The following is a 72,089-nucleotide window of genomic DNA, read 5'->3' as shown; positions in this document are numbered from 1 at the left end:
AATAGGCTATAACACGGAGGAATCTTGTCTTCTGTAGACTATGTAACATATTGATTAGAATAGGCTGTAACACGGAGGAATCTTGTCTTCTGTAGACTATGTAACATATTGATTAGAATAGGCTATAACACGGAGGAATCTTGTCTTCTGTAGACTATAAAACATATTGATTAGAATAGGCTATAACACGGAGGAATCTTGTCTTCTGTAGACTATGTAACATATTGATTAGAATAGGCTATAACACGGAGGAATCTTGTCTTCTGTAGACTATGTAACATATTGATTAGAATAGGCTATAACACGGAGGAATCCTGTCTTCTGTAGACTATGTAACATATTGATTAGAATAGGCTATAACACGGAGGAATCTTGTCTTCTGTAGACTATGTAACATATTGATTAGAATAGGCTATAACACGGAGGAATCTTGTCTTCTGTAGACTATGTAACATATTGATTAGAATAGGCTATAACACGGAGGAATCTTGTCTTCTGTAGACTATGTAACATATTGATTAGAATAGGCTGTAACACGGAGGAATCTTGTCTTCTGTAGACTATGTAACATATTGATTAGAATAGGCTATAACACGGAGGAATCTTGTCTTCTGTAGACTATGTAACATATTGATTAGAATAGGCTATAACACGGAGGAATCTTGTCTTCTGTAGACTATGTCACATATTGATTAGAATAGGCTATAACACGGAGGAATCTTGTCTTCTGTAGACTATGTAACATATTGATTAGATTAGGCTATAACACGGAGGAATCTTGTCTTCTGTAGACTATGTAACATATTGATTAGAATAGGCTATAACACGGAGGAATCCTGTCTTCTGTAGACTATGTAACATATTGATTAGAATAGGCTATAACACGGAGGAATCTTGTCTTCTGTAGACTATGTAACATATTGATTAGAATAGGCTATAACACGGAGGAATCTTGTCTTCTGTAGACTATGTAACATATTGATTAGAATAGGCTATAACACGGAGGAATCTTGTCTTCTGTAGACTATGTAACATATTGATTAGAATAGGCTATAACACGGAGGAATCCTGTCTTCTGTAGACTATGTAACATATTGATTAGAATAGGCTATAACACGGAGGAATCCTGTCTTCTGTAGACTATGTAACATATTGATTAGAATAGGCTATAACACGGAGGAATCCTGTCTTCTGTAGACTATGTAACATATTGATTAGAATAGGCTATAACACGGAGGAATCTTGTCTTCTGTAGACTATGTAACATATTGATTAGAATAGGCTATAACACGGAGGAATCTTGTCTTCTGTAGACTATGTAACATATTGATTGGAATAGGCTATAACACGGAGGAATCCTGTCTTCTGTAGACTATGTAACATATTGATTGGAATAGGCTATAACACGGAGGAATCTTGTCTTCTGTAGACTATGTAACATATTGATTAGAATAGGCTATAACACGGAGGAATCTTGTCTTCTGTAGACTATGTAACATATTGATTAGAATAGGCTATAACACGGAGGAATCTTGTCTTCTGTAGACTATGTAACATATTGATTAGAATAGGCTATAACACGGAGGAATCTTGTCTTCTGTAGACTATGTAACATATTGATTAGAATAGGCTATAACACGGAGGAATCCTGTCTTCTGTAGACTATGTAACATATTGATTAGAATAGGCTATAACACGGAGGAATCTTGTCTTCTGTAGACTATGTAACATATTGATTAGAATAGGCTATAACACGGAGGAATCTTGTCTTCTGTAGACTATGTAACATATTGATTAGAATAGGCTATAACACGGAGGAATCTTGTCTTCTGTAGACTATGTAACATATTGATTAGAATAGGCTGTAACACGGAGGAATCTTGTCTTCTGTAGACTATGTAACATATTGATTAGAATAGGCTATAACACGGAGGAATCTTGTCTTCTGTAGACTATAAAACATATTGATTAGAATAGGCTATAACACGGAGGAATCTTGTCTTCTGTAGACTATGTAACATATTGATTAGAATAGGCTATAACACGGAGGAATCTTGTCTTCTGTAGACTATGTAACATATTGATTAGAATAGGCTATAACACGGAGGAATCCTGTCTTCTGTAGACTATGTAACATATTGATTAGAATAGGCTATAACACGGAGGAATCTTGTCTTCTGTAGACTATGTAACATATTGATTAGAATAGGCTATAACACGGAGGAATCTTGTCTTCTGTAGACTATGTAACATATTGATTAGAATAGGCTATAACACGGAGGAATCTTGTCTTCTGTAGACTATGTAACATATTGATTAGAATAGGCTGTAACACGGAGGAATCTTGTCTTCTGTAGACTATGTAACATATTGATTAGAATAGGCTATAACACGGAGGAATCTTGTCTTCTGTAGACTATGTAACATATTGATTAGAATAGGCTATAACACGGAGGAATCTTGTCTTCTGTAGACTATGTAACATATTGATTAGAATAGGCTATAACACGGAGGAATCTTGTCTTCTGTAGACTATGTAACATATTGATTAGAATAGGCTATAACACGGAGGAATCTTGTCTTCTGTAGACTATGTCACATATTGATTAGAATAGGCTATAACACGGAGGAATCTTGTCTTCTGTAGACTATGTAACATATTGATTAGATTAGGCTATAACACGGAGGAATCTTGTCTTCTGTAGACTATGTAACATATTGATTAGAATAGGCTATAACACGGAGGAATCCTGTCTTCTGTAGACTATGTAACATATTGATTAGAATAGGCTATAACACGGAGGAATCTTGTCTTCTGTAGACTATGTAACATATTGATTAGAATAGGCTATAACACGGAGGAATCTTGTCTTCTGTAGACTATGTAACATATTGATTAGAATAGGCTATAACACGGAGGAATCTTGTCTTCTGTAGACTATGTAACATATTGATTAGAATAGGCTATAACACGGAGGAATCCTGTCTTCTGTAGACTATGTAACATATTGATTAGAATAGGCTATAACACGGAGGAATCCTGTCTTCTGTAGACTATGTAACATATTGATTAGAATAGGCTATAACACGGAGGAATCCTGTCTTCTGTAGACTATGTAACATATTGATTAGAATAGGCTATAACACGGAGGAATCTTGTCTTCTGTAGACTATGTAACATATTGATTAGAATAGGCTATAACACGGAGGAATCTTGTCTTCTGTAGACTATGTAACATATTGATTGGAATAGGCTATAACACGGAGGAATCCTGTCTTCTGTAGACTATGTAACATATTGATTGGAATAGGCTATAACACGGAGGAATCTTGTCTTCTGTAGACTATAAAACATATTGATTAGAATAGGCTATAACACGGAGGAATCTTGTCTTCTGTAGACTATGTAACATATTGATTAGAATAGGCTATAACACGGAGGAATCCTGTCTTCTGTAGACTATGTAACATATTGATTAGAATAGGCTATAACACGGAGGAATCTTGTCTTCTGTAGACTATGTAACATATTGATTAGAATAGGCTATAACACGGAGGAATCCTGTCTTCTGTAGACTATGTAACATATTGATTAGAATAGGCTATAACACGGAGGAATCTTGTCTTCTGTAGACTATGTAACATATTGATTAGAATAGGCTATAACACGGAGGAATCTTGTCTTCTGTAGACTATGTAACATATTGATTAGAATAGGCTATAACACGGAGGAATCTTGTCTTCTGTAGACTATAAAACATATTGATTAGAATAGGCTATAACACGGAGGAATCTTGTCTTCTGTAGACTATGTAACATATTGATTAGAATAGGCTATAACACGGAGGAATCTTGTCTTCTGTAGACTATGTAACATATTGATTAGAATAGGCTATAACACGGAGGAATCCTGTCTTCTGTAGACTATGTAACATATTGATTAGAATAGGCTATAACACGGAGGAATCTTGTCTTCTGTAGACTATGTAACATATTGATTAGAATAGGCTATAACACGGAGGAATCTTGTCTTCTGTAGACTATGTAACATATTGATTAGAATAGGCTATAACACGGAGGAATCTTGTCTTCTGTAGACTATGTAACATATTGATTAGAATAGGCTGTAACACGGAGGAATCTTGTCTTCTGTAGACTATGTAACATATTGATTAGAATAGGCTATAACACGGAGGAATCTTGTCTTCTGTAGACTATGTAACATATTGATTAGAATAGGCTATAACACGGAGGAATCTTGTCTTCTGTAGACTATGTAACATATTGATTAGAATAGGCTATAACACGGAGGAATCTTGTCTTCTGTAGACTATGTAACATATTGATTAGAATAGGCTATAACACGGAGGAATCTTGTCTTCTGTAGACTATGTCACATATTGATTAGAATAGGCTATAACACGGAGGAATCTTGTCTTCTGTAGACTATGTAACATATTGATTAGATTAGGCTATAACACGGAGGAATCTTGTCTTCTGTAGACTATGTAACATATTGATTAGAATAGGCTATAACACGGAGGAATCCTGTCTTCTGTAGACTATGTAACATATTGATTAGAATAGGCTATAACACGGAGGAATCTTGTCTTCTGTAGACTATGTAACATATTGATTAGAATAGGCTATAACACGGAGGAATCTTGTCTTCTGTAGACTATGTAACATATTGATTAGAATAGGCTATAACACGGAGGAATCTTGTCTTCTGTAGACTATGTAACATATTGATTAGAATAGGCTATAACACGGAGGAATCCTGTCTTCTGTAGACTATGTAACATATTGATTAGAATAGGCTATAACACGGAGGAATCCTGTCTTCTGTAGACTATGTAACATATTGATTAGAATAGGCTATAACACGGAGGAATCCTGTCTTCTGTAGACTATGTAACATATTGATTAGAATAGGCTATAACACGGAGGAATCTTGTCTTCTGTAGACTATGTAACATATTGATTAGAATAGGCTATAACACGGAGGAATCTTGTCTTCTGTAGACTATGTAACATATTGATTGGAATAGGCTATAACACGGAGGAATCCTGTCTTCTGTAGACTATGTAACATATTGATTGGAATAGGCTATAACACGGAGGAATCTTGTCTTCTGTAGACTATAAAACATATTGATTAGAATAGGCTATAACACGGAGGAATCTTGTCTTCTGTAGACTATGTAACATATTGATTAGAATAGGCTATAACACGGAGGAATCCTGTCTTCTGTAGACTATGTAACATATTGATTAGAATAGGCTATAACACGGAGGAATCTTGTCTTCTGTAGACTATGTAACATATTGATTAGAATAGGCTATAACACGGAGGAATCCTGTCTTCTGTAGACTATGTAACATATTGATTAGAATAGGCTATAACACGGAGGAATCTTGTCTTCTGTAGACTATGTAACATATTGATTAGAATAGGCTATAACACGGAGGAATCTTGTCTTCTGTAGACTATGTAACATATTGATTAGAATAGGCTATAACACGGAGGAATCTTGTCTTCTGTAGACTATGTAACATATTGATTAGAATAGGCTATAACACGGAGGAATCCTGTCTTCTGTAGACTATGTAACATATTGATTAGAATAGGCTATAACACGGAGGAATCTTGTCTTCTGTAGACTATGTAACATATTGATTAGAATAGGCTATAACACGGAGGAATCTTGTCTTCTGTAGACTATGTAACATATTGATTAGAATAGGCTATAACACGGAGGAATCTTGTCTTCTGTAGACTATGTAACATATTGATTAGAATAGGCTATAACACGGAGGAATCTTGTCTTCTGTAGACTATGTAACATATTGATTAGAATAGGCTATAACACGGAGGAATCTTGTCTTCTGTAGACTATGTAACATATTGATTAGAATAGGCTATAACACGGAGGAATCTTGTCTTCTGTAGACTATGTAACATATTGATTAGAATAGGCTATAACACGGAGGAATCTTGTCTTCTGTAGACTATGTAACATATTGATTAGAATAGGCTATAACACGGAGGAATCTTGTCTTCTGTAGACTATGTAACATATTGATTAGAATAGGCTATAACACGGAGGAATCTTGTCTTCTGTAGACTATGTAACATATTGATTAGAATAGGCTATAACACGGAGGAATCCTGTCTTCTGTAGACTATGTAACATATTGATTAGAATAGGCTATAACACGGAGGAATCTTGTCTTCTGTAGACTATGTAACATATTGATTAGAATAGGCTATAACACGGAGGAATCTTGTCTTCTGTAGACTATGTAACATATTGATTAGAATAGGCTATAACACGGAGGAATCTTGTCTTCTGTAGACTATGTAACATATTGATTAGAATAGGCTATAACACGGAGGAATCTTGTCTTCTGTAGACTATGTAACATATTGATTAGAATAGGCTATAACACGGAGGAATCTTGTCTTCTGTAGACTATGTAACATATTGATTAGAATAGGCTATAACACGGAGGAATCTTGTCTTCTGTAGACTATGTAACATATTGATTAGAATAGGCTATAACACGGAGGAATCCTGTCTTCTGTAGACTATGTAACATATTGATTAGAATAGGCTATAACACGGAGGAATCTTGTCTTCTGTAGACTATGTAACATATTGATTAGAATAGGCTATAACACGGAGGAATCTTGTCTTCTGTAGACTATGTAACATATTGATTAGAATAGGCTATAACACGGAGGAATCTTGTCTTCTGTAGACTATGTAACATATTGATTAGAATAGGCTATAACACGGAGGAATCTTGTCTTCTGTAGACTATGTAACATATTGATTAGAATAGGCTATAACACGGAGGAATCTTGTCTTCTGTAGACTATGTAACATATTGATTAGAATAGGCTATAACACGGAGGAATCTTGTCTTCTGTAGACTATGTAACATATTGATTAGAATAGGCTATAACACGGAGGAATCTTGTCTTCTGTAGACTATGTAACATATTGATTAGAATAGGCTATAACACGGAGGAATCTTGTCTTCTGTAGACTATGTAACATATTGATTAGAATAGGCTATAACACGGAGGAATCTTGTCTTCTGTAGACTATGTAACATATTGATTAGAATAGGCTATAACACGGAGGAATCCTGTCTTCTGTAGACTATGTAACATATTGATTAGAATAGGCTATAACACGGAGGAATCTTGTCTTCTGTAGACTATGTAACATATTGATTAGAATAGGCTATAACACGGAGGAATCTTGTCTTCTGTAGACTATGTAACATATTGATTAGAATAGGCTATAACACGGAGGAATCCTGTCTTCTGTAGACTATGTAACATATTGATTAGAATAGGCTATAACACGGAGGAATCTTGTCTTCTGTAGACTATGTAACATATTGATTAGAATAGGCTATAACACGGAGGAATCTTGTCTTCTGTAGACTATGTAACATATTGATTAGAATAGGCTATAACACGGAGGAATCTTGTCTTCTGTAGACTATGTAACATATTGATTAGAATAGGCTATAACACGGAGGAATCTTGTCTTCTGTAGACTATGTAACATATTGATTAGAATAGGCTATAACACGGAGGAATCCTGTCTTCTGTAGACTATGTAACATATTGATTAGAATAGGCTATAACACGGAGGAATCTTGTCTTCTGTAGACTATAAAACATATTGATTAGAATAGGCTATAACACGGAGGAATCCTGTCTTCTGTAGACTATGTAACATATTGATTAGAATAGGCTATAACACGGAGGAATCTTGTCTTCTGTAGACTATGTAACATATTGATTAGAATAGGCTATAACACGGAGGAATCCTGTCTTCTGTAGACTATGTAACATATTGATTAGAATAGGCTATAACACGGAGGAATCTTGTCTTCTGTAGACTATGTAACATATTGATTAGAATAGGCTATAACACGGAGGAATCCTGTCTTCTGTAGACTATGTAACATATTGATTAGAATAGGCTATAACACGGAGGAATCTTGTCTTCTGTAGACTATGTAACATATTGATTAGAATAGGCTATAACACGGAGGAATCCTGTCTTCTGTAGACTATGTAACATATTGATTAGAATAGGCTATAACACGGAGGAATCTTGTCTTCTGTAGACTATGTAACATATTGATTAGAATAGGCTATAACACGGAGGAATCTTGTCTTCTGTAGACTATGTAACATATTGATTAGAATAGGCTATAACACGGAGGAATCTTGTCTTCTGTAGACTATGTAACATATTGATTAGAATAGGCTATAACACGGAGGAATCTTGTCTTCTGTAGACTATGTAACATATTGATTAGAATAGGCTATAACACGGAGGAATCTTGTCTTCTGTAGACTATGTAACATATTGATTAGAATAGGCTATAACACGGAGGAATCTTGTCTTCTGTAGACTATAAAACATATTGATTAGAATAGGCTATAACACGGAGGAATCCTGTCTTCTGTAGACTATGTAACATATTGATTAGAATAGGCTATAACACGGAGGAATCTTGTCTTCTGTAGACTATGTAACATATTGATTAGAATAGGCTATAACACGGAGGAATCTTGTCTTCTGTAGACTATGTAACATATTGATTAGAATAGGCTATAACACGGAGGACTCCTGTCTTCTGTAGACTATGTAACATATTGATTAGAATAGGCTATAACACGGAGGAATCTTGTCTTCTGTAGACTATGTAACATATTGATTAGAATAGGCTATAACACGGAGGAATCTTGTCTTCTGTAGACTATGTAACATATTGATTAGAATAGGCTATAACACGGAGGAATCCTGTCTTCTGTAGACTATGTAACATATTGATTAGAATAGGCTATAACACGGAGGAATCTTGTCTTCTGTAGACTGTGTAACATATTGATTAGAATAGGCTATAACACGGAGGAATCTTGTCTTCTGTAGACTATGTAACATATTGATTAGAATAGGCTATAACACGGAGGAATCTTGTCTTCTGTAGACTATGTAACATATTGATTAGAATAGGCTATAACACGGAGGAATCTTGTCTTCTGTAGACTATGTAACATATTGATTAGAATAGGCTATAACACGGAGGAATCTTGTCTTCTGTAGACTATGTAACATATTGATTAGAATAGGCTATAACACGGAGGAATCTTGTCTTCTGTAGACTATGTAACATATTGATTAGAATAGGCTAAAACACGGAGGAATCTTGTCTTCTGTAGACTATGTAACATATTGATTAGAATAGGCTATAACACGGAGGAATCCTGTCTTCTGTAGACTATGTAACATATTGATTAGAATAGGCTATAACACGGAGGAATCTTGTCTTCTGTAGACTATGTAACATATTGATTAGAATAGGCTATAACACGGAGGAATCCTGTCTTCTGTAGACTATGTAACATATTGATTAGAATAGGCTATAACACGGAGGAATCTTGTCTTCTGTAGACTATAAAACATATTGATTAGAATAGGCTATAACACGGAGGAATCTTGTCTTCTGTAGACTATGTAACATATTGATTAGAATAGGCTATAACACGGAGGAATCTTGTCTTCTGTAGACTATAAAACATATTGATTAGAATAGGCTATAACACGGAGGAATCTTGTCTTCTGTAGACTATGTAACATATTGATTAGAATAGGCTATAACACGGAGGAATCTTGTCTTCTGTAGACTATGTAACATATTGATTAGAATAGGCTATAACACGGAGGAATCTTGTCTTCTGTAGACTATGTAACATATTGATTAGAATAGGCTATAACACGGAGGAATCTTGTCTCCTGTAGACTATGTAACATATTGATTGGAATAGGCTATAACACGGAGGAATCCTGTCTTCTGTAGACTATGTAACATATTGATTAGAATAGGCTATAACACGGAGGAATCTTGTCTTCTGTAGACTATGTAACATATTGATTAGAATAGGCTATAACACGGAGGAATCTTGTCTCCTGTAGACTATGTAACATATTGATTAGAATAGGCTATAACACGGAGGAATCTTGTCTTCTGTAGACTATAAAACATATTGATTAGAATAGGCTATAACACGGAGGAATCTTGTCTTCTGTAGACTATGTAACATATTGATTAGAATAGGCTATAACACGGAGGAATCTTGTCTTCTGTAGACTATGTAACATATTGATTAGAATAGGCTATAACACGGAGGAATCTTGTCTTCTGTAGACTATGTAACATATTGATTAGAATAGGCTATAACACGGAGGAATCCTGTCTTCTGTAGACTATGTAACATATTGATTAGAATAGGCTATAACACGGAGGAATCCTGTCTTCTGTAGACTATGTAACATATTGATTAGAATAGGCTATAACACGGAGGAATCTTGTCTTCTGTAGACTATGTAACATATTGATTAGAATAGGCTATAACACGGAGGAATCTTGTCTTCTGTAGACTATGTAACATATTGATTAGAATAGGCTATAACACGGAGGACTCCTGTCTTCTGTAGACTATGTAACATATTGATTAGAATAGGCTATAACACGGAGGAATCTTGTCTTCTGTAGACTATGTAACATATTGATTAGAATAGGCTATAACACGGAGGAATCTTGTCTTCTGTAGACTATGTAACATATTGATTAGAATAGGCTATAACACGGAGGAATCTTGTCTTCTGTAGACTATGTAACATATTGATTAGAATAGGCTATAACACGGAGGAATCTTGTCTTCTGTAGACTATGTAACATATTGATTAGAATAGGCTATAACACGGAGGAATCTTGTCTTCTGTAGACTATGTAACATATTGATTAGAATAGGCTATAACACGGAGGAATCTTGTCTTCTGTAGACTATAAAACATATTGATTAGAATAGGCTATAACACGGAGGAATCTTGTCTTCTGTAGACTATGTAACATATTGATTAGAATAGGCTATAACACGGAGGAATCTTGTCTTCTGTAGACTATGTAACATATTGATTAGAATAGGCTATAACACGGAGGAATCTTGTCTTCTGTAGACTATGTAACATATTGATTAGAATAGGCTATAACACGGAGGAATCTTGTCTTCTGTAGACTATGTAACATATTGATTAGAATAGGCTATAACACGGAGGAATCTTGTCTTCTGTAGACTATGTAACATATTGATTAGAATAGGCTATAACACGGAGGAATCTTGTCTTCTGTAGACTATGTAACATATTGATTAGAATAGGCTATAACACGGAGGAATCTTGTCTTCTGTAGACTATGTAACATATTGATTAGAATAGGCTATAACACGGAGGAATCTTGTCTTCTGTAGACTATGTAACATATTGATTAGAATAGGCTATAACACGGAGGAATCCTGTCTTCTGTAGACTATGTAACATATTGATTAGAATAGGCTATAACACGGAGGAATCTTGTCTTCTGTAGACTATGTAACATATTGATTAGAATAGGCTATAACACGGAGGAATCTTGTCTTCTGTAGACTATGTAACATATTGATTAGAATAGGCTATAACACGGAGGAATCCTGTCTTCTGTAGACTATGTAACATATTGATTAGAATAGGCTATAACACGGAGGAATCTTGTCTTCTGTAGACTATGTAACATATTGATTAGAATAGGCTATAACACGGAGGAATCTTGTCTTCTGTAGACTATGTAACATATTGATTAGAATAGGCTATAACACGGAGGAATCTTGTCTTCTGTAGACTATGTAACATATTGATTAGAATAGGCTATAACACGGAGGAATCTTGTCTTCTGTAGACTATGTAACATATTGATTAGAATAGGCTATAACACGGAGGAATCCTGTCTTCTGTAGACTATGTAACATATTGATTAGAATAGGCTATAACACGGAGGAATCTTGTCTTCTGTAGACTATAAAACATATTGATTAGAATAGGCTATAACACGGAGGAATCCTGTCTTCTGTAGACTATGTAACATATTGATTAGAATAGGCTATAACACGGAGGAATCTTGTCTTCTGTAGACTATGTAACATATTGATTAGAATAGGCTATAACACGGAGGAATCCTGTCTTCTGTAGACTATGTAACATATTGATTAGAATAGGCTATAACACGGAGGAATCTTGTCTTCTGTAGACTATGTAACATATTGATTAGAATAGGCTATAACACGGAGGAATCCTGTCTTCTGTAGACTATGTAACATATTGATTAGAATAGGCTATAACACGGAGGAATCTTGTCTTCTGTAGACTATGTAACATATTGATTAGAATAGGCTATAACACGGAGGAATCCTGTCTTCTGTAGACTATGTAACATATTGATTAGAATAGGCTATAACACGGAGGAATCTTGTCTTCTGTAGACTATGTAACATATTGATTAGAATAGGCTATAACACGGAGGAATCTTGTCTTCTGTAGACTATGTAACATATTGATTAGAATAGGCTATAACACGGAGGAATCTTGTCTTCTGTAGACTATGTAACATATTGATTAGAATAGGCTATAACACGGAGGAATCTTGTCTTCTGTAGACTATGTAACATATTGATTAGAATAGGCTATAACACGGAGGAATCTTGTCTTCTGTAGACTATGTAACATATTGATTAGAATAGGCTATAACACGGAGGAATCTTGTCTTCTGTAGACTATAAAACATATTGATTAGAATAGGCTATAACACGGAGGAATCCTGTCTTCTGTAGACTATGTAACATATTGATTAGAATAGGCTATAACACGGAGGAATCTTGTCTTCTGTAGACTATGTAACATATTGATTAGAATAGGCTATAACACGGAGGAATCTTGTCTTCTGTAGACTATGTAACATATTGATTAGAATAGGCTATAACACGGAGGACTCCTGTCTTCTGTAGACTATGTAACATATTGATTAGAATAGGCTATAACACGGAGGAATCTTGTCTTCTGTAGACTATGTAACATATTGATTAGAATAGGCTATAACACGGAGGAATCTTGTCTTCTGTAGACTATGTAACATATTGATTAGAATAGGCTATAACACGGAGGAATCCTGTCTTCTGTAGACTATGTAACATATTGATTAGAATAGGCTATAACACGGAGGAATCTTGTCTTCTGTAGACTGTGTAACATATTGATTAGAATAGGCTATAACACGGAGGAATCTTGTCTTCTGTAGACTATGTAACATATTGATTAGAATAGGCTATAACACGGAGGAATCTTGTCTTCTGTAGACTATGTAACATATTGATTAGAATAGGCTATAACACGGAGGAATCTTGTCTTCTGTAGACTATGTAACATATTGATTAGAATAGGCTATAACACGGAGGAATCTTGTCTTCTGTAGACTATGTAACATATTGATTAGAATAGGCTATAACACGGAGGAATCTTGTCTTCTGTAGACTATGTAACATATTGATTAGAATAGGCTAAAACACGGAGGAATCTTGTCTTCTGTAGACTATGTAACATATTGATTAGAATAGGCTATAACACGGAGGAATCCTGTCTTCTGTAGACTATGTAACATATTGATTAGAATAGGCTATAACACGGAGGAATCTTGTCTTCTGTAGACTATGTAACATATTGATTAGAATAGGCTATAACACGGAGGAATCCTGTCTTCTGTAGACTATGTAACATATTGATTAGAATAGGCTATAACACGGAGGAATCTTGTCTTCTGTAGACTATAAAACATATTGATTAGAATAGGCTATAACACGGAGGAATCTTGTCTTCTGTAGACTATGTAACATATTGATTAGAATAGGCTATAACACGGAGGAATCTTGTCTTCTGTAGACTATAAAACATATTGATTAGAATAGGCTATAACACGGAGGAATCTTGTCTTCTGTAGACTATGTAACATATTGATTAGAATAGGCTATAACACGGAGGAATCTTGTCTTCTGTAGACTATGTAACATATTGATTAGAATAGGCTATAACACGGAGGAATCTTGTCTTCTGTAGACTATGTAACATATTGATTAGAATAGGCTATAACACGGAGGAATCTTGTCTCCTGTAGACTATGTAACATATTGATTGGAATAGGCTATAACACGGAGGAATCCTGTCTTCTGTAGACTATGTAACATATTGATTAGAATAGGCTATAACACGGAGGAATCTTGTCTTCTGTAGACTATGTAACATATTGATTAGAATAGGCTATAACACGGAGGAATCTTGTCTCCTGTAGACTATGTAACATATTGATTAGAATAGGCTATAACACGGAGGAATCTTGTCTTCTGTAGACTATAAAACATATTGATTAGAATAGGCTATAACACGGAGGAATCTTGTCTTCTGTAGACTATGTAACATATTGATTAGAATAGGCTATAACACGGAGGAATCTTGTCTTCTGTAGACTATGTAACATATTGATTAGAATAGGCTATAACACGGAGGAATCTTGTCTTCTGTAGACTATGTAACATATTGATTAGAATAGGCTATAACACGGAGGAATCCTGTCTTCTGTAGACTATGTAACATATTGATTAGAATAGGCTATAACACGGAGGAATCCTGTCTTCTGTAGACTATGTAACATATTGATTAGAATAGGCTATAACACGGAGGAATCTTGTCTTCTGTAGACTATGTAACATATTGATTAGAATAGGCTATAACACGGAGGAATCTTGTCTTCTGTAGACTATGTAACATATTGATTAGAATAGGCTATAACACGGAGGACTCCTGTCTTCTGTAGACTATGTAACATATTGATTAGAATAGGCTATAACACGGAGGAATCTTGTCTTCTGTAGACTATGTAACATATTGATTAGAATAGGCTATAACACGGAGGAATCTTGTCTTCTGTAGACTATGTAACATATTGATTAGAATAGGCTATAACACGGAGGAATCTTGTCTTCTGTAGACTATGTAACATATTGATTAGAATAGGCTATAACACGGAGGAATCTTGTCTTCTGTAGACTATGTAACATATTGATTAGAATAGGCTATAACACGGAGGAATCTTGTCTTCTGTAGACTATGTAACATATTGATTAGAATAGGCTATAACACGGAGGAATCTTGTCTTCTGTAGACTATAAAACATATTGATTAGAATAGGCTATAACACGGAGGAATCTTGTCTTCTGTAGACTATGTAACATATTGATTAGAATAGGCTATAACACGGAGGAATCTTGTCTTCTGTAGACTATGTAACATATTGATTAGAATAGGCTATAACACGGAGGAATCTTGTCTTCTGTAGACTATGTAACATATTGATTAGAATAGGCTATAACACGGAGGAATCTTGTCTTCTGTAGACTATGTAACATATTGATTAGAATAGGCTATAACACGGAGGAATCTTGTCTTCTGTAGACTATAAAACATATTGATTAGAATAGGCTATAACACGGAGGAATCCTGTCTTCTGTAGACTATGTAACATATTGATTAGAATAGGCTATAACACGGAGGAATCTTGTCTTCTGTAGACTATGTAACATATTGATTAGAATAGGCTATAACACGGAGGAATCTTGTCTTCTGTAGACTATGTAACATATTGATTAGAATAGGCTATAACACGGAGGACTCCTGTCTTCTGTAGACTATGTAACATATTGATTAGAATAGGCTATAACACGGAGGAATCTTGTCTTCTGTAGACTATGTAACATATTGATTAGAATAGGCTATAACACGGAGGAATCTTGTCTTCTGTAGACTATGTAACATATTGATTAGAATAGGCTATAACACGGAGGAATCTTGTCTTCTGTAGACTATGTAACATATTGATTAGAATAGGCTATAACACGGAGGAATCCTGTCTTCTGTAGACTATGTAACATATTGATTAGAATAGGCTATAACACGGAGGAATCTTGTCTTCTGTAGACTGTGTAACATATTGATTAGAATAGGCTATAACACGGAGGAATCTTGTCTTCTGTAGACTGTGTAACATATTGATTAGAATAGGCTATAACACGGAGGAATCTTGTCTTCTGTAGACTATGTAACATATTGATTAGAATAGGCTATAACACGGAGGAATCTTGTCTTCTGTAGACTATGTAACATATTGATTAGAATAGGCTGTAACACGGAGGAATCTTGTCTTCTGTAGACTATGTAACATATTGATTAGAATAGGCTGTAACACGGAGGAATCTTGTCTTCTGTAGACTATAAAACATATTGATTAGAATAGGCTATAACACGGAGGAATCTTGTCTTCTGTAGACTATGTAACATATTGATTAGAATAGGCTATAACACGGAGGAATCTTGTCTTCTGTAGACTATGTAACATATTGATTAGAATAGGCTATAACACGGAGGAATCTTGTCTCCTGTAGACTATGTAACATATTGATTAGAATAGGCTATAACACGGAGGAATCTTGTCTTCTGTAGACTATAAAACATATTGATTAGAATAGGCTATAACACGGAGGAATCTTGTCTTCTGTAGACTATGTAACATATTGATTAGAATAGGCTATAACACGGAGGAATCTTGTCTTCTGTAGACTATGTAACATATTGATTAGAATAGGCTATAACACGGAGGAATCTTGTCTTCTGTAGACTATGTAACATATTGATTAGAATAGGCTATAACACGGAGGAATCTTGTCTTCTGTAGACTATGTAACATATTGATTAGAATAGGCTATAACACGGAGGAATCTTGTCTTCTGTAGACTATAAAATATATTGATTAGAATAGGCTATAACACGGAGGAATCTTGTCTTCTGTAGACTATAAAACATATTGATTGGAATAGGCTAATTAATCTGAATGCCACTTGTGCGCTGCCCTGCCGTGCGCTGCCCGACTCCCCTTTCCACACACACACACACACACACACACACACACACACACACACACACACACACACACACACACACACACACACACACACACACACACACACACACACACACACACACACACACACACACACACACACACAGCTAGTAAGATCTGTTCTGAAGGTCTATAACAGCGTCTCCCCAAACTCAGTCCTCGGGACCACAAGGGGTGCGAGGTTAGCTTGTTGTCCTAGCACTATACAGCTGATTCAAATTAATCAACTAATCACCAAGCTTTGATCGTTTGAATGACCCGTGTAGTGTTAAACCTGCATTTTGGTTTTTACCCTATGTCTCATCAGGCCTCGTCTCAGGAGCCTCCCCAGAATGGATGACATCAGCCCAGGCCCCCCCCCCCCCTCCAGGATCAGGGCCCCTCCCTGTCCATGTAATCTTATTTGTTATCTAAAAGATAAAACTGATCCTAAATCAGCACAATACTTGGGCCCTGGTCTGGCCAGTGTCAGGCCAACTGGGTCCTGCCTCCATCTCGGTCCCCTCGGCCACGCAGATTGTCACGTGACCCGGTGACAGGATAGAAATAAACAATCCATTTCTGTGTGCCGTCTGTCTCTGTCCCGGTCCGGACTAAGGCAGCTCAGTTATTTTGGGTATGCAGCTCTGAAGGAGACTGGAACACATGTCTTGTCTATTCCAGCCTGGCTGTCTGTCTTCACTGACCATTTTCAACCTCTCCCTGTCCGAGTCTAATACCTACATGTTTAAAGCAGACCACCATAGTCCCTGTGCCCAAGAACAGTAAGGTAACCTGCCTAAATGACTATCGCCCCGCCCCGTAGCCCTCACGTCGATAGCAATGAAGTGCTTTGAAAGGCTGGTCATGGTTCACATCAATACAATCGTCCCAGAAACCCTAGACCCACTCCAATTCACATACCGCCTCAACAGATCCACAGATGATGCAACCTCTATTGCACTCCACACTGCCCTTTCCCACCTGGACAAAAGGAGCACCTATGTGTGAATGTTATTCACTGACTACAGCTCAGCGTTCAACACCATAGTAGGCACTGATTAGTGTTCTTTTTGAAAATATTTTATTGACAAGATATTTTAATTTTTTTCCTTCCAATTTTAGTATTTTTGTGTAGATCTTTGAAAATAAATGACAAATCCAATTTCTTCTCTCTCTCCCCCCCCTGCCTGCTTGCCTGCCACAAATCCAATGCAAGTCAATGGTACCTAATATTAGCTATATACTTACCTCTACAGTACCATGGTTCAGACTGCTCTGTTTACTACAGTACTGCTCTGTTTACTGCAGTACTGCTCTGTTTACTGCAGTACTGCTCTGTTTACTACAGTACTGCTCTGTTTACTGCAGTACTGCTCTGTTTACTACAATACTGTTCTGTTTACTGCAGTACTGCTCTGTTTACTACAGTACTGCTCTTTTTACTGCAGTACTGCTCTGTTTACTACAGTACTGCTCTGTTTACTACAGTACTGCTCTGTTTACTACAGTACTGCTCTGTTTACTACAGTACTGCTCTGTTTACTGCAGTACTGCTCTGTTTACTGCAGTACTGCTCTGTTTACTGCAATACTGTTCTGTTTACTGCAGTACTGCTCTGTTTACTACAGTACTGCTCTGTTTACTGCAATACTGTTCTGTTTACTGCAGTACTGCTCTGTTTACTACAGTACTGCTCTGTTTACTACAGTACTGCTCTGTTTACTACAGTACTGCTCTGTTTACTGCAGTACTGCTCTGTTTACTGCAGTACTGCTCTGTTTACTGCAATACTGTTCTGTTTACTGCAGTACTGCTCTGTTTACTACAGTACTGCTCTGTTTACTGCAGTACCATGGTTCAGACTGCTCTGTTTACTGCAGTACTGCTCTGTTTACTGCAGTACTGCTCTGTTTACTACAGTACTGCTCTGTTTACTACAGTACCATGGTTCAGACTGCTCTGTTTACTGCAGTACTGCTCTGTTTACTGCAGTACTGCTCTGTTTACTGCAGTACTGCTCTGTTTACTGCAGTACCATGGTTCAGACTGCTCAGCTAACGTTTCATTCAGTTGCTCCCCATTTTAATAAGACAGGAAACACACAACTGGTACCTGTCGTAGGCTTGGGCGGTATACCAAGTTTTTCAATACATTTTCATATTTGGTGCTACTTTTTTCTGTAAATACCTGCTGTCGACTTGTCAGAGTGCTGTCTGCTGATATAATGATGGAGAACAGTAGCTCCACATCAGTCAGAGTGCTGTCTGCTGATAGAATGATGGAGAACAGTAGCTCCACATCAGTCAGAGTGCTGTCTGCTGATAGAATGATGGAGAACAGTAGCTCCACATCAGAGCTGTCTGCTGATAGAATGATGGAGAACAGTAGCTCCACATCAGAGTGCTGTCTGCTGATAGAATGATGGAGAACAGTAGCTCCACATCAGTCAGAGTGCTGTCTGCTGATAGAATGATGGAGTAGCTCCACATCAGTCAGAGTGCTGTCTGCTGATAGAATGATGGAGTAGCTCCACATCAGAGCTGTCTGCTGATAGAATGATGGAGGACAGTAGCTCCACATTAGTCAGAGTGCTGTCTGCTGATAGAATGATGGAGAACAGTAGCTCCACATCAGTCAGAGTGCTGTCTGCTGATAGAATGATGGAGAACAGTAGCTCCACATCAGTCAGAGTGCTGTCTGCTGATAGAATGATGGAGAACAGTAGCTCCACATCAGTCAGAGCGCTGTCTGCTGATAGAATGATGGAGAACAGTAGCTCCACATCAGTCAGAGCGCTGTCTGCTGATAGAATGATGGAGAACAGTAGCTCCACATCAGTCAGAGTGCTGTCTGCTGATAGAATGATGGAGAACAGTAGCTCCACATCAGTCAGAGTGCTGTCTGCTGATAGAATGATGGAGAACAGTAGCTCCACATCAGTCAGAGTGCTGTCTGCTGATAGAATGATGGAGAACAGTAGCTCCACATCAGTCAGAGAGCTGTCTGCTGATAGAATGATGGAGAACAGTAGCTACACATCAGTCAGAGTGCTGTCTGCTGATAGAATGATGGAGAACAGTAGCTCCACATCAGTCAGAGCGCTGTCTGCTGATAGAATGATGGAGAACAGTAGCTACACATCAGTCAGAGTGCTGTCTGCTGATAGAATGATGGAGAACAGTAGCTCCACATCAGTCAGAGTGCTGTCTGCTGATAGAATGATGGAGAACAGTAGCTCCACATCAGTCAGAGTGCTGTCTGCTGATAGAATGATGGAGAACAGTAGCTCCACATCAGTCAGAGTGCTGTCTGCTGATAGAATGATGGAGAACAGTAGCTCCACATCAGTCAGAGTGCTGTCTGCTGATAGAATGATGGAGAACAGTAGCTACACATCAGTCAGAGTGCTGTCTGCTGATAGAATGATGGAGAACAGTAGCTCCACATCAGTCAGAGTGCTGTCTGCTGATAGAATGATGGAGAACAGTAGCTCCACATCAGTCAGAGTGCTGTCTGCTGATAGAATGATGGAGAACAGTAGCTACACATCAGTCAGAGTGCTGTCTGCTGATAGAATGATGGAGAACAGTAGCTCCACATCAGTCAGAGTGCTGTCTGCTGATAGAATGATGGAGAACAGTAGCTCCACATCAGTCAGAGTGCTGTCTGCTGATAGAATGATGGAGAACAGTAGCTACACATCAGTCAGAGTGCTGTCTGCTGATAGAATGATGGAGAACAGTAGCTCCACATCAGTCAGAGTGCTGTCTGCTGATAGAATGATGGAGAACAGTAGCTCCACATCAGTCAGAGTGCTGTCTGCTGATAGAATGATGGAGAACAGTAGCTCCACATCAGTCAGAGTGCTGTCTGCTGATAGAATGATGGAGAACAGTAGCTCCACATCAGTCAGAGTGCTGTCTGCTGATAGAATGATGGAGAACAGTAGCTACACATCAGTCAGAGTGCTGTCTGCTGATAGAATGATGGAGAACAGTAGCTCCACATCAGTCAGAGTGCTGTCTGCTGATAGAATGATGGAGAACAGTAGCTCCACATCAGTCAGAGTGCTGTCTGCTGATAGAATGATGGAGAACAGTAGCTCCACATCAGTCAGAGTGCTGTCTGCTGATAGAATGATGGAGAACAGTAGCTACACATCAGTCAGAGTGCTGTCTGCTGATAGAATGATGGAGAACAGTAGCTCCACATCAGTCAGAGTGCTGTCTGCTGATAGAATGATGGAGAACAGTAGCTCCACATCAGTCAGAGTGCTGTCTGCTGATAGAATGATGGAGAACAGTAGCTACACATCAGTCAGAGTGCTGTCTGCTGATAGAATGATGGAGAACAGTAGCTCCACATCAGTCAGAGTGCTGTCTGCTGATAGAATGATGGAGAACAGTAGCTCCACATCAGTCAGAGTGCTGTCTGCTGATAGAATGATGGAGAACAGTAGCTCCACATCAGTCAGAGTGCTGTCTGCTTATAGAATGATGGAGAACAGTAGCTCCACATCAGTCAGAGAGCTGTCTGCTGATAGAATGATGGAGAACAGTAGCTCCACATCAGTCAGAGTGCTGTCTGCTGATAGAATGATGGAGAACAGTAGCTCCACATCAGTCAGAGTGCTGTCTGCTGATAGAATGATGGAGAACAGTAGCTCCACATCAGTCAGAGAGCTGTCTGCTGATAGGACGCCCGTTCGTGATTTCTCATCGGAGTGAAATGCAACTGAAGCACAACATGAGTCAGAAATTATAATAAGAAGCGTTTTATAAGAAGCGTTTACAAACGCAGCATGAGATTTCCTACATGTATTATATCCTGAGCAAAAAAAGTGATGAATTCTGCGTTAACGTGACCCCCTAAGTTGAACTTGTTAAAGTTACTGAGTTATTTTTTTATTTTACCTTTATTTAACTAGGCAAGTCAGTTAAGAACAAATTCTTAATTACAATGACAGCCTAACGGGGAACAGTGGGTTAACTGCCTTGTTCAGGGGTAGAACGACAGATTTGTACCTTGTCAGCTCGGGGACTCGAACTTGCAACCTTTCGGTTACTAGTCCAACGCTCTAACCACTAGGCTACCTCAAAGTCAAAGCCTTTTGGATGAGTTACTTGTACAGTTGCCACTGCTATCTTTCTACATTTCCTTGTGTTTTTTTTTTCTTCTTCTTGTCTTCTGTCTCGGCTCGTCTGCTCCTCCTCCATCTTCTCTGAGCAGGGCAGGTAGGCCCGTTGCCGTAGCGACTCCAGACTACAACCAGACACAATGCTGCTAGAGAGCCACTACTGTCCTTCAGACAAGCATGCGTTCAAAACTTAGTTCCATTTGCTTGTAAATGTTCAAACTCACCAAAAGTGACATTCGGTAGCTTCTACCTGATATATGTATACCTTTTATGAGCTGGATTGCCTGTCTTTGCAATTCGTTTATTTTTGATTACGCTCGTTAGCATATTTAGCGAGCAGCCTCCATGGAAAGTCGCTATTACTTGTGCTAATCATTCCTCGCACATATGCTGACCCTGCAACACAGTTTCTATCTGATTAAAGAGATTAAGTCCAGGACTATTTTAGGAAACTCTCTGAATGGACAGAGAGATATATTGTAACGACCCTTGGTTTATAAGCGCGGAAATCGACTCTGCCGCTCGAGCATGCTTTTGCAGTACAGTCGATAGCGCGCCGGACCTCGGGGTCGAGGGTTCGAGACCTGCTCCCTGCCTGTTTCATTACGACATAAGATAATGCTAAATCAATGTAGCCTGTCATATACAGTGCATTCTGAAAGTATTCAGACCCCTAGACTTTTTCCATGTTCTGTTACAGTCTTATTCTAAAATTGATTATATTGTTTTTTTCCTCATCAATCTACACACAATAATACCCTATAATGACAAAGCAAAAACAGGTTTTTAGAAATGTTTGCAGATTAAAATAAATAAATAACGGAAATACCTTAAGTATTCAGACCCTTAATAAAAAAACGAGGAGAAAGTATTTTCCGAAACCTGTCCGTAGCTAGCCTAATTATCAACCTGTCCGTAGCTAGCCTAATGATCAACCTGTCCATAACTATCCAACCTGTCCGTAGCTAGCCTAATGATCAGCCTGTCCATAGCTAGCCTAATGATCAACCTGTCCATAACTAGCCAACCTGTCCGTAGCTAGCCTAATGATCAGCCTGTCCATAGCTAGCCTAATGATCAGCCTGTCCATAGCTAGCCAACCTGTCCATGGCTAGCCTAATGATCAGCCTGTCCGTAGCTAGCCTAATGATCAACCTGTCCATAGCTAGCCTAATGATCAACCTGTCCATAGCTAGCCTAATGATCAACCTGTCCGTAGCTAGCCTAATGATCAACCTGTCCATAGCTAGCCTAATGATCAACCTGTCCATAGCTAGCCTAATGATCAACCTGTCCGTAGCTAGCCTAATGATCAACCTGTCCGTAGCTAGCCTAATGATCTGCCTGTCCGTAGCTAGCCTAATGATCTGCCTGTCCATAGCTAGCCTAATGATCAGCCTGTCCATAGCTAGCCTAATGATCAGCCTGTCCATAGCTAGCCTAATGATCAGCCTGTCCATAGCTAGCCTAATGATCAGCCTGTCCATAGCTAGCCTAATGATCAGCCTGTCCATAGCTAGCCTAATGATCAGCCTGTCCATAACTAGCCAACCTGTCCGTAGCTAGCCTAATGATCAGCCTGTCCGTAGCTAGCCTAATGATCAGCCTGTCCATAGCTAGCCTAATGATCAGCCTGTCCGTAGCTAGCCTAATGATCAGCCTGTCCGTAGCTAGCCAACTTGTCCATAGCTAGCCTAATGATCAGCCTGTCCATAGCTAGCCTAATGATCAGCCTGTCCATAGCTAGCCTAATGATCAGCCTGTCCGTAGCTAGCCAACCTGTCCATGGCTAGCCTAATGATCAGCCTGTCCATAGCTAGCCTAATGATCAACCTGTCCATAACTAGCCAACCTGTCCGTAGCTAGCCTAATGATCAGCCTGTCCGTAGCTAGCCTAATGATCAGCCTGTCCATAGCTAGCCTAATGATCAGCCTGTCCGTAGCTAGCCTAATGATCAGCCTGTCCATAGCTAGCCTAATGATCAGCCTGTCCATAGCTAGCCTAATGATCAGCCTGTCCGTAGCTAGCCAACCTGTCCATGGCTAGCCTAATGATCAGCCTGTCCATAGCTAGCCTAATGATCAGCCTGTCCATAGCTAGCCTAATGATCAGCCTGTCCATAGCTAGCCTAATGATCAGCCTGTCCATAGCTAGCCTAATGATCAGCCTGTCCATAGCTAGCCTAATGATCAGCCTGTCCGTAGCTAGCCAACCTGTCCATGGCTAGCCTAATGATCAGCCTGTCCATAGCTAGCCTAATGATCAGCCTGTCCATAGCTAGCCTGATGATCAGCCTGTCCGTAGCTAGCCTGATGATCAGCCTGTCCGTAGCTAGCCTAATGATCTGCCTGTCCGTAGCTAGCCTAATGATCTGCCTGTCCGTAGCTAGCCTAATGATCAGCCTGTCCGTAGCTAGCCTAATGATCAGCCTGTCCATAGCTAGCCAACCTGTCCGTAGCTAGCCTAATGATCAACCGTTGATTTTAATTATTTATTTTATTTATTGTACCTTTATTTAACCAGATAGGCAAGTTGAGAACAAGTTCTCATTTACAATTGCGACCTGGCCAAGATAAAGCTTAGCAGTTCGACACATACAACAACACAGAGTTACACATGGAGTTAAACAAACATACAGTCAATAATACAGTAGAAAAATAAGTCTATATACAATGTGAGCAAATGAGGTGAGATAAGGGAGGTAAAGGTAAAAAAAGGCCATGGTGGCAAAGTAAATACAATATAGCAAGTAAAACACTGGAATGGTAGATTTGCAGTGGAAGAATGTGCAAAGTAGAGATAGAAATAATGGGGTGCAAAGGAGCAAAATAAATAAATACAGTAGGGGAAGAGGTAGTTGTTTAAGCTAAATTATAGATGGGCTATGTACAGGTGCAGTAATCTGTGAGCTGCTCTGACAGCTGGTGCTTAAAGCTAGTGAGGGAGATAAGTGTTTCCAGTTTCAGAGATGTTTGTAGTTTGTTCCAGTCATTGGCAGCAGAGAACTGGAAGGAGAGGCGGCCAAAGGAGGAATTGGTTTTGGGGGTGACCAGAGAGATATACCTGCTGGAGCGCGTGCTACGGGTGAGTGCTGCTATGGTGACCAGCGAGCTAAGATAAGGCGGGGCTTTACCTAGCAGGGTCTTGTAGATGACCTGGAGCCAGTGGGTTTGGCGACGAGTATGAAGCGAGGGCCAGCCAACGAGAGTGTACAGGTCGCAGTGGTGGGTAGTATATGGGGCTTTGGTGACAAAACGGATGGCACTTTGATAGACTGCATCCAATTTATTGAGTAGGGTATTGGAGGCTATTTTGTAAATGACATCGCTGAAGTCGAGGATCGGTAGGATGGTCAGTTTTACGATGGTATGTTTGGCAGCATGAGTGAAGGATGCTTTGTTGCGAAATAGGAAGCCAATTCTAGATTTAACTTTGGATTGGAGATGTTTGATGCGAGTCTGGAAGGAGAGTTTACAGTCTAACCAGACACCTAGGTATTTGTAGGTGTCCACATATTCTAAGTCAGAACCGTGAAGAGTAGTGATGCTGGACGGGCAGGCAGGTGTGGGCAGCGATCGGTTGAAGAGCATGCATTTAGTTTTACTTGTATTTAAGAGCAGTTGGAGGCCACGGAAGGAGAGTTGTACGGCGTTGAAGCTCGTCTGGAGGGTTGTTAACACAGTGTCCAAAGAAGGGCCAGAAGTATACAGAATGGTGTCGACTGCGTAGAGGTGGATCAGAGAATCACCAGCAGCAAGAGCGACATCATTGATGTATACAGAGAAGAGAGTCGGCCCGAGAATTGAACCCTGTGGCACCCCCGTAGAGACTGCCAGAGGCCCGGACAACAGGCCCTCCGATTGACACACTGAACTCTATCATTTTAGTGAATCAATGGGTGGTTATGTTGACACGACATTTTAAAATGCTTTATCTAAATCTGTGCAACCACTTAATCGATATGTCTAAACTGTCGTTTAAGGTTGTCTATAGGACACCGGTGGACTAGGTCTGGATTCCCTGTAGCAAGCCTCTAAAATATAGCCTAATATAAAGGCTATACGAATGATGCATTACTTTAGGAATTCACCTGTAACTTACACATCTCTCTGTCTTCGCTGTTCCCTTGTTGCACAATTCCCACATCTTTGCTGGCGATTCCACTGGCCTATCTCATCGTTTGAAACGTAGTTCTACGCTATGTTTTTATACTGATGGGTCGAGGTCTATTTGAGGAGATAAGCATCAATCGATCCTCTTGCTTTCATCAATGTCTTTACAATAGGCTACAATGGGGTGTGTAGTGAGTGTAGTGAGTGGCTGTGTTGTGTAGTGAGTGGCTGTGTTGTGTAGTGAGTGGCTGTGTTGTATAGTGAGTGGCTGTGTTGTGTAGTGAGGGGCTGTGTTGTGTAGTGAGGGGCTGTGTTGTGTAGTGAGGGGCTGTGTTGTGTAGTGAGGGGCTGTGTTGTGTAGTGAGGGGCTGTGTTGTGTAGTGAGGGGCTGTGTTGTGTAGTGAGGGGCTGTGTTGTGTAGTGAGTGGCTGTGTTGTGTTGTGTAGTGAGTGGCTGTGTTGTGAGTGGCTGTGTTGTGAGTGGCTGTGTTGTGTAGTGAGTGGCTGTGTAGTGTAGTGAGTGGCTGTGTTGTGTAGTGAGTGGCTGTGTTGTGTAGTGAGTGGCTGTGTTGTGTAGTGAGTGGCTGTGTTGTGTAGTGAGTGGCTGTGTTGTGTAGTGAGTGGCTGTGTTGTGTAGTGAGTGGCTGTGTAGTGTAGTGAGTGGCTGTGTAGTGTAGTGAGTGGCTGTGTTGTGTAGTGAGTGGCTGTGTTGTGTAGTGAGTGGCTGTGTTGTGTAGTGAGTGGCTGTGTAGTGTAGTGAGTGGCTGTGTAGTGTAGTGAGTGGCTGTGTTGTGTAGTGAGTGGCTGTGTTGTGTAGTGAGTGGCTGTGTTGTGTAGTGAGGGGCTGTGTTGTGTAGTGAGTGGCTGTGTAGTGTAGTGAGTGGCTGTGTTGTGTAGTGAGTGGCTGTGTTGTGTAGTGAGTGGCTGTGTTGTGTAGTGAGTGGCTGTGTTGTGTAGTGAGTGGCTGTGTTGTGTAGTGAGTGGCTGTGTTGTGTAGTGAGTGGCTGTGTTGTGTAGTGAGTGGCTGTGTTGTGTAGTGAGTGGCTGTGTTGTGTAGTGAGTGGCTGTGTAGTGTAGTGAGGGGCTGTGTTGTGTAGTGAGGGGCTGTGTTGTGTAGTGAGTGGCTGTGTAGTGTAGTGAGGGGCTGTGTTGTGTAGTGAGTGGCTGTGTTGTGTAGTGAGTGGCTGTGTTGTGTAGTGAGTGGCTGTGTAGTGTAGTGAGTGGCTGTGTAGTGTAGTGAGTGGCTGTGTTGTGTAGTGAGTGGCTGTGTTGTGTAGTGAGTGGCTGTGTTGTGTAGTGAGTGGCTGTGTTGTGTAGTGAGGGGCTGTGTTGTGTAGTGAGGGGCTGTGTTGTGTTGTGAGGGGCTGTGTTGTGAGTGGCTGTGTTGTGTAGTGAGTGGCTGTGTTGTGTAGTGAGTGGCTGTGTTGTGTAGTGAGTGGCTGTGTTGTGTAGTGAGTGGCTGTGTAGTGTAGTGAGTGGCTGTGTAGTGTAGTGAGTGGCTGTGTAGTGTAGTGAGTGGCTGTGTAGTGTAGTGAGTGGCTGTGTTGTGTAGTGAGTGGCTGTGTTGTGTAGTGAGTGGCTGTGTAGTGTAGTGAGTGGCTGTGTAGTGTAGTGAGTGGCTGTGTAGTGTAGCGAGTGGCTGTGTTGTGTAGTGAGTGGCTGTGTTGTGTAGTGAGTGGCTGTGGTGTGTAGTGAGTGGCTGTGTAGTGTAGTGAGTGGCTGTGTTGTGTAGTCAGTGGCTGTGTTGTGTTGTGTAGTGAGTGGCTGTGTTGTGTTGTGTAGTGAGTGGCTGTGTTGTGTTGTGTAGTGAGTGGCTGTGTTGTGTAGTGAGTGGCTGTGTTGTGTAGTGAGTGGCTGTGTTGTGTAGTGAGTGGCTGTGTTGTGTAGTGAGGGGCTGTGTTGTGTAGTGAGTGGCTGTGTTGTGTAGTGAGTGGCTGTGTTGTGTAGTGAGGGGCTGTGTTGTGTTGTGAGTGGCTGTGTTGTGAGTGGCTGTGTTGTGAGTGGCTGTGTAGTGAGTGGCTGTGTTGTGTAGTGAGTGGCTGTGTTGTGTAGTGAGTGGCTGTGTTGTGTAGTGAGTGGCTGTGTCGTGTAGTGAGTGGCTGTGTAGTGTAGTGAGTGGCTGTGTAGTGTAGTGAGTGGCTGTGTTGTGTAGTGAGTGGCTGTGTTGTGTAGTGAGTGGCTGTGGTGTGTAGTGAGTGGCTGTGGTGTGTAGTGAGTGGCTGTGTTGTGTAGTGAGTGGCTGTGTTGTGTTGTGTAGTGAGTGGCTGTGTTGTGTTGTGTAGTGAGTGGCTGTGTTGTGTAGTGAGGGGCTGTGTTGTGTAGTGAGGGGCTGTGTTGTGTAGTGAGGGGCTGTGTTGTGTAGTGAGGGGCTGTGTTGTGTAGTGAGTGGCTGTGTTGTGTAGTGAGGGGCTGTGTTGTGTTGTGAGTGGCTGTGTTGTGTAGTGAGTGGCTGTGTAGTGTAGTGAGTGGCTGTGTAGTGTAGTGAGTGGCTGTGTTGTGTAGTGAGTGGCTGTGTTGTGAGTGGCTGTGTTGTGTAGTGAGTGGCTGTGTAGTGTAGTGAGTGGCTGTGTTGTGTAGTGAGTGGCTGTGTTGTGTAGTGAGTGGCTGTGTTGTGTAGTGAGTGGCTGTGTTGTGTAGTGAGTGGCTGTGTTGTGTAGTGAGTGGCTGTGTAGTGTAGTGAGTTGAAATGTTTGCCTTGCGGTGTTACGGTAACACAGTGCTCAGTAAGTCTTTCCAGAGTTGACTGAGTGTAACATTGGGGTAAAGTCTTCTAGTGGAAAGTCCCCAATCTGTACCTGCTACCACTAGTAGTTTTCCAGTCTCCCTTCCTGCCGTCCTCGCCGTCCTCCCTGGTCTACTGTACTCTGGGGGCTACTGACCGGGGAAGGAAGGAAGGAAGGAACAGCGTACAAGACTTATTTTAACCTGTTAGTTCAAACGTTACGATTTCAACCAGTTTTTTTTTCTTCTGACACGTAATGCCAGAACATTCCCACGTTCAGTAAAGTGTTGAGTTTTACAATATTTACAAGTAGTTAGCTACTTTTTAAATGTCTTACAAATGTGTTTTTAACTTTTCAACACGGTAATACAGTTTTCACAGATTCTTCCCGGTTGTGTAATCTACAATAATTATACACGTCCCAAGTGGCATCCTATTTTCTAACGAACAAATATATACAGTTACATATTGCAATATTCTTTTTGGATGATATTATATAGATATTTGACTCGTATTATAATTATTTTGCTACTGCAGGTAGTCGGCTGCGCCTCCACCAAAGTCCTACAGCCTGTTTTCCATCTTCTTTTTGAAATAGTCAGAACATATTTTCAGCACATTTTTTTTCTTCTCCTGACTGATCAAAACTAATTTTCTCCTGCTCTGTCGTCTCTCTGCAGCCTACTGCCCTACTGTACTGTCAAAGTCGGCATCATTTCACCTCCTTCATATAAACCATATTCAATGAATCCTCGCGAAGTTAGGTTGAAAAGAGCTTTGAGTCTTAATCGCAGCTTGGAATTAAATCCAATTTAAAAATTTGACAAACGCATTTACTTGAAGAACAGTGTAGATGCAGAGTTTGGTAACTGAATGACTGTTTGTGTCGGGCATCATTCTGTCACCGTGGAATTGCTTTTCCCCAGGGAGCCATCTGTTTTGATGCAGGTCAGAATGTTGGAGATAGAAATGTCTTTAGTACAACTTCCTGTCTTTAGTACAACTTCCTGTCATTAGGACAACTTCCTGTCATTAGTACAACTTCCTGTCTTTAGTACAACGTCCTGTCTTTAGTACAACGTCCTGTCTTTAGTACAACGTCCTGCCATTAGTAGTACAACTTCCTGCCATTAGTAGTACAACTTCCTGCCATTAGTAGTACAACTTCCTGCCATTAGTAGTACAACTTCCTGCCATTAGTAGTACAACTTCCTGCCATTAGTAGTACAACTTCCTGTCATTAGTACAACTTCCTCCACATTTGATAACCAGGCCTTCTATATGTTATTGTGTTTCTCTCTGTCCAGGTGAGGCAGCGCGTCGAGGTGATCCCATGATGCACCAGTCCATGTCCTTGTCATCGTCTGGTGTCACCAACCATAGCCACCGGACGGGCCCTCCTCCCATCAGCCCCAGCAAGAGGAAGCACAGCCATAGCCACAGCACAAGACAGGACCAACAGCACAATGATGACCAAGACTGTGACAACCAACACATGGCCAAGATGAGCCGGCTGTTTGCTGCACAGCTGTAAGTAGATACTCAGAGACACACACACACACACACACACACACACACAGAGAGAGAAAGTGACATATGACGTTTGTTTTGGCTCCACATGCATTGTGACAACGTAATGGAATGTCCAATTTTCCCAAATGTAACATATATGACTTCTTGGGGAAGTGTTTAGCAGAAAGCTGAATAATTGAAGGGAATGCACAGGACAGGTAGCCGCAGCGTTTTGCCGCAGGTACAGCCGACTAGCAAAAACATGTTTTTTTAAATGTATTTGTGGAGTCAAAGTATCAATATAATATCGCAGCTACAGTAGCTAGCTAGTGCCCCTTCAGATTGATTCCCGTGTGGCTGAGCAGGCAGCTACGGTAGCTAGCTAGTGCCCCTTCAGATTGATTCCCGTGTGGCTGAGCAGGAAGCTACAGTAGCTAGCTAGTGCCCCTTCAGATGGATTCCTGTGTGGCTGAGCAGGCAGCTACGGTAGCTAGCTAGTGCCCCTTCAGATGGATTCCTGTGTGGCTGAGCAGGCAGCTACGGTAGCTAGCTAGTGCCCCTTCAGATTGATTCCCGTGTGGCTGAGCAGGCAGCTACGGTAGCTAGCTAGTGCCCCTTCAGATGGATTCCTGTGTGGCTGAGCAGGCAGCTACGGTAGCTAGCTAGTGCCCCTTCAGATTGATTCCCGTGTGGCTGAGCAGGCAGCTACGGTAGCTAGCTAGTGCCCCTTCAGATGGATTCCTGTGTGGCTGAGCAGGCAGCTACAGTAGCTAGCTAGCGCCCCTTCAGATGGATTCCTGTGTGGCTGAGCAGGCAGCTACGGTAGCTAGCTAGTGCCCCTTCAGATTGATTCCCGTGTGGCTGAGCAGGCAGCTACAGTAGCTAGCTAGTGCCCCTTCAGATGGATTCCTGTGTGGCTGAGCAGGCAGCTACAGTAGCTAGCTAGTGCCCCTTCAGATGGATTCCCGTGTGGCTGAGCAGGCAGCTACGGTAGCTAGCTAGCGCCCCTTCAGATGGATTCCTGTGTGGCTGAGCAGGCAGCTACGGTAGCTAGCTAGTGCCCCTTCAGATGGATTCCCGTGTGGCTGAGCAGGCAGCTACAGTAGCTAGCTAGTGCCCCTTCAGATGGATTCCCGTGTGGCTGAGCAGGCAGCTACAGTAGCTAGCTAGTGCCCCTTCAGATGGATTCCTGTGTGGCTGAGCAGGCAGCTACGGTACATTTACATTTACATTTAAGTCATTTAGCAGACGCTCTTATCCAGAGCGACTTACAAATTGGTGCATTCACCTTATGATATCCAGTGGAACAACCACTTTACAATAGTGCATCTAACTCTTTTAAGGGGAGGGGGGGGGGGGTTAGAAGGATTACTTTATCCTATCCTAGGTATTCCTTAAAGAGGTGGGGTTTCAGGTGTCTCCGGAAGGTGGTGATTGACTCCGCTGACCTGGCGTCGTGAGGGAGTTTGTTCCACCATTGGGGTGCCAGAGCAGCGAACAGTTTTGACTGGGCTGAGCGGGAACTGTACTTCCTCAGAGGTAGGGAGGCGAGCAGGCCAGAGGTGGATGAACGCAGTGCCCTTGTTTGGGTGTAGGGCCTGATCAGAGCCTGAAGGTACGGAGGTGCCGTTCCCCTCACAGCTCCGTAGGCAAGCACCATGGTCTTGTAGCGGATGCGAGCTTCAACTGGAAGCCAGTGGAGAGAGCGGAGGAGCGGGGTGACGTGAGAGAACTTGGGAAAGTTGAACACCAGACGGGCTGCGGCGTTCTGGATGAGTTGTAGGGGTTTAATGGCACAGGCAGGGAGCCCAGCCAACAGCGAGTTGCAGTAATCCAGACGGGAGATGACAAGTGCCTGGATTAGGACCTGCGCCGCTTCCTGCGTGAGGCAGGGTCGTACTCTGCGAATGTTGTAGAGCATGAACCTACAGGAACGGGTCACCGCCTTGATGTTAGTTGAGAACGACAGGGTGTTGTCCAGGATCACGCCAAGGTTCTTAGCACTCTGGGAGGAGGACACAATGGAGTTGTCAACCGTGATGGCGAGATCATGGAACGGGCAGTCCTTCCCCGGGAGGAAGAGCAGCTCCGTCTTGCCGAGGTTCAGCTTGAGGTGGTGATCCGTCATCCACACTGATATGTCTGCCAGACATGCAGAGATGCGATTCACCACCTGGTTATCAGAGGGGGGAAAGGAGAAGATTAATTGTGTGTCGTCTGCATAGCAATGATAGGAGAGACCATGTGAGGATATGACAGAGCCAAGTGACTTGGTGTATAGCGAGAATAGGAGAGGGCCTAGAACAGAGCCCTGGGGGACACCAGTGGTGAGAGCACGTGGTGCCGAGACAGATTCTCGCCACGCCACCTGGTAGGAGCGACCTGTCAGGTAGGACGCAATCCAAGCGTGGACCTTGCCGGAGATGCCCAGCTCGGAGAGGGTGGAGAGGAGGATCTGATGGTTCACAGTATCAAAGGCAGCCGATAGGTCTAGAAGGATGAGAGCAGAGGAGAGAGAGTTAGCTTTAGCAGTGCGGAGCGCCTCCGTGACACAGAGAAGAGCAGTCTCAGTAGCTAGCTAGCGCCCCTTCAGATGGATTCCTGTGTGGCTGAGCAGGAAGCTACGGTAGCTAGCTAGCGCCCCTTCAGATGGATTCCCGTGTGGCTGAGCAGGAAGCTACGGTAGCTAGCTAGCGCCCCTTCAGATGGATTCCTGTGTGGCTGAGCAGGCAGCTACAGTAGCTAGCTAGTGCCCCTTCAGATGGATTCCCATGTGGCTGAGCAGGCAGCTACGGTAGCTAGCTAGTGCCCCTTCAGATTGATTCCCGTGTGGCTGAGCAGGCAGCTACAGTAGCTAGCTAGTGCCCCTTCAGATGGATTCCTGTGTGGCTGAGCAGGCAGCTACGGTAGCTAGCTAGCGCCCCTTCAGATGGATTCCTGTGTGGCTGAGCAGGAAGCTACGGTAGCTAGCTAGCGCCCCTTCAGATGGATTCCTGTGTGGCTGAGCAGGAAGCTACGGTAGCTAGCTAGCGCCCCTTCAGATGGATTCCCGTGTGGCTGAGCAGGAAGCTACGGTAGCTAGCTAGCGCCCCTTCAGATGGATTCCTGTGTGGCTGAGCAGGAAGCTACGGTAGCTAGCTAGTGCCCCTTCAGATGGATTCCTGTGTGGCTGAGCAGGCAGCTACGGTAGCTAGCTAGTGCCCCTTCAGATGGATTCCTGTGTGGCTGAGCAGGCAGCTACAGTAGCTAGCTAGCGCCCCTTCAGATGGATTCTAGTGTGGCTGAGCAGGAAGCTACGGTAGCTAGCTAGTGCCCCTTCAGATGGATTCCTGTGTGGCTGAGCAGGCAGCTACGGTAGCTAGCTAGCGCCCCTTCAGATGGATTCCTGTGTGGCTGAGCAGGAAGCTACGGTAGCTAGCTAGCGCCCCTTCAGATGGATTCCTGTGTGGCTGAGCAGGAAGCTACGGTAGCTAGCTAGCGCCCCTTCAGATGGATTCCTGTGTGGCTGAGCAGGCAGCTACAGTAGCTAGCTAGTGCCCCTTCAGATGGATTCCCGTGTGGCTGAGCAGGCAGCTACGGTAGCTAGCTAGTGCCCCTTCAGATTGATTCCTGTGTGGCTGAGCAGGCAGCTACAGTAGCTAGCTAGTGCCCCTTCAGATTGATTCCTGTGTGGCTGAGCAGGCAGCTACGGTAGCTAGCTAGCGCCCCTTCAGATGGATTCCTGTGTGGCTGAGCAGGAAGCTACGGTAGCTAGCTAGCGCCCCTTCAGATGGATTCCTGTGTGGCTGAGCAGGCAGCTACGGTAGCTAGCTAGCGCCCCTTCAGATGGATTCCTGTGTGGCTGAGCAGGCAGCTACGGTAGCTAGCTAGCGCCCCTTCAGATGGATTCCTGTGTGGCTGAGCAGGAAGCTACGGTAGCTAGCTAGCGCCCCTTCAGATGGATTCCTGTGTGGCTGAGCAGGAAGCTACGGTAGCTAGCTAGTGCCCCTTCAGATGGATTCCTGTGTGGCTGAGCAGGAAGCTACGGTAGCTAGCTAGTGCCCCTTCAGATGGATTCCCGTGTGGCTGAGCAGGCAGCTACGGTAGGTAGCTAGCGCCCCTTCAGATGGATTCCCGTGTGGCTGAGCAGGCAGCTACGGTAGCTAGCTAGTGCCCCTTCAGATGGATTCCCGTGTGGCTGAGCAGGCAGCTACAGTAGCTAGCTAGCGCCCCTTCAGATGGATTCCTGTGTGGCTGAGCAGGCAGCTACGGTAGCTAGCTAGTGCCCCTTCAGATGGATTCCCGTGTGGCTGAGCAGGCAGCTACAGTAGCTAGCTAGTGCCCCTTCAGATGGATTCCCGTGTGGCTGAGCAGGAAGCTACGGTAGCTAGCTAGCGCCTCTTCAGATGGATTCCCGTGTGGCTGAGCAGGAAGCTACGGTAGCTAGCTAGTGCCCCTTCAGATGGATTCCTGTGTGGCTGAGCAGGAAGCTACGGTAGCTAGCTAGTGCCCCTTCAGATGGATTCCTGTGTGGCTGAGCAGGCAGCTACGGTAGCTAGCTAGTGCCCCTTCAGATGGATTCCTGTGTGGCTGAGCAGGCAGCTACAGTAGCTAGCTAGTGCCCCTTCAGATGGATTCCTGTGTGGCTGAGCAGGCAGCTACGGTAGCTAGCTAGCGCCCCTTCAGATGGATTCCTGTGTGGCTGAGCAGGAAGCTACGGTAGCTAGCTAGCGCCCCTTCAGATGGATTCCCGTGTGGCTGAGCAGGAAGCTACGGTAGCTAGCTAGCGCCCCTTCAGATGGATTCCTGTGTGGCTGAGCAGGCAGCTACAGTAGCTAGCTAGTGCCCCTTCAGATGGATTCCCGTGTGGCTGAGCAGGCAGCTACGGTAGCTAGCTAGTGCCCCTTCAGATTGATTCCCGTGTGGCTGAGCAGGCAGCTACAGTAGCTAGCTAGTGCCCCTTCAGATGGATTCCTGTGTGGCTGAGCAGGCAGCTACGGTAGCTAGCTAGCGCCCCTTCAGATGGATTCCTGTGTGGCTGAGCAGGAAGCTACGGTAGCTAGCTAGCGCCCCTTCAGATGGATTCCTGTGTGGCTGAGCAGGAGGCTACGGTAGCTAGCTAGCGCCCCTTCAGATGGATTCCCGTGTGGCTGAGCAGGAAGCTACGGTAGCTAGCTAGCGCCCCTTCAGATGGATTCCCGTGTGGCTGAGCAGGCAGCTACAGTAGCTAGCTAGCGCCCCTTCAGATGGATTCCTGTGTGGCTGAGCAGGCAGCTACAGTAGCTAGCTAGCGCCCCTTCAGATGGATTCCTTTGTGGCTGAGCAGGCAGCTACGGTAGCTAGCTAGTGCCCCTTCAGATGGATTCCTGTGTGGCTGAGCAGGAAGCTATGGTAGCTAGCTAGCGCCCCTTCAGATGGATTCCCGTGTGGCTGAGCAGGAAGCTACGGTAGCTAGCTAGCGCCCCTTCAGATGGATACCCGTGTGGCTGAGCAGGCAGCTACGGTAGCTAGCTAGTGCCCCTTCAGATTGATTCCCGTGTGGCTGAGCAGGCAGCTACAGTAGCTAGCTAGCGCCCCTTCAGATGGATACCCGTGTGGCTGAGCAGGCAGCTACGGTAGCTAGCTAGTGCCCCTTCAGATTGATTCCCGTGTGGCTGAGCAGGCAGCTACAGTAGCTAGCTAGCGCCCCTTCAGATGGATTCCCGTGTGGCTGAGCAGGAAGCTACGGTAGCTAGATAGTTCCCCTTCAGATGGATTCCCGTGTGGCTGAGCAGGCAGCTACGGTAGCTAGCTAGCGCCCCTTCAGATGGATTCCTGTGTGGCTGAGCAGGAAGCTACGGTAGCTAGCTAGCGCCCCTTCAGATGGATTCCTGTGTGGCTGAGCAGGAAGCTACAGTAGCTAGCTAGCGGCCCTTCAGATGGATTCCTGTGTGGCTGAGCAGGCAGCTACAGTAGCTAGCTAGCGCCCCTTCAGATGGATTCCTGTGTGGCTGAGCAGGAAGCTACGGTAGCTAGCTAGCGCCCCTTCAGATGGATTCCCATGTGGCTGAGCAGGCAGCTACAGTAGCTAGCTAGCGCCCCTTCAGATGGATTCCTGTGTGGCTGAGCAGGCAGCTACAGTAGCTAGCTAGCGCCCCTTCAGATGGATTCCTGTGTGGCTGAGCAGGCAGCTACGGTAGCTAGCTAGTGCCCCTTCAGATGGATTCCTGTGTGGCTGAGCAGGAAGCTACGGTAGCTAGCTAGCGCCCCTTCAGATGGATTCCCGTGTGGCTGAGCAGGAAGCTACGGTAGCTAGCTAGCGCCCCTTCAGATGGATACCCGTGTGGCTGAGCAGGCAGCTACGGTAGCTAGCTAGTGCCCCTTCAGATGGATACCCGTGTGGCTGAGCAGGCAGCTACGGTAGCTAGCTAGTGCCCCTTCAGATGGATACCCGTGTGGCTGAGCAGGCAGCTACGGTAGCTAGCTAGTGCCCCTTCAGATGGATACCCGTGTGGCTGAGCAGGCAGCTACAGTAGCTAGCTAGTGCCCCTTCAGATGGATTCCCGTGTGGCTGAGCAGGCAGCTACGGTAGCTAGCTAGTGCCCCTTCAGATGGATTTCCGTGTGGCTGAGCAGGCAGCTACGGTAGCTAGCTAGTGCCCCTTCAGATGGATACCCGTGTGGCTGAGCAGGCAGCTACGGTAGCTAGCTAGCGCCCCTTCAGATGGATTCCTGTGTGGCTGAGCAGGCAGCTACAGTAGCTAGCTAGTGCCCCTTCAGATGGATTCCCGTGTGGCTGAGCAGGCAGCTACGGTAGCTAGCTAGTGCCCCTTCAGATGGATTTCCGTGTGGCTGAGCAGGCAGCTACGGTAGCTAGCTAGTGCCCCTTCAGATGGATTCCCGTGTGGCTGAGCAGGAAGCTACGGTAGCTAGCTAGCGCCCCTTCAGATGGATTCCTGTGTGGCTGAGCAGGAAGCTACGGTAGCTAGCTAGCGCCCCTTCAGATGGATTCCTGTGTGGCTGAGCAGGCAGCTACAGTAGCTAGCTAGTGCACCTTCAGATGGATTCCCGTGTGGCTGAGCAGGCAGCTACGGTAGCTAGCTAGCGCCCCTTCAGATGGATTCCTGTGTGGCTGAGCAGGCAGCTACAGTAGCTAGCTAGCGCCCCTTCAGATGGATTCCTGTGTGGCTGAGCAGGCAGCTACGGTAGCTAGATAGTTCCCCTTCAGATGGATTCCCGTGTGGCTGAGCAGGCAGCTACGGTAGCTAGCTAGCGCCCCTTCAGATGGATTCCTGTGTGGCTGAGCAGGAAGCTACGGTAGCTAGCTAGCGCCCCTTCAGATGGATTCCTGTGTGGCTGAGCAGGAAGCTACAGTAGCTAGCTAGCGCCCCTTCAGATGGATTCCTGTGTGGCTGAGCAGGAAGCTACGGTAGCTAGCTAGCGCCCCTTCAGATGGATTCCCGTGTGGCTGAGCAGGAAGCTACGGTAGCTAGCTAGTGCCCCTTCAGATGGATACCCGTGTGGCTGAGCAGGCAGCTACGGTAGCTAGCTAGTGCCCCTTCAGATGGATACCCGTGTGGCTGAGCAGGCAGCTACGGTAGCTAGCTAGTGCCCCTTCAGATGGATACCCGTGTGGCTGAGCAGGCAGCTACGGTAGCTAGCTAGTGCCCCTTCAGATGGATACCCGTGTGGCTGAGCAGGCAGCTACAGTAGCTAGCTAGTGCCCCTTCAGATGGATTCCCGTGTGGCTGAGCAGGCAGCTACGGTAGCTAGCTAGTGCCCCTTCAGATGGATTTCCGTGTGGCTGAGCAGGCAGCTACGGTAGCTAGCTAGTGCCCCTTCAGATGGATTCCCGTGTGGCTGAGCAGGCAGCTACGGTAGCTAGCTAGTGCCCCTTCAGATGGATTCCTGTGTGGCTGAGCAGGCAGCTACGGTAGCTAGCTAGCGCCCCTTCAGATGGATTCCCGTGTGGCTGAGCAGGCAGCTACGGTAGCTAGCTAGTGCCCCTTCAGATGGATACCCGTGTGGCTGAGCAGGCAGCTACGGTAGCTAGTTAGTGCCCCTTCAGATGGATTCCCGTGTGGCTGAGCAGGCAGCTACGGTAGCTAGCTAGTGCCCCTTCAGATGGATTCCTGTGTGGCTGAGCAGGCAGCTACGGTAGCTAGCTAGTGCCCCTTCAGATGGATTCCTGTGTGGCTGAGCAGGCAGCTACGGTAGCTAGCTAGTGCCCCTTCAGATGGATTCCCGTGTGGCTGAGCAGGCAGCTACGGTAGCTAGCTAGTTCCCCTTCAGATGGATTCTAGTGTGGCTGACCAGGCAGCTACAGTAGCTAGCTAGCGCCCCTTCAGATTGATTCCCGTGTGGCTGAGCAGGCAGCTACAGTAGCTAGCTAGTGCCCCTTCAGATGGATACCCGTGTGGCTGAGCAGGCAGCTACAGTAGCTAGCTAGTGCCCCTTCAGATGGATTCCCGTGTGGCTGAGCAGGCAGCTACAGTAGCTAGCTAGTGCCCCTTCAGATGGATTCCCGTGTGGCTGAGCAGGAAGCTACGGTAGCTAGCTAGCGCCCCTTCAGATGGATTCTAGTGTGGCTGAGCAGGCAACTACAGTAGCTAGCTAGTGCCCCTTCAGATGGATTCTAGTGTGGCTGAGCAGGCAGCTACGGTAGCTAGCTAGTGCCCCTTCAGATGGATTCCCGTGTGGCTGAGCAGGCAGCTACGGTAGCTAGCTAGTGCCCCTTCAGATGGATTCCCGTGTGGCTGAGCAGGCAGCTACGGTAGTTAGCTAGTGCCCCTTCAGATGGATTCCCGTGTGGCTGAGCAGGCAGCTACAGTAGCTAGCTAGTGCCCCTTCAGATGGATTCCCGTGTGGCTGAGCAGGCAGCTACGGTAGTTAGCTAGTGCCCCTTCAGATGGATTCCCGTGTGGCTGAGCAGGCAGCTACGGTAGCTAGCTAGTGCCCCTTCAGCTGGATTCCCGTGTGGCTGAGCAGGAAGCTACAGTAGCTAGCTAGTGCCCCTTCAGATGGATTCCCGTGTGGCTGAGCAGGAAGCTACGGTAGCTAGCTAGTGCCCCTTCAGATTGATTCCCGTGTGGCTGAGCAGGCAGCTACGGTAGCTAGCTAGTGCCCCTTCAGATGGATTCCCGTGTGGCTGAGCAGGCAGCTACGGTAGCTAGCTAGCGCCCCTTCAGATGGATTCCCGTGTGGCTGAGCAGGCAGCTACGGTAGCTAGCTAGTGCCCCTTCAGATGGATTCCCGTGTGGCTGAGCAGGAAGCTACAGTAGCTAGCTAGTGCCCCTTCAGATGGATTCCCGTGTGGCTGAGCAGGCAGCTACAGTAGCTAGCTAGTGCCCCTTCAGATGGATTCCTGTGTGGCTGAGCAGGCAGCTACAGTAGCTAGCTAGTGCCCCTTCAGATGGATTCCCGTGTGGCTGAGCAGGCAGCTACAGTAGCTAGCTAGTGCCCCTTCAGATGGATTCCTGTGTGGCTGAGCAGGCAGCTACGGTAGCTAGCTAGTGCCCCTTCAGATTGATTCCTGTGTGGCTGAGCAGGCAGCTACGGTAGCTAGCTAGTGCCCCATGCTGCAGATTCCTGGATGCCTCAGAGAGAATGTGCTGCCTGGATGCTGGCATTTCTCTACTGGGATCTGCTGCTCTCTCTGAGGCCCAGGATTCCTCAAATACCATGCCTGTGATTGGATCACACGTCTGGGCAGAAGAGGCTGGTCATGCCCTCCCTCCATGCTTGGTCCTGGGCTGTATCTCAAAGGGCACCATATCCCCTATACAGTGCTCTCTGGTCTAAATGTTTGATGTAGTGCATTATCAAGGGGATAGGCTGCTGTTGTGGAGGGCCCTAGCTCACATAACTCACATTCCTCCCCTGCCTGCTTCCCCTCCCCTCTACTCCCCTGCCCGACTCTACTCCCCTGCCCGACTCTACTCCCCTGCCCGACTCTACTCCCCTGCCCGACTCTACTCCCCTCCCATCTACTCCGCTGCCCGACTCTACTCCCCTGCCCGACTCTACTCCCCTGCCCGACTCTACTCCCCTGCCCGACTCTACACCCCTGCCCGACTCTCCTCCCCTCCCCTCTACTCCCCTGCCCGACTCTACTCCCCTCCCCTCTACTCCCCTGCCCGACTCTACACCCCTGCCCGACTCTACACCCCTGCCCGACTCTCCTCCCCTCCCCTCTACTCCCCTGCCCGACTCTCCTCCCCTGCCCGACTCTACTCCCCTGCCCGACTCTACTCCCCTGCCCGACTCTACTCCCCTGCCCGACCCTCTACTCCCCTGCCCGACTCTCCTCCCCTCCCCTCCCCTCTACTCCCCTGCCTGACTCTACTCCCCTGCCCGACTCTACTCCCCTCCCCTCTACTCCCCTGCCCGACTCTACTCCCCTGCCCGACTATACTCCCCTGCCCGACTATACTCCCCTGCCCGACACTCTTCCCCTCCCCTCTACTCCCCTGCCCGACTCTACTCCCCTGCCCGACTCTCCTGCCCGACTCTACTCCCCTGCCCGACTCTCCTCCCCTCCCCTCTACTCCCCTGCCCGACTCTCCTCCCCTCCCCTCCTCTCCCCTCCCCTCTACTCCCCTGCCCGACTCTACACCCCTGCCCGACTCTCCTCCATCCCCTCTCCTGTGTCAGTGTAGTATGTGTGGGTGCGTGCGGGGGCGGAGTCCGGTGCGTGCGGGGTCGGAGTCCGGTGCGTGCGGGGGCGGAGTCCGGTGCGTGCGGGGTCGGAGTCCGGTGCGTGCGGGGTCGGAGTCCGGTGCGTGCGGGGTCGGAGTCCGGTGCGTGCGGGGTCGGAGTCCGGTGCGTGCGGGGTCGGAGTCCGGTGCGTGCGGGGTCGGAGTCCGGTGCGTGCGGGGTCGGAGTCCGGTGCGTGCGGGGTCGGAGTCCGGTGCGTGCGGGGTCGGAGTCCGGTGCGTGCGGGGTCGGAGATATGCATGAGTTCATCTTTTAAATATAGAGACCCGTTCTGGACAGACCCGAGGACAACTACACTGACTAACAATATAAACATGTTGGTCCCATGTTTCATGAGCTGAAATAAAAGATCCCTAAAAGCTTATTTCTCTCAAATGTTGTTGACATCCCTGTTAGTGAGCATTTCTCCTTGGCCAATCCATCCACCTGGAGTGGGTCTAGGGTGTCTGGGATGATGGTGTTGATGTGAGCCATGACCAGCCTTTCAAAGCATTTCATGGCTACAGATGTGAGTGCTACGGATCGGTAGTCATTTAGGCAGGTTACCTTGTCATTCTTGGGCACTGGACTATCGTGGTCTACTTGAAACAAGTTGGTAGTTACAGACTGGGTCAGGGAGAGGTTGAAAATGTCAGTGAAGACACTTGCCAGCTGGTCAGCGCATGCTCTGAGTACACGTCCTGGTAGTCCATCAGTACACGTCCTGGTAGTCCATCAGTACACGTCCTGGTAGTCCATCAGTACACGTCCTGGTAGTCCATCAGTACACGTCCTGGTAGTCCATCAGTACCCGTCCTGGTAGTCCATCAGTACCCGTCCTGGTAGTCCATCAGTACACGTCCTGGTAGTCCATCAGTACACGTCCTGGTAGTCCATCAGTACACGTCCTGGTAGTCCATCAGTACACGTCCTGGTAGTCCATCAGTACACGTCTTGGTAGTCCATCAGTACACGTCCTGGTAGTCCATCAGTACCCGTCCTGGTAGTCCATCAGTACCCGTCCTGGTAGTCCATCAGTACCCGTCCTGGTAGTCCATCAGTACCCGTCCTGGTAGTCCATCAGTACACGTCCTGGTAGTCCATCAGTACCCGTCCTGGTAGTCCATCAGTACACGTCCTGGTGGTCCATCAGTACCCGTCCTGGTAGTCCATCAGTACACGTCCTGGTAATCGGTCTGGAACAATAATCTGGGGTTGTTTTTCATGGTTCGGGCCCCTTAGTTCCAGTGAAGGGAAATCTCAGCGCTACAGCAGACAATGACATTCTAGATGATTCTGTTCTTCCAACTTTGTTGCAACAGTTTGGGGAAGGTCCTTTCCTGTTTCAGTATGACTGCCCCCGTGCACAAAGAGAGGTCCATACAGAAATGGTTTGTCGATCGGTTTGGAAGAACTTGACTGGCCTACACAGATCCCTGACCTCAACCCCATCAAACTCCTTTGGGATGAATTGGAACGCTGACTGTGAGCCAGGCCAAGCGTCGGCTGTATTCAGTGCCCGACCTCACTAATGCTCTTATGGCTGAATGGAAGCAAGTCCCCGCAGCAATGTTCCAACATCCTAGTGGAAAGCCTTCCCAGAAGAGTGGAGGCTGTTATAGCAGCAATGTTCCAACATCTAGTGGAAAGCCTTCCCAGAAGAGTGGAGGCTGTTATAGCAGCAATGTTCCAACATCTAGTGGAAAGCCTTCCCAGAAGAGTGGAGGCTGTTATAGCAGCAATGTTCCAACATCTAGTGGAAAGCCTTCCCAGAAGAGTGGAGGCTGTTATAGCAGCAATGTTCCAACATCTAGTGGAAAACCTTCCTAGAAGAGTGGAGGCAGTTATAGCAGCAAATGGAGGGACAAACTCCATATTAATGCCCATGATTTTGGAATGAGATGTTCGACGAGCAGGTGTTCACATACTTAGTATTTATCTCTGCATTGTAGGTTAAGGGCTCATGAGTAAACGTTTCACGGTAAAGTCTACACCTGTTGTATTCGGCGCATGTGATTTGACTCAGAGTTAACTTACTTACCATTACACAGAAGAAGCAATTGCCTCAGGCCTCACATCAAGGGGCCTCATGAGCTGGGCATTATAAATAATAATACTAGAAAATCATTTTTCTAAAAGTTATGTATCCGCTTGAGGCCCCTCCCCCCCCATGTGCCACTCGAGGCCCCGCCAACCCGCTGTCATGGGCTGCTCTCCGTTTCTGTCTTGTTTCAGCAGGCTGGTTCAACAGCAGCAATATATGCAGGAAGCTTCAAAGTTGCAAAGGAAAATGGGGGGGGGGGGGTGGCCGGCCACTGTAAGTCATCAGTCTCAAGTCATTGTCGAGTCTTGAGGCTCCAAGTTTCATCAAATGTGTAACTCGATTCCACAAGCCTGCTATACGGGGTTCTAGGAACAAATGGAACAGGGTACAATGTTACACTGTTATGTTACAAAGGTGTGTGTTGCCCGCCAAGTGAGGAGAGGCCTCAACAGGAGGGAATACTACAGAGACAGAGAGGCGGTCCGTAGCAGGCTCCCAGCCCACAGAGAGGCGGGCCGTAGCAGGCTTCCAGCCCACAGAGAGGCGGGCCGTAGCAGGCTTCCAGCCCACAGAGAGGCGGGCCGTAGCAGGCTTCCAGCCCACAGAGAGGCGGGCCGTAGCAGGCTTCCAGCCCACAGAGAGGCGGGCCGTAGCAGGCTTCCAGCCCACAGAGAGGCGGGCCGTAGCAGGCTTCCAGCCCACAGAGAGGCGGGCCGTAGCAGGCTTCCAGCCCACAGAGAGGCGGGCCGTAGCAGACTTCCAGCCCACAGAGAGGCGGGCCGTAGCAGGCTTCCAGCCGACAGAGAGGCGGGCCGTAGCAGGCTCCCAGCCCACAGAGAGGCGGGCCGTAGCAGGCTTCCAGCCCACAGAGAGGCGGGCCGTAGCAGGCTTCCAGCCCACAGAGAGGCGGGCCGTAGCAGGCTTCCAGCCCACAGAGAGGCGGGCCGTAGCAGGCTTCCAGCCCACAGAGAGGCGGGCCGTAGCAGGCTTCCAGCCCACAGAGAGGCGGGCCGTAGCAGGCTTCCAGCCCACAGAGAGGCGGGCCGTAGCAGGCTTCCAGCCCACAGAGAGGCGGGCCGTAGCAGGCTTCCAGCCCACAGAGAGGCGGGCCGTAGCAGGCTTCCAGCCCACAGAGAGGCGGGCCGTAGCAGGCTTCCAGCCCACAGAGAGGCGGGCCGTAGCAGACTTCCAGCCCACAGAGAGGCGGGCCGTAGCAGGCTTCCAGCCCACAGAGAGGCGGGCCGTAGCAGGCTTCCAGCCCACAGAGAGGCGGGCCGTAGCAGGCTTCCAGCCCACAGAGAGGCGGGCCGTAGCAGGCTTCCAGCCCACAGAGAGGCGGGCCGTAGCAGGCTTCCAGCCCACAGAGAGGCGGGCCGTAGCAGGCTTCCAGCCCACAGAGAGGCGGGCCGTAGCAGGCTTCCAGCCCACAGAGAGGCGGGCCGTAGCAGGCTCCCAGCCCACAGAGAGGCGGGCCGTAGCAGGCTCCCGGCCCACAGAGAGGCGGGCCGTAGCAGGCTTCCGGCTCACAGAGAGGCAGGCCGTAGCAGGCTCCCGGCCCACAGAGAGGCGGGCCGTAGCAGACTTCCGGCCCACAGAGAGGCGGGCCGTAGCAGGCTCCCGGCCCACAGAGAGGCGGGCCGTAGCAGGCTCCCGGCCCACAGAGAGGGGGGCCGTAGCAGGCTCCCAGCCCACAGAGAGGCGGGCCGTAGCAGACTTCCGGCCCACAGCCGTCTGACTCTTACAGGATAAGGGCTTTTTGTTTTCAGATAGAAATCGGCCCTCGGTTGTCGTCTGACTTGAACTACAGTCAAGAACAGTGTTTTTTTATTTATTTTTTACAGTTCAACAAGTTTCCATTTCCAGTGGATATAGATCCTGAACAGGAACTGACCCAGGGAGGGAGATCATACCCTCGTTTCCACGTTCCAGGGTTTTGTGACAAAAGTAACTTGTTTTCTTTTGTCGCTCGCCCTGCCCCTCTCCCCCCTACCCCCCCTCTCCCCCCTATCCCCCCTGTCCCCCCCAGGTCTGTCTTTCATACGACTGACTAGCACCGGGAGAGAGAGAGATAATATCTAGGTGCACCCAAGCATGAGGTGTCAAGTAGCAGCTAACACAAACACACACACACACACACACACACACACACACACACACACACACACACACACACACACACACACACACACACACACACACACACACACACAGGGGTCCAGGATATTGCCACGTCAATAACACACACACACACACACACACACACACACACACACACACACACACACACACACACACACACACACACACACACACACACACACACAGAGATACAAAGACAGACACACACATGGCTCCAGAGTAATGCCACATCAGTAACACACACACAGACAGAGACAGACACACAAACACATATGGCTCCAGAGTAATGCCACATCAGTAACACACACACAGACAGAGACAGACACACAAACACATATGGCTCCAGAGTAATTCCACGTCGATCACATAAATGAAAATGTACCTAATCAGTAAAAACAACACTTCTACAAGACAGCAGAGTGGAGCTGACGGGGTTAACCACAGTTTAAATACTTTCTGACAAAGAACCACACTGAAAATGGCCAATTATTTTCTGATTGGATTATTATAATTTTTTGTACATAATGTCCTCTGCCATCATTTCCTATGACTTGAAAATAGACTTCTTGACGTCAAGAAAGATTTCTACGTTTCTACTTCAGCGAGTCGGCAGCTCTGGATGTTCTGCGTACTCCGGACCAGGCCCCGATCCCCCGGGGACGCTACGACCAGGCCCCGATCCCCCGGGGACGCGACGACCAGGCCCCGATCCCCCGGGGACGCGACGACCAGGCCCCGATCCCCCGGGGACGCGACGACCAGGCCCCGATCCCCCGGGGACGCGACGACCAGGCCCCGATCCCCCGGGGACGCGACGACCAGGCCCCGATCCGCCGGGGACGCGACGACCAGGCCCCGATCCCCCGGGGACGCGACGACCAGGCCCCGATCCCCCGGGGACGCGACGACCAGGCCCCGATCCCCCGGGGACGCGACGACCAGGCCCCGATCCCCCGGGGACGCGACTACCAGGCCCCGATCCCCCGGGGACGCGACGACCAGGCCCCGATCCCCCGGGGACGCGACTACCAGGCCCCGATCCCCCGGGGACGCGACGACCAGGCCCCGATCCCCCGGGGACGCGACGACCAGGCCCCGATCCCCCGGGGACGCGACGACCAGGCCCCGATCCCCCGGGGACGCGACGACCAGGCCCCGATCCCCCGAGGACGCGGCGACCAGGCCCCGATCCCCCGGGGACGCGGCGACCAGGCCCCGATCCCCCGGGGACGCGACGACCAGGCCCCGACCCCCCGGGGACGCGACGACCAGGCCCCGATCCCCCGGGGACGCGACGACCAGGCCCCGATCCCCCGGGGACGCGACGACCAGGCCCCGATCCCCCGGGGACGCGACGACCAGGCCCCGATCCCCCGGGGACGCGACTACCAGGCCCCGATCCCCCGGGGACGCGACTACCAGGCCCCGATCCCCCGGGGACGCGACTACCAGGCCCCGATCCCCCGGGGACGCGACGACCAGGCCCCGATCCCCCGGGGACGCGACGACCAGGCCCCGATCCCCCGGGGACGCGACGACCAGGCCCCGATCCCCCGGGGACGCGACGACCAGTTCCCGATCCCCCGGGGACGCGACGACCAGGCCCCGATCCCCCGGGGACGCGACGACCAGGCCCCGATCCCCCGGGGACGCGACGACCAGGTCCCGATCCCCCGGGGACGCGGCGGTGAAAGAGAGGCGAGGCGGCATCCTGACGAGACGATGTTGGCGAGCAAATAACCCGCCTCTACCCTCACCTCTGTTGGCGAGGAAACGTAGAGTCACTAGAGAACAATCTGGAGGAGCTCTGTTCCAGACTATCCAACGGGACTTGTAGTAATCTACGTTTCTCAGAGTCGTGGCTGAAAAAGGACGTGGATAATATACTGTACCAGTCAAAAGTTTGGACACACCTACTTATTTAAGGGTTTTCTTTATTTTTAAGTATTTTCTACATTGTAGAATAATAGTGAAGACATCAAAACTATGAAATAACACATATGGAATCATGTAGTAACCAAAAAAGTGTTAAACAAATCAAAATATATTTTAGAGTCTTCAAAGTAGGCACCTTTTTGCCTTGATGACAGCTTTGCACACTCTTGGCAGTCTCTCAACCAGCTTCACCTGGAATGGTTTTCCAACAGTCTTGAAAGAGTTCCCACATATGCTGAGCACTTGTTTGCTGCTTTTCCTTCACTCTGCAGTCCAACTCATCCCAAACCACCTCAATTGGGTTGAGGTCGGGTGCTTGTGGAGGCCAGGTCATCCGATGCAGCTCTAATGAACTTATCCTCTGCAGCAGAGGTAACTGTCATGGATGCCATGCTTGCCCTTAGTTTGAAGATGTAATCCAGAGACTTCCGTGTGTTCTCTTTTCAACTCCATCTGCATATTAGAAATCAAATGCCCAAACTTGCTCCGGCTCTTCAGCTATCAGACTCTTAATTCCACTGATTTCAAAACTCGGTCCTCCAGGAAGTGGAGAGCAACACTTATCCAGTTCTCCTACGTGATATCTTTAAAAAGCCGCGTTAGACAGGATTACTTACACATACTAACCATTTACAGATGACATACAAGTTTGTTATTAAGACACATGAATGTTCACATGTTCCAGAAGACTTTTTGACCGAAAAAAACGTATTTTGATCATAAAACAAAAAAAGTTTAGGTTCAAATGTCTCTCCTGTGAAGTAGTGACACGCCTAGTTTCCTGAAACGAGTCGCATTTTGTTACGTTACAGCCTTATTCTAAAATAGAATTTAAAACAAAATAATTCTCATCAATCTACACAAGCAGACATAATGAAACACATCTTTATCTCTGACAGCAGGCTGGTTTAAGTCTCAAGTTTTTGTCACGTGCACAGTGACTACAGTGAAATGCCTTTCTTGCTCTTTACGATGTTTTTCACGCTCGGTCTCATCTGAAGCTTCTGATCTCTGCTCCAATCAGACGTGTCTTCTGCCTTGATGTAATGGATTTATAGCCCTCTGTCTCTTACCCCTCCCCCCTTTCTTCCCTCCTTTCTCCCTCCTTTCTCCCCCCCTTTCTCCCCCCCTTTCTCCCTCCTTTCTCCCTCCTTTCTCCCCCCCTTTCTCCCTCCTTTCTCCCCCCCTTTCTCCCCCCCTTTCTCCCTCCTTTCTCCCTCCTTTCTCCCCCCCTTTCTCCCTCCTTTCTCCCCCCCTTTCTCCCCCCCTTTCTCCCTCCTTTCTCCCCCCTTTCTCCTCCCTTCCTGTGAATGTGATTCATTCCCCTCCTCCAGTCTTGGAATGAATCACAAGACCAGTTTCTTTAGGACATCTGTGTACATCGGACAGTAAAGTAATATTTTATAATCTTCTCTCTGCAGAGGCGACTTCCGTAGTACTGAGGACCCTCGTGACTGTAGCCGCAGCCCCATGGAGCGAGCCACCGCCCCCTCCACGGTTCTCCATGGCAACCGCCACCTGTACGCCCCACACCACCACATGCCCAGCCTCGCCGTGGACCAGCCTCTTGCCCTGACCAAAAACAACATGGATGCCGCCCGTACCTTTGTCATCTCACCAACCGTCAGCCCCGTGGAACGCCAGCAGGTAACACTCAAGACGCGCGGGCTTTCAGGACGCCCTTTCAGGGCATTAGAATATGCAGGTAACACGTTGTCTTCAAAACCCCATGAACATGTTTTGTTTGATTTCTTTGTGTTTGTTTAGAATCGTCCGTCAGTGATAACGTGCGCCCCGGCCAACAGCCGGAACTGTAATCTGTCTCACAACGGCTGTTCCAACAACTACAATAGACCAGCCTGCAACTGTAAGTAACATATATTATACAGTGGGGCAAAAAAGTATTTAGTCAGCCACCAATTGTGCAAGTTCTCCGACTTAAAAAGACGAGAGAGGCCTGTAATTTTCATCATAGGTACACTTCAACTATGACAGACAAAATGAGGGGGAAAAAATCCAGAAAATCACATTGTAGGATTTTTTATGAATTTATTTGCAAATTATGGTGGAAAATAAGTATTTGGTCACCTACAAACAAGCAAGATTTCTGGCTCTCACAGACCTGTAACTTCTTCTTTAAGAGGCTCCTCTGTCCTCCACTCGTTACCTGTATTAATGGCACCTGTTTGAACTTGTTATCAGTATAAAAGACACCTGTCCACAACCTCAAACAGTCACACTCCAAACTCCACTATGGCCAAGACCAAAGAGCTGTCAAAGGACACCAGAAACAAAATTGTAGACCTGCACCAGGCTGGGAAGACTGAATCTGCAATAGGTAAGCAGCTTGGTTTGAAGAAATCAACTGTGGGAGCAATTATTAGGAAATGGGAGACATACAAAACCACTGATAATCTCCCTCAATCTGGGGCCCCACGCAAGATCTCACCCCGTGGGGTCAAAATGATCACAAGAACGGTGAGCAAAAATCCCAGAACCACACGGGGGGACCTAGTGAATGACCTGCAGAGAGCTGGGACCAAAGTAACAAAGCCTACCATCAGTAACACACTACGCCGCCAGGGACTCAAATCCTGCAGTGCCAGACGTACTGGCTTAAGCAGGGGGACACATATCCAGGCCCGTCTGAAGTTTACTAGAGAGCATTTGGATGATCCAGAAGAAGATTGGGAGAATGTCATATGGTCAGATGAAACCAAAATATAACTTTTTGGTAAAAACTCAACTCGTCGTGTTTGGAGGACAAAGAATGCTGAGTTGCATCCAAAGAACACCATACCTACTGTGAAGCATGGGGGTGGAAACATCATGCTTTGGGGCTGTTTTTCTGCAAAGGGACCAGGACGACTGATCCGTGTAAAGGAAAGAATGAATGGGGCCATGTATCGTGAGATTTTGAGTGAAAACCTCCTTCCATCAGCAAGGGCATTGAAGATGAAACGTGGCTGGGTCTTTCAGCATGACAATGATCCCAAACACACCGCCCGGGCAACGGAGTGGCTTCGTAAGAAGCATTTCAAGGTCCTGGAGTGGCCTAGCCAGTCTCCAGATCTCAACCCCATAGAACATCTTTGGAGGGAGTTGAAAGTCCGTGTTGCCCAGCAACAGCCCCAAAACATCACTGCTCTAGAGGAGATCTGCATAGAGGAATGGGCCAAAATACCAGCAACAGTGTGTGAAAACCTTGTGAAGACTTACAGAAAACGTTTGACCTCTGTCATTGCCAACAAAGGGTATATAACAAAGTATTGAGATAAACTTTTGTTATTGACCAAATACTTATTTTCCACCATAATTTGCAAATCAATTCATAAAAAGTCCTACAATGTGATTTTCTGGATTTTTTTTTCTCATTTTGTCTGTCATAGTTGAAGTGTACCTATGATGAAAATGACAGGCCTCTCTCATCTTTTTAACTGGGAGAACTTGCACAATTGGTGGCTGACTAAATATTTTTTTGCCCCACTGTATTATATCATACTACTACACAGCTACAATAGACCAGCCTGCAGACACTCTTATCAGGTAACAGCTGTAAGTCATCAGATGAGCCCTATGCTGCCTGTAGACTCCAAAGGGGCCCACTTAAGGGTCATAGATTGTGGTTTGGGATTAGCCCAGAGTGAAGTGTAAGGTTAAAGGTACTACATATGTGATGGGGCAGGTAGCCTAGTGGTTAGAGTGTAGAGGCGGCAGGTAGTCTAGTGGTTAGAGTGTAGGGGGGGCAGGTAGCCTAGTGGTTAGAGTGTAGAGGTGGCAGGTAGCCTAGTGGTTAGAGAGTAGAGGCGGCAGGTAGTCTAGTGGTTAGAGTGTAGGGGGGGCAGGTAGCCTAGTGGTTAGAGTGTAGAGGTGGCAGGTAGCCTAGTGGTTAGAGAGTAGAGGCGGCAGGTAGCCTAGTGGTTAGAGTGTAGAGGGGGCAGGTAGCCTAGTGGTTAGAGTGTAGAGGCGGCAGGTAGTCTAGTGGTTAGAGTGTAGAGGGGGCAGGTAGCCTAGTGGTTAGAGAGTAGAGGCGGCAGGTAGCCTAGTGGTTAGAGAGTAGAGGCGGCAGGTAGCCTAGTGGTTAGAGAGTAGAGGGGGCAGGTAGCCTAGTGGTTAGAGAGTAGAGGCGGCAGGTAGCCTAGTGGTTAGAGAGTAGAGGCGGCAGGTAGCCTAGTGGTTAGAGAGTAGAGGCGGCAGGTAGCCTAGTGGTTAGAGAGTAGAGGCGGCAGGTAGCCTAGTGGTTAGAGAGTAGAGGCGGCAGGTAGCCTAGTGGTTAGAGTGTAGAGGCGGCAGGTAGCCTAGTGGTTAGGGTGTAGAGGCGGCAGGTAGCCTAGTGGTTAGAGTGTTGAGGCGGCAGGTAGCCTAGTGGTTAGAGTGTAGAGGCGGCAGGTAGCCTAGTGGTTAGAGTGTAGAGGCGGCAGGTAGCCTAGTGGTTAGAGTGTAGGGGGGGCAGGTAGTCTAGTGGTTAGAGTGTAGAGGTGGCAGGTAGTCTAGTGGTTAGAGTGTAGAGGGGGCAGGTAGCCTAGTGGTTAGAGTGTAGAGGCGGCAGGTAGCCTAGTGGTTAGAGTGTAGAGGCGGCAGGTAGCCTAGTGGTTAGAGTGTAGGGGGGGCAGGTAGTCTAGTGGTTAGAGTGTAGAGGTGGCAGGTAGTCTAGTGGTTAGAGTGTATAGGGGGCAGGTAGCCTAGAGGTTAACCCACTGTTCCTAGGCCGTCATTGTAAATAAGAATTTGTTCTTAAACTGACTTGGCTAGTTAAATAAAGGTAAAATAAAAAAAATGGGGTCTGGTGATGGGGAACCCCGCCTGTCTGGATGTTAGAGCCCATCCTTTCTGGGGTTAGAGCCCATCCTGTCTGGGGTTAGAGCCCATCCTGTCTGGATGTTAGAGCCCATCCTGTCTGGGGTTAGAGCCCATCCTGTCTGGATGTTAGAGCCCATCCTGTCTGGATGTTAGAGCCCATCCTGTCTGGATGTTAGAGCCCATCCTGTCTGGATGTTAGAGCCCATCCTGTCTGGATGTTAGAGCCCATCCTGTCTGGATGTTAGAGCCCATCCTGTCTGGATGTTAGAGCCCATCCTGTCTGGGGTTAGAGCCCATCCTGTCTGGATGTTAGAGCCCATCCTGTCTGGATGTTAGAGCCCATCCTGTCTGGATGTTAGAGCCCATCTTGTCTGGGGTTAGAGCCCATCCTGTCTGGATGTTAGAGCCCATCCTGTCTGGGGTTAGAGCCCATCCTGTCTGGATGTTAGAGCCCATCCTGTCTGGGGTTAGAGCCCATCCTGTCTGGTGTTAGAGCCCCGCCTGTCTGGATGTTAGAGCCCATCCTGTCTGGATGTTAGAGCCCATCCTGTCTGGGGTTAGAGCCCATCCTGTCTGGATGTTAGAGCCCATCCTGTCTGGATGTTAGAGCCCATCCTGTCTGGATGTTAGAGCCCATCCTGTCTGGATGTTAGAGCCCATCCTGTCTGGATGTTAGAGCCCATCCTGTCTGGATGTTAGAGCCCATCCTGTCTGGGGTTAGAGCCCATCCTGTCTGGGGTTAGAGCCCATCCTGTCTGGATGTTAGAGCCCCACCTGTCTGGATGTTAGAGCCCCACCTGTCTGGATGTTAGAGCCCCACCTGTCTGGATGTTAGAGCCCCACCTGTCTGGATGTTAGAGCCCATCCTGTCTGGATGTTAGAGCCCATCCTGTCTGGATGTTAGAGCCCATCCTGTCTGGATGTTAGAGCCCATCCTGTCTGGATGTTAGAGCCCATCCTGTCTGGATGTTAGAGCCCATCCTGTCTGGATGTTAGAGCCCACCCTGTCTGGGGTTAGAGCCCACCCTGTCTGGATGTTAGAGCCCACCCTGTCTGGATGTTAGAGCCCACCCTGTCTGGATGTTAGAGCCCATCCTGTCTGGATGTTAGAGCCCATCCTGTCTGGATGTTAGAGCCCCGCCTGTCTGGATGTTAGAGCCCCTCCTGTCTGGATGTTAGAGCCCATCCTGTCTGGATGTTAGAGCCCATCCTGTCTGGGGTTAGAGCCCATCCTGTCTGAGGTTAGAGCCCATCCTGTCTGGGGTTAGAGCCCATCCTGTCTGGGGTTAGAGCCCATCCTGTCTGGGGTTAGAGCCCATCCTGTCTGGATGTTAGAGCCCCACCTGTCTGGATGTTAGAGCCCCACCTGTCTGGATGTTAGAGCCCATCCTGTCTGGATGTTAGAGCCCATCCTGTCTGGATGTTAGAGCCCATCCTGTCTGGATGTTAGAGCCCATCCAGTCAGGATGTTAGAGCACATCCTGTCTGGGGTTAGAGCCCATCCTGTCTGGATGTTAGAGCCCATCCTGTCTGGATGTTAGAGCCCATCCTGTCTGGATGTTAGAGCCCATCCTGTCTGGGGTTAGAGCCCATCCTGTCTGGGGTTAGAGCCCACCCCGTCTGGATGTTAGAGCCCATCCTGTCTGGATGTTAGAGCCCACCCTGTCTGGATGTTAGAGCCCATCCTGTCTGGATGTTAGAGCCCATCCTGTCTGGATGTTAGAGCCCCGCCTGTCTGGATGTTAGAGCCCCTCCTGTCTGGATGTTAGAGCCCATCCTGTCTGGATGTTAGAGCCCATCCTGTCTGGGGTTAGAGCCCATCCTGTCTGAGGTTAGAGCCCATCCTGTCTGGGGTTAGAGCCCATCCTGTCTGGGGTTAGAGCCCATCCTGTCTGGATGTTAGAGCCCCACCTGTCTGGATGTTAGAGCCCCACCTGTCTGGATGTTAGAGCCCATCCTGTCTGGATGTTAGAGCCCATCCTGTCTGGATGTTAGAGCCCATCCTGTCTGGATGTTAGAGCCCATCCAGTCTGGATGTTAGAGCACATCCTGTCTGGGGTTAGAGCCCATCCTGTCTGGATGTTAGAGCCCATCCTGTCTGGATGTTAGAGCCCATCCTGTCTGGGGTTAGAGCCCATCCTGTCTGGGGTTAGAGCCCATCCTGTCTGGATCTTAGAGCCCCGCCTGTCTGGATCTTAGAGCCCCGCCTGTCTGGAGTTAGAGCCCATCCTGTCTGGGGTTAGAGTTATATCCCTGTCCTTTCTTCTCTCTTCCAGCCAACCCTGCGTGTGTTGACCCGGTGATCGAGGAGCATTTCCGTCGCAGCCTGGGGAGGAACTACAAACAGCCGGAACCCGTCACTAACTCTGTGTCCATCACCGGCTCTGTGGACGACCACTTCACCAAGGCCTTAGGAGAGACCTGGCTGCAGATCAAAGCCAAAGGAAGCTCCTCCTCCTCCTCCCCTGACTCGTCTCCCAACAGTCACATGGTCAACCACAGCCACTCTCCATCCATTGTGTCCTGAAGGGAGGGGCTTAGATTCAATGAGTCAGAGCTTAAACCCGCCCCCCCCTGCCCGTCCATTACTCACTGTAACACCACGGGGCTGGTTGAACCGCCGTGCTGGAGAGCTACTGTCCAGGCTGTAGTCATTTTGCTCCAACCCTGTTGTAACTAACACCTGATCTGGAAGAATCAGTCATATTCATGAGGCTTGTTTTCATTTTTTTTTGCAAAATATTTAGTTATAATTATAGCACTAACAAATACGACCCAGGTGTGTTTCAGAGCAGGGCTGGAGGAAAACCCTGCGTGTCCAATGTCTATCCTTCCAGGAAGAGGGTTGGCCTTGTTCCCTGATGTAAGATGACCCTGCATGATTTAACCCCGCTGAGAGCTGTGCTGGTAGCTAGGGATAGAGCCATGTATATAACCACGGATTACGGCATATAGTCATATATATATATATAACCATGGAGGAAGGGAAGCATTTTCTTTTGTCTACGTTTTGACTTTTGTCATTAATTTAGTTTTGAATTGACTTTTATGTTGAAGTAGATTTGCGTACCTTTTTCTGTTTGTGTTATTGGATGCCTGAGTGTTTGAAAAGCTCAGTGAGAAACGGTTTGTTTATGTGTCCAATGAGATGTACGGATTCACCATGGAGACACATCCCAACCAACCACATGCCTTCGTTACCAAAGAGAACTCTGATGCAAATCTGTCACCTCTTTTTAAAAGAAAGAAAAATACATTTTATTTATATCTTTCTATCTCTGCTCTGTAAAGTATAGTTTGCTCCCTCACCTCTCCACCCCCCCCTTTCCTCTCCCCTAATTTCCCCTGCTCTACTTTACTCTCCCCTCGTTTCCCTAGTTTCCTCTCTCCTACTTTCCCCTCGTTTCCCCTCCCCCTTTCCTCTCCCCCACTTTCCCCTCACCTACTTTCCTCTGCCATCGTTTCCTCTGCCCTCATTTCCTCTGCCCTCGTTTCCTCTACCCTCGTTTCCCCTCCCCTCTTTTCCCCTCCCATCGTTTCCCCTCCTCTCGTTTCTATGTCTCTCTGCTGCACTGTGGTGTGGTAGGTAGATTATGTCTCTCTGTGGCACTGTGGTGTGGTAGGTAGAATATGTCTCTCTGTGGCACTGTGGTGTGGTAGGTAGAATATGTCTCTCTGTGGCACTGTGGTGTGGTAGGTAGAATATGTCTCTGTGGCACTGTGGTGTGGTAGGTAGAATATGTCTCTGTGGCACTGTGGTGTGGTAGGTAGAATATGTCTCTCTGTGGCACTGTGGTGTGGTAGGTAGATTATGTCTCTCTGTGGCACTGTGGTGTGGTAGGTAGAATATGTCTCTGTGGCACTGTGGTGTGGTAGGTAGAATATGTCTCTGTGGCACTGTGGTGTGGTAGGTAGATTATGTCTCTCTGTGGCACTGTGGTGTGGTAGGTAGATTATGTCTCTCTGTGGCACTGTGGTGTGGTAGGTAGATTATGTTTCTCTGTGGCACTGTGGTGTGGTAGGTAGAATATGTCTCTGTGGCACTGTGGTGTGGTAGGTAGATTATGTCTCTCTGTGGCACTGTGGTGTGGTAGGTAGATTATGTCTCTCTGCGGCACTGTGGTGTGGTAGGTAGATTATGTCTCTCTGTGGCACTGTGGTGTGGTAGGTAGATTATGTCTCTCTGCGGCACTGTGGTGCGGTAGGTAGATTATGTTTCTCTGTGGCACTGTGGTGCGGTAGGTAGATTATGTCTCTCTGCGGCACTGTGGTGTGGTAGGTAGATTATGTCTCTCTGTGGCACTGTGGTGTGGTAGGTAGATTATGTCTCTCTGTGGCACTGTGGTGTGGTAGGTAGATTATGTCTCTCTGTGGCACTGTCGTGTGGTAGGTAGATTATGTCTCTCTGTGGCACTGTGGTGTGGTAGGTAGATTATGTCTCTCTGTGGCACTGTGGTGTGGTAGGTAGATTATGTTTCTCTGTGGCACTGTGGTGTGGTAGGTAGATTATGTCTCTCTGTGGCACTGTGGTGTGGTAGGTAGATTATGTCTCTCTGTGGCACTGTGGTGTGGTAGGTAGAATATGTCTCTCTGTGGCACTGTGGTGTGGTAGGTAGATTATGTTTCTCTGTGGCACTGTGGTGTGGTAGGTAGATTATGTCTCTCTGTGGCACTGTGGTGTGGTAGGTAGATTATGTCTCTCTGTGGCACTGTGGTGTGGTAGGTAGAATATGTCTCTCTGTGGCACTGTGGTGTGGTAGGTAGATTATGTCTCCTCTGTGGCACTGTGGTGTGGTAGGTAGATTATGTCTCTCTGCGGCACTGTGGTGCGGTAGGTAGATTATGTTTCTCTGTGGCACTGTGGTGCGGTAGGTAGATTATGTCTCTCTGCGGCACTGTGGTGTGGTAGGTAGATTATGTCTCTCTGTGGCACTGTGGTGTGGTAGGTAGATTATGTCTCTCTGTGGCACTGTGGTGTGGTAGGTAGATTATGTCTCTCTGTGGCACTGTCGTGTGGTAGGTAGATTATGTCTCTCTGTGGCACTGTGGTGTGGTAGGTAGATTATGTCTCTCTGTGGCACTGTGGTGTGGTAGGTAGATTATGTTTCTCTGTGGCACTGTGGTGTGGTAGGTAGATTATGTCTCTCTGTGGCACTGTGGTGTGGTAGGTAGATTATGTCTCTCTGTGGCACTGTGGTGTGGTAGGTAGATTATGTCTCCTCTGTGGCACTGTGGTGTGGTAGGTAGATTATGTTTCTCTGCGGCACTGTGGTGCGGTAGGTAGATTATGTCTCTCTGCGGCACTGTGGTGTGGTAGGTAGATTATGTCTCTCTGCGGCACTGTGGTGTGGTAGGTAGATTATGTCTCTCTGTGGCACTGTGGTGTGGTAGGTAGATTATGTCTCTCTGTGGCACTGTGGTGTGGTAGGTAGATTATGTCTCTCTGTGGCACTGTCGTGTGGTAGGTAGATTATGTCTCTCTGTGGCACTGTGGTGTGGTAGGTAGATTATGTCTCTCTGTGGCACTGTGGTGTGGTAGGTAGATTATGTTTCTCTGTGGCACTGTGGTGTGGTAGGTAGATTATGTCTCTCTGTGGCACTGTGGTGTGGTAGGTAGATTATGTCTCTCTGTGGCACTGTGGTGTGGTAGGTAGAATATGTCTCTCTGTGGCACTGTGGTGTGGTAGGTAGATTATGTCTCCTCTGTGGCACTGTGGTGTGGTAGGTAGATTATGTCTCTCTGCGGCACTGTGGTGCGGTAGGTAGATTATGTTTCTCTGTGGCACTGTGGTGCGGTAGGTAGATTATGTCTCTCTGCGGCACTGTGGTGTGGTAGGTAGATTATGTCTCTCTGTGGCACTGTGGTGTGGTAGGTAGATTATGTCTCTCTGTGGCACTGTGGTGTGGTAGGTAGATTATGTCTCTCTGTGGCACTGTCGTGTGGTAGGTAGATTATGTCTCTCTGTGGCACTGTGGTGTGGTAGGTAGATTATGTCTCTCTGTGGCACTGTGGTGTGGTAGGTAGAATATGTCTCTGTGGCACTGTGGTGTGGTAGGTAGATTATGTCTCTCTGTGGCACTGTGGTGTGGTAGGTAGATTATGTCTCTCTGTGGCACTGTGGTGTGGTAGGTAGAATATGTCTCTCTGTGGCACTGTGGTGTGGTAGGTAGATTATGTCTCTCTGTGGCACTGTGGTGTGGTAGGTAGAATATGTCTCTGTGGCACTGTGGTGTGGTAGGTAGAATATGTCTCTGTGGCACTGTGGTGTGGTAGGTAGATTATGTTTCTCTGCGGCACTGTGGTGCGGTAGGTAGATTATGTCTCTCTGCGGCACTGTGGTGTGGTAGGTAGATTATGTCTCTCTGTGGCACTGTGGTGTGGTAGGTAGATTATGTTTCTCTGTGGCACTGTGGTGCGGTAGGTAGATTATGTCTCTCTGTGGCACTGTCGTGTGGTAGGTAGATTATGTCTCTCTGTGGCACTGTGGTGTGGTAGGTAGATTATGTTTCTCTGTGGCACTGTGGTGCGGTAGGTAGATTATAGCTCTCTGGTTTGATTGGTCAAGTAAAAGTAGTGCTTACTGAATAAAATGCAGATATTGTTTTTAAATAGCTGGTTTCTATTCATGTTTATTAGACATTTCAATCTTAAAACAAGATACATTGTTTTGTTGAATCATTATTTTCAGTAATAATAACAACAGTTGTAGATACTGCTGGTCCAGTCAGACTGTTATTATTTAGTATTCTACAGTTATATTCTCTCTGGTAGTAACCAGCCAGCTACACAGAGGACAGCCTCCGGACAGGCCTTCTTTACTATTCTATATGATCAGTTGGATTATAATCTCTAAGGATAATATGTTTCCGTAACGTTAATGTCATTGTTCGATGGCGTTATTAATAATCCCTGGATGCTACAGCGGTTTTTGTTTCGCATGTGACTGAAAATGTAATAACGCAACAAAACCGGCCGGCGAGATCGACCCAGAGTCGACCTTATGATAACCTTTTTCTGGCGACTAGTTTTTTTAATTTTGTGTTTTTTCATGTTGTTTCTACTTCTGTGATGAGTAGCGGTAGGGATCTTATGAGCACAAGACGTTGAAAATATAAGTCTTTCAACCAATTTTGCTCAGTGGGTCGATTTTTGCTCAGTGGGTCGATTTTTGCTCAGTGGGTCGATTTTTGCTCAGTGGGTCGATTTTTGCTCAGCGGGTCGATTTTTGCTCAGCGGGTCGATTTTTGCTCAGCGGGTCGATTTTTGCTCAGCGGGTCGATTTTTGCTCAGCGGGTCGATTTTTGCTCAGCGGGTCGATTTTTGCTCAGCGGGTAGATTTTTGCTCAGCGGGTAGATTTTTGCTAGATGGGCAGCTGCAGCTTGTGAAACTGACTGGTTTTAAATAACTCCTTCTTTACCAACCTGTACCAAGGCAGCAGACATTCCTTCCTATAGGGAACCTAGTACAGGTGTTCTCACTATCAGTACAGCTACTAACTTAGTAACGGACAGGTGGTGATTTAGTGTTGCAACATTCCGGAAAATTCCTTGATTTTCCTGGGAAATCCTGGTTGGAAAATCCATGAATCCTCCAAGCAACCAGAATTTGTAGAAAATCAGAGAATTTTTGGGGGGGAAGTAACCGTAAGATGCAAACCTAGTGGTGAAGGTGACAGAACGTGGTTTAAGCTCGAGGGTTGATGAAGCACAGTCCATCTTAACGCTTTAACACCCCTTTATACAGCTCCTATATGCCCTTTACATTCCTTCATCCCAAATCACATCCATTGTTCATGTAACTACATCCAAGGCTACACGTCCTAAATGAAACCCTATTCCCAATGTAAAGCTTGACACTTCGTCTGGCCACAATTAGTGCATAGGAATTAGGGATGGCATTAGGGACGGAGCCTTTAACCATAATCTCTCAGAACCAGGATCCATCTGAACCTAAACCATATTCTCTCAGAACCAGGATCCATCTGAACCTAAACCATAATCTCTCAGAGCCAGGATCCATCTGAACCTAAACCATATTCTCTCAGAACCAGGATCCATCTGAACCTAAACCATATTCTCTCAGAGCCAGGATCCATCTGAACCTAAACCATAATCTCTCAGAACCAGGATCCATCTGAACCTAAACCTTATTCTCTCAGAACCAGGATCCATCTGAACCTAAACCATATTCTCTCAGAGCCAGGATCCATCTGAACCTAAACCATAATCTCTCAGAACCAGGATCCATCTGAACCTAAACCTTATTCTCTCAGAACCAGGATCCATCTGAACCTAAACCATATTCTCTCAGAGCCAGGATCCATCTGAACCTAAACCATATTCTCTCAGAACCAGGATCCATCTGAACCTAAACCATATTCTCTCAGAGCCAGCTGCTAGTCAGTTGATGTTATTATTATTGACTTTAATCTGAGTTCAGATTTAAACAAAAACATACAACAAAAACGAATGTATAGTTCTTCAAAGATGACTGGTTGATTTTCGCTTTGTACTTTCTGTAAATGTTATGAGAGAACTCAAAGTGTTGAAAATGTCATTTAAATGAATTGTCAATTATAATGAACAGAAAGGGAAGGGGCGTAGTGTCCCGACGTCATTTATTATAAAAACATGTTACTACCGTAGCACTAGGTAGACGTAGGGTCGCACATTTCCGGTGACCCGGGAATTTTTTGGAAAGCTACCAGAATTTTGAAACCCTAATTTGGAGGCTCACTCGTTCTGCTTTGGCAACACAATTCCCTACACGCTGTAGGAAAATCACTTAATAAAAACTACTTTTTATATATAGGTAATTATGAGACCATCATTACGCTGTGCGTAACGATTGTACAGAGAAAATTGTAGGTATTTTTTGAGGATCAATTTGTTTAATGACATGTAGCTATTTAATTTTCCCATTTTTTTTTTTTGTTTGTGTTTTTGGTTTCTAGATTTGTTCTTTTAAAAGGTTAAAGTGCAGGAACACAGTAATAATGTAAACACTGCGTTGATGATAGCCACTCGTGTATTATAACAGTTATAATGCTGAATCAAGGCTACTCAGCAGACACTCTACAAAAGTATATCCCAAATGACAGCCTATTGCCTTTATAGTACACTACCAGAGGTCAAAAGTAGTGCACTAAATAGGGAATAGAGGAGGGGGGTCATTCGGGACAATGCTTTTTTATTTTGTGACAATGGAACAAAAGATCTTGTTTGTGAGATCCAAACACTACTGTATTCTGTTATTGAATGGTCCCAGGAAGACTGTGTGCTTCCAAATCAACAGGTGTGTCCTAAATGGCACCCTTTTCTCAAAGGTAGTGCACTATACAGGGAATATACAGTTGAAGTCGGAAGTTTACATACACCTTAGCCAAATACATTTAAACTCAGTTTTTCCTAAATTCCTGACATTTAATCCGAGTAAAAGTTTCCCTGTCTTAGGTCAGTTAAGTCTTACGGCTTGAGATGTTGCTTCAATATGTCCACATAATTTTTCCCTCATGATACCATCTATTTTGTGAAGTGCAACTAGTCCCATGCAGCAAAGCACCCCCACAACATGATGCTGCCACCCCTGTGCTTCACGGTTGGGATGGTGTTATTCGGCTTGCAAGCTTCCCCCTTTTTCCTCCAAACATAACGATGGTCATTATGGCCAAACAGTTCTATTTTTGTTTCATCAGACCAGAGGACATTTCTCCAAAAAGTACGATCTTTGTCCCCATGTGCAGTTTCAAACCGTAGTCTGGCTTTTTTATGACGGTTTTGGAGCAGTGGCTTCTTCCTTGCTGAGCGGCCATTCAGGTTATGTCGATATAGGACTCGTTTTACTGTGGATATAGATACTTTTATACCTGTTTCCTCCAGCAACTTCACAATGTCCTTTGCTGTTCTGGGATTGAGTTGCACTTTTCGCATCAAAGTACGTTCATCTCCAGGAGACGGAACGCGTCTCCTTGCTGAGCGGTATGATGGCTGCATGGTCCCATGGTGTTTGTACTTGCGTACTATTGTTTGTACAGATGAACGTGGTACCTTCAGGCATTTGGAAATTGCTCCCAAGGATGAACCAGACTTGTGGAGGTCTACATTTTTTTTCTGAGGTCTTTGCTGATTTCTTTGGATTTTCCCATGATGTCAAGCAAAGAGGCACTGAGTTTGAAGGTCGGCCTTGAAATACATCCACAGGTACACCTCCAATTGACTCAAATGATGTCAATTAGCCTATCAGAAGCTTCTAAAGCCATGACATAATTTTCAGAAATTTTCCAAGCTGTTTAAAGGCAGTCAACTTAGTGTATGTAAACTTCTGACCCAGCGGAATTGTGATGCAGTGAATTATAAGTGAAATAATCTGTCTGTAAACAATAGTTGGAAAAATGACTTGTGTCATTCACAAAGTACATGTCCTAGCCGACTGTAGATGAGTTTTAATGACTCCAACCTAAGGGTATGTAAACTTCTGACTTCAACTGTAGGCCCTGGTCAAAGGTAGTGCATACCGGTGACACCAGGCAGGACCCACACCATTACACCACCGGGAATTGGGTGCCATTGAGACACAACTTTCAAGCTGCATCAACATTGTAAAACGTAGTACTATGTAGTAGTGCTGTAGTACTATGTATTGTACTCTCCAAACTCTAAATCTTTATTAAACCTTAATTTTGTGGCCTTGTTCCTCCAACTGAAAAAGTTTTTGTACTTAAGTAGCCTCAATGAACAATAAAGTGCTCTTAAACGACAAGTCTCAGTCTGTTATTGTCAATAGTTTATTACTTATTATTCTTTATACGCTATTAATATGTTCTGAGTTTTATTTATATATATTATATATATTTATTTATTATTATACACTACCGTTCAAATGTTTGTGGTCACTTAGAAATGTCCTTGTTTTTGAAAGAAAAGCTAATTTTTTTGGTCCATAAAATAACATCAAATTGATCAGAAATACAGTGTAGACATTGTTGATGTTGTAAATGACTATTGTAGCTGGAAACGGCATATTTTTAAGGGAATATCTACATAGGCGTACAGAGGCCCAATGTATGAAGTAACTGAAGATCTCGTACAACGCTGTGTACTACTCCCTTCACAGAACAGCGCAAACTGGCACTAACCAGAGTAGAAAGAGGAGTGGGAGGCCCCGGTGCACAACTGAGCAAGAGGACAAGTACATTAGAGTGTCTAGTTTGAGAAACAGATGCCTCACAAGTCCTCAACTGGCAGCTTCATTAAATAGTACCCGCAAAACACCGGTCTCACCGTCAACAGTGAAGAGGAGACTCTGGGATGCTCACAGCAAGAACTGGCAAATCTGGTGCAGTCCATGAGGAGGAGATGCACTGCAGTACTTAATGCAGCTGGTGGCCACACCAGATACTGACTGTTACTTTTGATTTTTACCCCCCCCCCCCTCCTTTGTTCAGGGAAACATTATTACATTTCTGTTAGTCACATGTCTGTGGAACTTGTTCAGTTTATGTCTCAGTTGTTGAATCTTATGTTCATACAAATAGTTACACATGATACGTTTGTTGAAAATAAACGCAGTTGACAGTGACATGACGTTTCTTTTTTTGCTGAGTTTATACGCAGTAGCCGCTTATTGAAACTTCTTATGGCTGCAATCCCGTTAACGGGATGATATGACAACCGCCAGTGAAAGTCCAGGGCTCCAAATTCAAACAACAGAAATCTCATAATTAAAATTCCTCAAACATACATGTATCTTATACCAGTTTAAAGGTAATCTTGTTGTTAATCCCACCAAAGTGTCCGATTTCAAATAGGCTTTACAGCGAAAGCACCACAAACGATTATGTTAGGTCACCGCAAAATTACAGAAAAACAGCCATTTTTCCAGCCAAAGACAGGAGCTACAAAAAGCAGAAATAGAGAGAAAATTAATCACTAAAATTTGATGATCTTCATCAGATGACACTCATAGGACTTCATGTTACACAATACATATATGTTTTGTTTGACTAAGTTCATATTTATATCCAAAAACCTCCGTTTACATTGGCGCCATGTTCAGAAATGCCTCCAAAATATCTGGAGAAATTGCAGAGAGCCACGTCAAATAACATAAATACTCATCATAAACTTTGATGAAAGATACATGTTTTACATAGAATTAAAGATACACTTGTTCTTAATGCAACCGCTGTGTCAGATTTCAAAAAGCTTTACGGCAAAAAGCACAATATTCAATAATCTGAGAACAGCGTTCAGCCACAAAAGGAAGCCATACAGTTACCCGCCAAATTGTGCAGTCAACAAAACTCATAAAAAGCATTATAAATCTTCACTTACCTTTGCTGATCTTCGTCGGAATGCACTCCCAGGACTCCCACTTCCACAAGAAATGTTCGTTTTGTTCGGTAATGTCCATCATTTATGTCCAAATAGCTATTTTTGTTAGCGTGTTTGGTAAACAAATCCAAAGTCAGGAAGCGCGTTCACTAAAAGCAGACGAAATGTCAAAAAGTTCCGTAACTGTCAGTAGAAATATGTCAAACAAATTATTGAATCAATCTTTAGAATGTTTTTAACATAAATCTTGAATAACGTTCCAACCGGAGAATAACATTGACTTCAGATGAGCGATGGAACAGAGCTCCTTCTCATGTGAACGCGCATGGACAGAGCATGGTTAGAGCATGGTCAGCTCATGGCAGACCTGACTAATTCCTGTCTCCTTCGGCCCCACTTCACAGTAGAGGCATCCTACACGGTTCTACAGACTGTTGACATCTAGTGGAAGCCGTAGGAAGTGCAAACAGATCCGTATCCCACTGTGTATTCAATAGGGGCTGGGTTGAAAATCGACCAATCTCAGATTTCCCACTTCCTGTTTGGATTTCTTCTCAGGGTTTTTGCCTGCGATATGAGGTATTTTATACTCACAGACATCAATCAAACAGTTTTAGAGACTTCAGAGTGTTTTCTATCCAATACTAATAATAATATGCATATATTAGCAACTATGACTGAGGAGCAGGCAGTTTACTCTGGGCACCTCTGTGCACCTTTCATCCAAGCTACTCAATACTGCCCCTGCAGCCATAAGAAGTTAAGTACACCCAACTAGTACCTCCAGAACAGCCTGAATTCTTTGGTGCATGGAAACATTGCTCAATTGGTGTCAAGGGACCTAAAAACATTCCCCATACCAGTGCACCACCGCCACCAGCCTGTACCGGTGACACCAGGCAGGACCCACACCATTACACCACCGCCACCAGCCTGTACCGTTGACACCAGGCAGGACCCACACCATTACACCACCGCCACCAGCCTGTACCGTTGACACCAGGCAGGACCCACACCATTACACCACCGCCACCAGCCTGTACCGGTGACACCAGGCAGGACCCACACCATTACACCACCGCCACCAGCCTGTACCGGTGACACCAGGCAGGACCCACACCATTACACCACCGCCACCAGCCTGTACCGGTGACACCAGGCACCAGCCTGTACCGGTGACACCAGGCAGGACCCACACCATTACACCACCGCCACCAGCCTGTACCGGTGACACCAGGCACCAGCCTGTACCGGTGACACCAGGCAGGACCCACACCATTACACCACCGCCACCACCCTGTACCGGTGACACCAGGCAGGACCCACACCATTACACCACCGCCACCACCCTGTACCGGTGACACCAGGCAGGACCCACACCATTACACCACCGCCACCACCCTGTACCGGTGACACCAGGCAGGACCCACACCATTACACCATTGCCACCAGCCTGTACCGTTGACACCAGGCAGTACGGGGCCATGGACTCATGCTGCATTCGCCAAATCCTGACTCTGCCATCAGAATGACGTAACAGGAAGCGGGATTTGTCAGACCGGTCGATGTTTTTCCTCTCTTCAACTGTCCAGTGTTGGTGATCACGTACTGGAGCCGTTTCTTCTTGTCTTTATCTGATAGGAACCCGGTGTGGTCGTCTGCTGCAGTAGCCAATCCGTGACAAGGACCGATGAGTTGTGTGTTCTGAGATGTCGTTCTGCAGACCACTGTTCTACTGAACCGTTATTTGTCAGTTTGTGGCCCGCCTGTTAGCGTGCACGAGTCTTGCCATTCTCCTTCGGACCTCTCAACTGTTGTTAGCCCACAGGACTGCCACCGACTGGATCTGTGTCACACCATTCTCAGGAAACTCAACACTATCGTGAAAAACCCAGCAGGGCGTTACTGCACCAACAATCATACCACAAAGTCGCTTAGGTCACTCGTTTTGCCCATTCTAACTTTCAATCAAATAGTAACTGAATGCCTCGATGCCTGTCTGCTTTATATAGCCACATGACTCACTGCCGTTATGAGCAAACGATTGTGAATGTGGTGGTGTACTTAATAAACTGGCCACACAAAACATTAATAACATCTGCACTTTCCATGACATGGGTACAAGCTATGATCCCTTATTGATGTCACTTATTAAATCCACTTCAGTCTGTGTAGATGAAGGGGAGGAGGCAGGTTAAAGAAGGATTTTTAAGCCTTGAGACAAATGGAGACATGGATTGTGTATGTGTGTCATTCAGAGGGTGAATGTACAAGATAAAATATTTAAATGCCTTTGAACCGGGTAATGGTAGTAGGTGCCAGGCACGGGTTTATGTCAAGAACTGCAACGCTGCTGGGTTTTTCAGTTTCCAGTGTGTACCAAGAATGGTCCACCACCCAAAGGACATCCAGCCAACTTGACACGACTCCAATGCTTCCCACAGTTAACACGGGCCTGCATCCCTGTGGAACGCGGTTGACACCTTGTAGAGTCCGTCCACCGACAAATTGAGGCTTTTCTGAGGGCAAAAGGGGGTCCAACTCAATATTAGAAATGTGTTTTAATGTTTTGTACACTCAGTAAAGGTCAAATTGTTGCAGTAGAGGTCAAATTGGAAAATTAATACATTCCCTGTAACTTTAATAATGGAGCTGTGAGTCGGGAAGCAGGTGCAACGTTTAATGAAACAACAAAAACCAAGAACGAAACAATTCCATTAGGCTACACACCGGTACACAATAATAATACCAACTGATGAGTGAGAAGAGAGAGTGACATATAAAGGGGAGGAAATGATGAAGGTAATGGAGTCCAGGTGTGAATCATAATGATTAACGGGTGCGCGTAATGATGAGTGCCAGGTGTGCGTAATGATGAATCCCAGGACCGGTGGTTAGTATTCCGGCGTACGACGGTCGCAGGAGAAGATGTGACCGTAACATATCTGAAAGGGTGAAATCAATACATCCCCTGTAACATATCTGAAAATCAATACATTCCCTGTAACTTATCTGAAAATCAATACATTCCCTGTAACGTATCTGAAAATCAATACATTCCCTGTAACTTATCTGAAAATCAATACATTCCCTGTAACGTATCTGAAAATCAATACATTCCCTGTAACGTATCTGAAAATCAATACATTCCCTGTAACGTATCTGAAAATCAATACATTCCCTGTAACTTATCTGAAAATCAATACATTCCCTGTAACGTATCTGAAAATCAATACATTCCCTGTAACGTATCTGAAAATCAATACATTCCCTGTAACTTATCTGAAAATCAATACATTCCCTGTAACGTATCTGAAAATCAATACATTCCCTGTAACATCTGTAAGGGTGGAATCAATACATTCCCTGTAACTTATCTGAAAATCAATACATTCCCTGTAACATATCTGAAAATCAATACATTCCCTGTAACATATCTGAAAATCAATACATTCCCTGTAACATATCTGAAAATCAATACATCCCCTGTAACATCTGAAAGGGTAAAAAGAGCCAGTTGAGCCAACGTACAGTGAGCTGGTATGGTTCATATCAGGACAATTTAAATAAGTCTGGAAAACAAACAAAGTATGACTACAAAGACTCAGGTGACACTGAAAGTCATTTTAACATTTCCAATGGTCTTCATTAGGCTTGAGCAATATACCTTGAGCAATACCGTCCCAAAAATACCAATAGCGTTTATTTATTTAATTTTTGGGGAAGGCCTAAAGCTTGAAGTGTGTTACACTACTGCTTCTAACTTTAAGTTAATTTAATGTGGTACATGTTAGATCGTTATCTCCCGCTCAGGGATCCAGCTATGCATGTGGTTTCCTGTTTCCTGCTAAGTGGTTGATTACAGCAGAGCCAATCGATCATGGATCCAGATCAAATCCCCTCCAGGATCCAGATCAAATCCCTTCCAGGATCCAGATCAAATCCCTTCCAGGATCCAGATCAAATCCCTTCCAGGATCCAGATCAAATCCCCTCCAGGATCCAGATCAAATCCCCTCCAGGATCCAGATCAAATCCCTTCCAGGATCCAGATCAAATCCCCTCCAGGATCCAGATCCCTGTTTTATACTAGTCTTGTGCGTGCAGTACCAATCTGCCCTTTTTTGAGATGGAACTTTCTGAGCTGGGATGCCTGTCCTTGCAATTAGTTTGTTTGCATGTGCTTGTCCAAGGGGTTTTCCCTGTATACTTTCCCTTGTTACAGCAGTGATCTGACTTTAAGTGGAGGGGCGGTGGGGGGGGGGGGGGGGGAATGCATTTTAAATGTTATTAGTCGCTATAAAAACGATGTCACTGGTTTGTTATGTAACCTTCTGATGATACCTTCACGTGGGCTCTCGAGTGGCGCAGCGGTCTAAAGCACTACGTCTCAGAGCTAGAGGCGTCACTACAGACCCTGGTTCGATTCCGGGCTGTATCACAACCGGCCGTGATCGGGATTCCCATTGGGCGGCGTAGAATTGGCCCAGCGTCGTCCGTGTTAGGGGGAGAATTTGGCCGGGGGTAGGCCTGTCATTGTAAAAATCCGAATTTGTTCTTAATTGACTTGCCTCGTTAAATAAAGGTTAAATTAAATAAAAATCTGTTTCAGAAAAGTTGCAAAACGGCGCCATCTGACCATTATAGATGTTATCCGTTATTAAAACCGTGTCAGTGGCATACATAACAAACACCAACTGGGTTTTACAAAATTATAATAACCAAGTCCCATTCTTAGCTGTTCTCTGAGCAGAAAACCTTGTTGGAACGCAGTAGAATCCCTGTGAGACTGTGTTCTGTTCTAGAACTCTGATGATTCCATCCTCCTCCTCCTCGGACGCTCTCATCACTCGTGTCCCAGATCTAGAGACTATAAAAACAAACATAACAATGAGTTCACATCAGATGAACTGCTGACATGGAGGGAGAGGAAGAGAGAGGAAGAGGAAGAGGAGAAGGACAGGTTTGCTTCCACTTCAAAGAGACACACAGCGCAGCAATCGCCGTGGTCTATACAGCCCTGTACAAAGAATTAACAGAGTCCTTTGACAGACACTGAGACACACAGCCGTGGTCTATACAGCCCTGTACAAAGAATTAACAGAGTCCTTTGACAGACACTGAGACACACAGCCGTGGTCTATACAGCCCTGTACAAAGAATTAACAGAGTCCTTTGACAGACACTGAGACACACAGCCGTGGTCTATACAGCCCTGTACAAAGAATTAACAGAGTCCTTTGACAAACACTGAGACACACAGCCGTGGTCTATACAGCCCTGTACAAAGAATTAACAGAGTCCTTTGACAAACACTGAGACACACAGCCGTGGTCTATACAGCCCTGTACAAAGAAATAACAGAGTCCATTGACAAACAGTGAGACACACAGCCGAGGTCTATACAGCCCTGTACAAAGAATTAACAGAGTCCTTTGACAGACACTGAGACACACAGCCGTGGTCTATACAGCCCTGTACAAAGAATTAACAGAGTCCTTTGACAGACACTGAGACACACAGCCGTGGTCTATACAGCCCTGTACAAAGAACTAACAGAGTCCTTTGACAGACACTGAGACACACAGCCGTGGTCTATACAGCCCTGTACAAAGAATTAACAGAGTCCTTTGACAAACACTGAGACACACAGCCGAGGTCTATACAGCCCTGTACAAAGAATTAACAGAGTCCTTTGACAAACACTGAGACACACAGCCGTGGTCTTTACAGCCCTGTACAAAGAATTAACAGAGTCCTTTGACAAACACTGAGACACACAGCCGTGGTCTATACAGCCCTGTACAAAGAATTAACAGAGTCCTTTGACAGACACTGAGACACACAGCCGTGGTCTATACAGCCCTGTACAAAGAATTAACAGAGTCATTTGACAGACACTGAGACACACAGCCGTGGTCTATACAGCCCTGTACAAAGAATTAACAGAGTCCTTTGACAGACACTGAGACACACAGCCGTGGTCTATACAGCCCTGTACAAAGAATTAACAGAGTCCTTTGACAGACACTGAGACACACAGCCGTGGTCTATACAGCCCTGTACAAAGAATTAACAGAGTCCTTTGACAGACACTGAGACACACAGCCGTGGTCTATACAGCCCTGTACAAAGAATTAACAGAGTCCTTTGACAGACACTGAGACACACAGCCGTGGTCTATACAGCCCTGTACAAAGAATTAACAGAGTCCTTTGACAGACACTGAGACACACAGCCGTGGTCTATACAGCCCTGTACAAAGAACTAACAGAGTCCTTTGACAGACACTGAGACACACAGCCGTGGTCTATACAGCCCTGTACAAAGAATTAACAGAGTCCTTTGACAAACACTGAGACACACAGCCGAGGTCTATACAGCCCTGTACAAAGAATTAACAGAGTCCTTTGACAAACACTGAGACACACAGCCGTGGTCTTTACAGCCCTGTACAAAGAATTAACAGAGTCCTTTGACAAACACTGAGACACACAGCCGTGGTCTATACAGCCCTGTACAAAGAATTAACAGAGTCCTTTGACAGACACTGAGACACACAGCCGTGGTCTATACAGCCCTGTACAAAGAATTAACAGAGTCATTTGACAGACACTGAGACACACAGCCGTGGTCTATACAGCCCTGTACAAAGAATTAACAGAGTCCTTTGACAGACACTGAGACACACAGCCGTGGTCTATACAGCCCTGTACAAAGAATTAACAGAGTCCTTTGACAGACACTGAGACACACAGCCGTGGTCTATACAGCCCTGTACAAAGAATTAACAGAGTCCTTTGACAGACACTGAGACACACAGCCGTGGTCTATACAGCCCTGTACAAAGAATTAACAGAGTCCTTTGACAGACACTGAGACACACAGCCGTGGTCTATACAGCCCTGTACAAAGAATTAACAGAGTCCTTTGACAGACACTGAGACACACAGCCGTGGTCTATACAGCCCTGTACAAAGAATTAACAGAGTCCTTTGACAGACACTGAGACACACAGCCGTGGTCTATACAGCCCTGTACAAAGAATTAACAGAGTCCTTTGACAGACACTGAGACACACAGCCGTGGTCTATACAGCCCTGTACAAAGAATTAACAGAGTCCTTTGACAGACACTGAGACACACAGCCGTGGTCTATACAGCCCTGTACAAAGAATTAACAGAGTCCTTTGACAAACACTGAGACACACAGCCGTGGTCTATACAGCCCTGTACAAAGAATTAACAGAGTCCTTTGACAGACACTGAGACACACAGCCGTGGTCTATACAGCCCTGTACAAAGAATTAACAGAGTCCTTTGACAGACACTGAGACACACAGCCGTGGTCTATACAGCCCTGTACAAAGAATTAACAGAGTCCTTTGACAGACACTGAGACACACAGCCGTGGTCTATACAGCCCTGTACAAAGAATTAACAGAGTCCTTTGACAGACACTGAGACACACAGCCGTGGTCTTCCCGTAGGACTGTCAGTAAACAACTCTGGAGCATTCTGGAATTCTACACATTCTGGAACTTCCTTCAGACGCAATTCACACGCCTCAGAACACTGTATGGAATGTAACACACACACACACACACACACACACACACACACACACACACACACACACACACACACACACACACACACACACACACACACACACACACACACACACACACACACACACACACACACACACACACACACACACACACACACACACACACAGAGAGACACCTGAAATTGGAAAATGTGATTTCAGGGCACTGAATCTGCAGCCCAAATCGCACCCTATTCCCTA

At 46.1% G+C, this 72,089-nt stretch overlaps 1 protein-coding gene across 1 annotated transcript; it reads left to right on the top strand.

Moving 5' to 3' along the window:
• Positions 1-30,134: 30,134 nt before the first annotated feature.
• On the top strand, positions 30,135-56,349 carry LOC139553186 (transcription cofactor vestigial-like protein 4). The gene is made up of 4 exons (XM_071365229.1): positions 30,135-30,391; positions 48,565-48,790; positions 48,911-49,010; positions 54,220-56,349. Exons 1-4 carry the CDS (start codon positions 30,195-30,197, stop codon positions 54,468-54,470), a joined length of 774 nt encoding a protein of 257 aa, XP_071221330.1. The 5' UTR covers positions 30,135-30,194; the 3' UTR covers positions 54,471-56,349.
• Positions 56,350-72,089: the final 15,740 nt, after the last annotated feature.

Source organism: Salvelinus alpinus, chromosome 2 (genome assembly GCF_045679555.1).
Source record: "Salvelinus alpinus chromosome 2, SLU_Salpinus.1, whole genome shotgun sequence".
In the NCBI taxonomy this organism is placed as follows: Eukaryota; Metazoa; Chordata; class Actinopteri; order Salmoniformes; family Salmonidae; genus Salvelinus; species Salvelinus alpinus.
Note: the sequence above shows the minus strand (reverse complement) of the source record. Positions and strands in the feature narration are given on the sequence as shown.

Excerpts from the sequence above, each read along its gene's own strand:
- LOC139553186 (XM_071365229.1), top strand. The coding sequence starts at position 30,195 with ATGATGCACCAGTCCATGTCCTTGTCATCGTCTGGTGTCACCAACCAT. Across the intron at positions 48,791-48,910 it reads GCCCCGTGGAACGCCAGCAG|AATCGTCCGTCAGTGATAAC; the intron begins GTAACACTCAAG and ends GTGTTTGTTTAG. Across the intron at positions 49,011-54,219 it reads CAATAGACCAGCCTGCAACT|CCAACCCTGCGTGTGTTGAC; the intron begins GTAAGTAACATA and ends TCTCTCTTCCAG.